This window comes from Chionomys nivalis, chromosome 1 (assembly GCF_950005125.1).
Source record: "Chionomys nivalis chromosome 1, mChiNiv1.1, whole genome shotgun sequence".
NCBI lineage: Eukaryota > Metazoa > Chordata > Mammalia > Rodentia > Cricetidae > Chionomys > Chionomys nivalis.
The window spans coordinates 20,843,495-20,915,583 of record NC_080086.1 but is presented as its reverse complement, the minus strand read 5'-3'; the positions used below and the strand labels follow the sequence as shown (position 1 = coordinate 20,915,583).

At 38.5% G+C, this 72,089-nt stretch overlaps 1 protein-coding gene across 1 annotated transcript; it reads left to right on the top strand.

Moving 5' to 3' along the window:
- Positions 1-26,753: 26,753 nt before the first annotated feature.
- On the top strand, positions 26,754-43,752 carry LOC130879790 (C-type lectin domain family 2 member E-like). Its single transcript, XM_057778613.1, has 6 exons — positions 26,754-26,826; positions 34,868-34,981; positions 39,453-39,485; positions 41,889-42,055; positions 42,574-42,680; positions 43,608-43,752. Exons 1-6 carry the CDS (start codon positions 26,769-26,771, stop codon positions 43,750-43,752), a joined length of 624 nt encoding a protein of 207 aa, XP_057634596.1. The 5' UTR covers positions 26,754-26,768.
- The last annotated feature ends 28,337 nt before the right edge of the window (positions 43,753-72,089 follow it).

Genomic DNA, 72,089 nt, shown 5'->3' with positions numbered 1-72,089 from the left:
GGAGCGGCTCAGCTCCGCTATGCTGGACTGTGCTGGTCTCAGGCAGGAACTACCGTAATCATCATAACAACAGCGCAGTTAACGTTTAGACTGGCAGTAAACAGGCAGTACCGTATTACCCTTACATGGTGCAACTTAAGTTTTTAAGAAGTGTTTAACATTTTAAGAAATGCTCCTGGATAGTAAAAAAATTACAGATTCACAATAAAACAGATTCAGACATAAAAGACCACAGTGTTGGATGAGTGTACGTAGGCTTGAGAGAGAGAGAAAAAAATAGAGAGAATAAAGTTGATACCCTTAAAAAAAAGGAGTAAAGTCTTTAAAGAGACAGAGTACAGATAGTTATAGATTAAAAGAAATAAAGAAAAATAAGCCACGTAAAAATGGAAGATTCACAGAGAGTCTGGATTCTTTGTATTATTGTGTTTTCTTTGAATTTTTTGACTGTGAAGGAGCTAAGTACAGAGAGACATTTCATTATATGGGCTGCCAAGCTAAACCAGAATGGATATAAGGGCATTATGATTTCAGAATATGGGTCTAAGGATATGATGCTTTGGAGAGGGTCTTCTTTTGTTTTCACAGAGGATGATACCCTGTGGATTTCTTCTATCCCAATATGGTATGATAGACCACACCCTCCTGAAAGGTTGCTGTGAACACCTTCAGAAAATTACTTCATTCAACTGCCAACTGAAATGAACCTGACAGACAAGTTATACATGAAAGACCTGAATAACAGTTCCCCCATTCAGCAGGAAGCAGTTTGGAGAGAAAAAAAACTGCGCCCATATTCCCAAATATTGTTTATAAATGTTCTTTTACATTTAAAGGAGGATATGATATATATATGAATAATTTGTATTGGTGTGGATTTTAAGGTCAATTTTGTTATATATATATATATATATATATATGTATGTATTTCTGATCTTGATTAAGGTATTGTGATTGTGTAGTTCATTTAAAAATGTAATGTATAATTAGGAAATATAGGTTGTTGATGGATAATCATCTATAATAGTTAAATTTGTAGTCATGTTAGTTAGATTTTCTAGATATATAGAGATATATTTCAGTAGGATAGGCATTCTTCATATCTTTCAAAGACTACAGAATATGGCATTTTAAATGTTTTAATAATTTAGGGCTTTTCATGACAATGAGACACGTCTGCTCCTTGCAGAACCAATCTACTTCAAGAGGAAGATGGGCATCGAAGAGGTTCCTTATGGAGATGGTTAGCCATTTGGGCATGAAACTGCTTTTGCCTGAACTGATGCATGAACTGGAAACAAAGAACCTGCAGAGAGAGGACTACTGAACTTGCCTAAAGGTGAGATGATCTTTTGGGGTTCCTGATTCATGAAAGAGTCTGCGAGACATTCTGCAGGACACAGTAGAAAGTGACTGAACTGTCTTTGAATTTTCCTGCTTCATGAAAATGTCTGCTGGATACTATGGACCTGTAGGCTGAAGATGGATGCCCCATGGTACAAAAGAACTTTGGGTGACTGTCCAGGCAGCGAGATGTCTCTGTCATTTCTAGAGTATGAAGTTTCTTAGTTCTTGTTTACTTAGGTAATATTATATTCTTCTGGAGTCTTTGATGGAGTTGAAGAATGGATAGATAGTTATAGTTTTCCTTAGTTATGATAAAAGATAAAATAGATATAAATATTGTAATTGTAATTCTTTCTTGATAACTGTTTTGCTATATGTAATTTTACTATGTTAAAATGAAAGCTTTCTTTTTTGTTTAAACAGAAAAAGGGGAAATGATGGAGGTGGGTCATCTTTCTATCTGTTGTTTCATTGGTTAAGTAATAAAGAAACTGCCTTGGCCCCTTTAGTAGGACAGAAAATTGGGTAGGCGGAGTAGATAGAATAGAATGCGGGGAGAAAGAAGCCGAGTCAGTGAGTCGCCATGATTCGCCCACCAGACACAGATGCAGGTTAAGATCTCCCTGGTAAGCCACCAGATCGTGGTGCTATACAGATTACTAGAAATGGGTTAATCTAGATGTGAGAGCTAGCCAGTAAGAGGCTAGAGCTAATGGGCCAAGCAGTGTTTAAAAGAATACAGTTTCCGTGTAATTATTTCGGGGCATAAGCTAGCCATGCGGGCGGCTGGGTGCCAGGGACGCAGCCCCACCGCTCTTATTACTACATATGAGACAGCATTTTTCTGAGTAGCTTTGGTGCCTGTCCTGAACTAGCTCTTGTAGACCAGGTTAATTACTTTCTAATATTTAATTATCTTTACTCCTTTAATCTGTAACTGTCTGTATTGTTTCTTATCTCTCATAAGCCTATGTATATTTATCCAACACTGTGACACATTTAGAGGTGTTTTTCATTTTAATCTTTCTTTATTTCACATCTTTTATCATTTTCTGACCAGGAGAACCTTTTTACAATATGCTAAGCGGGCATAGCTAGGATCAACTCCATGACCCTGCCTGTTTTCTCTGCCCAGGTGTACATGGCGGAGAAATCTTCACCGCCTCTGCTAACCATGCTCACTGCCCAAGCTCCAAGGATGCAGTTGGTCTATGTTGCCATTAAGGAATTTGTAACACATTGTTCACAGACCCCAGTTAAGTGTTCCATAGCAGGACCAGCATAAACCAGGAAGTTGGCCCTTAAAGGACCTGCACAGTTTTGTTGCTAATGCTGAGTCAGGAACCTTCTCTTAAAGGAATCGCATCTCTGTTTTCTTCTAGTAAACAGAGCCCACCTGAGAAAATGCTGCTATCAAGAAGAGTTGCTGCCGGGTGGTGGTGGTGCACGCCTTTAATCCCAGCACTTGGGAGGCAGAGGCAGGCGGATCTCTGTGAGTTTGAGACCAGCCTGGTCTACAGAGCTAGTTCCAGGACAGGCTCCAAAACCACAGAGAAACCCTGTCTCGAAAAACAACAACAACAAAAAAAAAAAAAACAAAAAAAAAGAAGAGTTGCTTAACTCTGTTCTTTTGTGTCTAGAATTCCTTCCCAAGCTCTCTCAGGTTTTATGTGGATATAGGTTCCCCACAGAGGGTGCCATCATGTAATAGGAGGTTGCACATTGGTTTCTTGGTCATCCAGACCCAAATAATCTCACAGAAACTATATTAACTATATTAATTACAGCACTGCTTGGCCTATTAGCTCAGGCTTCTTATTAACTAACACTTACATCTTAAATTATCCCAGTTATATTAATCTGTATATCATCACAAGGTTGTGGTCTACTGGCAAGGTTCTTGTGTCTCTCTAACTCCACCTACTTTATCCTTATATCTCTTTCAACCAGGCTATATTCTGCCTTGTCATGGGCCAAAGAATGCTCTTTATTAACCAATGGTAATAAAACATATTCATATCATACAGAGGAGAATTCCACATTATAAGAAGAACTCAAAACTAAACTGTTTGGATTTTTGTTAAAGACACAGCAGTTAGGGCAGTCATGCACCATGTACATGTAGGCTGTGGGACCCAAAGGAAGCCAACATAGCTGTAAGGGAGCCACACTCAGGGTTGGCAGCAAGCCACAGAGACCGTGGGAGCCACAGGAAGCTATAGTGGCACAGAAAGCTGTGTTCTATGTGGGATGGCAGCAAGTCGCATAAGAGGAAGCTAATCTGGGGTAAATGGGAGTCAGAAGCACTAGTTTTTCCCCAGAAATTAGGTGGCTAACTTTGTGCCTAGTTCTGGCCTGTGCTGGTGGCTAAAAAGCCTCAGGCAAATAGATTTTTTTGTGAATTTGTACCCCAAGCATTGGGCACCACATATACCATGATTAATAAAAACCCAGAGACAGATATTGGGGTTTAACCTGAAGGTCAGAAAAACAAAACATGCAGGCACTGCCTCTTATCTCTGCTTCAGTCTGAAATGGCAATCCTACCTCTAGGAATCCTGAGAATGAAATTAAGCCTGAAATTTTTCTCCTCCCATTTTATATTCCTTTGTAATTCTGGGATTAAATGCATGCACCACTAGTACTCAGTTTCTACGGCAAACTAGTGTGGCTACGTGGTGCCTTGTCTGTATGAATGATCACTGTGGCAGTTTTATTTTCTGATATTCAGGCAAGATTTATTTATTAAAACACAAAATAAATACTACTACAACAGTCACATGTGTAGTCTACCAAAAATGTACCCATATTCATGACTCAAGAACAAACACACATATGCCCTACTATATAACACACACACATGCACTCATGCACACATGTAACATGAAAGGGCATGGCTTGTTTGTGTTTTCTGTCCTCCCACCAGGTCCCCTACAACTGTTTAGCCCCAAAGAAAATCACACAAAGATCTCTATAAGTTGTAAAGCTGATTGGCCCATTAGCTCTAGCCTCTCACTGGCTAACTCTCACATCTTGATTAACCCATTTTTCTGATCTATGTTAGTCATGTGGTTCAGTACCTTTTTTCAGTGGGGCAAATCACATCCTGATGCTTCGGTGATCTGGGCAAGAGTGGGAGGAATCAACTTCCTCCTTCCCAGAATTCTCCTGTTCTCATTGTATTATCTCTACTTCCTGTCTGGTTTTCCCACCTATATTTCTTGCCTGGCTAATCAACATTTATTTATAACATGATTGACAGAATATGGACAATTCTCCCACACCACACACAGATACACACAGACACACACACACACACACTGCATTTGTCTTACTAAATCACTAAGTTTGATTTAGTTGTTGGGAACAGTTTTAACCAGACTATTTGCTATCAAAATATTTACCTACTTATACATGAACCTGCAATGCTTTTCACCTTGGTCAAAGGGGAAATACCTTCCCTGGTAGTCTACACAAAACACTTCTATGATTGACACTAAGAATTCAGCCTGTGATTCCAAAGCATAAACCTCCAAATCTGTGACTGGTACAAAAGTCAAGGCAGTGGTTGATCTACCAAAATGTTGGGGCTGTTCAGAAACTGATGGCCATAACTGGTCCAAAGGACTTTCCTCAAGCTACTCAGGAAGGGTGGTCTGCTTCAGCGGCTCTGTTGGATGCTCTCCTATGCTATTTCCACTGGTGTTGCAACATCAGTCCTCAAAAAATATTTCCCTGCAGGGGCCTTTACTTGCTTTCTCTAAGATGCTCAGGTTGAGCTGGAAACACTAGGGAAGTGGCAGCAGGAACAGCTGAAAGCAGAGGCAACTTCACAGGCAAGAAAAAAAATACAGAGACAGGGACCAATGACTATAGTCAGACCATGCTGTTAAAAGAGAAATGCAGATGCTTCTTGACAGCTGAAGAAGAAGTTGATCAGTTTTCTAACATACAGGGCAGGAGGGAGATGAGAAGAAGTAAAAAGAAGACAAAGTGAGGAGAGGTTGAGGCTGAAGAAAGATACAGAACTGTAATGAAAGAAAAAGAAGACACACTACAGGTCTTTATTGTGAGGGGGTGCCAGCAAGCTATTTAGTCTTCATGGACAAGAATTTGAGACCTGGGGATGAGAACTGTAATACATGTTTCTGCTAAGGGTTAAGGAAGTGTCCAGAGTCCTGGGGACCAAACCCTTGAGGGCTGAAAGTCATGATCAAAGAGGACTGCACAAGGACTGAACACTTGAGGGTTCCAGTTGCTGCTAATTCCCAGACAGTTGCTGTGGCTCACTTCTGCAAACAGAAATGGAAAACCTTGCCATCCATTAAGGTGGAGATAACAATCCTCAGCCATGTGGTTGTTGATATTTCCACACACAATGCACACAACATGTAATTACACTAATAATTTGTTTGGGGACTTTGTATAGATATGGTTCTGACATTCTTTTTACCACAAACCACATCAGTATCTGGGAAAAACAAATCTGAAAGTTGATGAAGAATTTTTATTATAATAAACGTTTTTAGAAAAAGTGAACTACACTTGCATGGAAAACTCTTCATACTCCAATAACTTACAGAAAGCTTCCATAAAAGAATACACATAGCAGTCTGGATTAAGATAATAAAACACAATTATGGAGGTGATAAATGAGCAAAATGGTAATAAAAAATGGTTAGCAAAGGCATGAAACACAACACAGACTAAAGAAAGCAGGACTCCATTAGAAATGTGACTATGGAGTTGATTCTGCAGTCAAGTTAATAATAAGTGCAATTATTGAAAGAATAAGGTCTTGTGAGTATAAAGTTGGTATTCCTGAAGAAGACACAGCAAGAAAAGAAGCTGAGATTTAATACAGAAAACTAGACAGATAAGTTTGAGCAATCTACAGTGTGATATCCATGGATCTCTACAGTGTGATACAAATCTTCATTTTCCCGTTAGATCAGCCCCACCGTCTCAGTGAGTGCATGCACCCCTCGTGGTCCTGACTTCCTTGCGTGTTCTCCCTCCTTCTGCTCCTCATTTGTACCTTGGGAGCTCAGTCCAGTGCTCCAATGTGGGTCTCTGTCTCTATCTCCATCCATCGCCAGATGAAGGTTCTATGGTGATATGCAAGATATTCATTAGTATGGCTATAGGATAGGGCCATTTCAGGCTCTCTCTCCTCAGCTGCCCAAGGACCTAGCTGGGGTCATCTCTCTGGACCCCTGGGAACCCCTCTAGAGTCAAAACTCTTGCCAACCCTAAAATGGCTCCCTTAATTAAGATATATACTTCCCTGCTCCCATATCCACACTTCCTTTATCCCAACCATCCCATTACCCCAAGCTCTCCCCATCCTCCCCTTCTCACTTTTCTCTCCCCATCTCCCCTTTCCCCCATCCCACCCCACCCCCCAGTTTCCAATTTTTGTCCAGCAATCTTGTCTACTTCCAATATCCAGGAGGATAACTATATGGCCAGCTGGACTGAGACTGAAAAAGCATGGGATAAAACCAGATTGTTGAACATGGCAGACAATGAGGGCTGCTGAGAAGCCAAGGACAATGGCACTGAGTTTTGGTCCTACTGCATATATTGGCTTTGTGGGAGCCTAGCCTGTTTGGATTCTCACCTTCCTAGAGCTGGATTGAGGGGGAAGGACCTTGGACTTCCCTCAGGGCAGGAAACCCTGACTGCTCTTTGGACTGGAGAGAAATGGAGGGAAGAAGGGGGGTGGAGAGTGAGGGGAGGGAGAGGGAAAAGGGAGGTGGGGAGGAGGCAGAAATTTTTAATAATAAAAAAAGAATGATAGTCATAGTCCTAAGACATTATTTTTTGATATAGAAGTTGAAGGCAGTATTTTACTATAATATATATTTTCAGGCATGATTAGCTAGACATTTCATTTTCTATATAAGAAAATATACCAAATACATTATTGTTATGGATTAAGAAAGGAATAAGTTAATGTTTTCAGTGGTTCCTGTTTTTTGTTATGCTTATTATTAATAAATACCTTAAAAATAATAAAAAAATCTTCATTTTCTGTATAAGGAGCGAGTGAGTTGAGATCAGTAGAAACATCAGATATGATTCAGACTCTGCCACATTCACATCAATGGCTAGAAATAAAAGTCTAATGTGTGTTCTCTCTGAGGAGTCAGTGAATAAGCCATGTTCTTATACCTATCCAGGTCTCAGATATGTATTAGTGGTCATTACTTCCTGTGAAGAACTTAATGAATACTATGCAATGAAAATTACACCCCACTTTGAGTCTTCTACCAACTCTGATTACCTGACTAGAATTTCAGTGTTTGTGGAGAGGTAGGCATATTGCAGGTTCAGAACCCAGATACAATTTATTTTTAAAATGATATCCAGTCACTGCCCACCTCTGTATCTGACTTGACTTACTTGTAGCTGATTTGTGAGACATATTTGGAAAGTGTTAACATACTCCTATCTTCCATCAGCTGAAATGTGAAGAATTCCATCAGGTATCATTGAGACCTTCAGCATATGCTTCTCCATATTGCCTTAACCTGCCCATAAGATGTTTCCACCATATTTTTAAAGCGTCTTTATTCATGGCATTTTTGTTTTATTACTAAAAGAACTTCATGAAACTGTCAGTGTATTGGATTGTGGGAATTTGGGGTAACTTGAATCTGTTTTACCTGGCCATAGACATTCATGTTTGGCTCTAGAATAAACTTTCTCTCATCTCTTTTAGGGCAGAACTATATTTTTCTTACTAACAAATGTAGAGTTAAAACAATCTCAGGAGTGGGCATGGCATTCTACACAATGACAGAAACTATAGGTTTTCCTCCAGGGCTACAAATGTGGTTCTTGATAATATACTTTAAATACAATACAATTAAGAAAGACAAAACACAACTGAAATTATCTAAAGAAAATATATCAAGATAAGAAAACATAAAAGTGGTTAGGCTATCAATGTGACAGGAAGAATGAAGGAGGGAAGTAAAAAAAGGGAGTGAGTAAGAGAGGTTAGCGGCTGGGGGAAGAAGGGCTGGATGGGAGGGGAATGAAGGTAGGAGAGGGATTGAAAAAGCATCCACACACATAAAACTATTTTTTTCAATTTCTTTATTATTTTTATTGAGCTATATATTTTTCTTGGTTTTCCTCCTTTTCTCTTCTCTCTTCTTCAACCCTTTCCCATAGCCCACATGCTACCAATTTACTCAGGACATTTGTCTTTTTCAACTTCCCATGAAGATTAGATCTATGTATGTCTTTCTTAGGGTCCTCTTTGTTGTCTTTGTTCTCAGGGACTACAACTTGAAGGCTGTTTCTTTTTTTTTTTTCTTTTTCTGCTTTATGTCTAAAAGCTCCTTATGAGTAAGGGAATATGATGTTTGTCTTTCTGGGTTTGGGTTACCTCACTCAATATGATGTTCTCTAGATTCATATATTTGCCCACAAATTTCAAGATGCCATTATTATTTTCTGCTGGGTAGTACTTAATTGTGTAAATATATCATATTTTCCTTATCCATTCTTCAGAAGAGGGGCATTTAGGTTGTTTCCAGCTTCTGGCTATGACAAACAATGCTACTATGAACATAGTTGAGCACAAGTCCTTGCGGTACAATTGAACATCCTTTAGGTATATACTGAAATGTGGTATTGCTGGGTCTTGAGATAGATTGTTTCCTAATTTTCCGAGAAATTGCCACACTGAAATCCAAAAGAGCTGTACCAGTTTGCATTCCATCAGCAATTTAGGAGCATTCCCTTTATCCCACATCCTATTTAGTATATGTTGTCATCAGTGTTTTTTTTTAAAGTTAGCAATTTTAAAAATTCTTTTTTTATGTTTCTTTTTTCTTTATTATTATTTTTATTCTTTTTTAATTAAAATTTCCACCTGTCCCCGTTTCCCATTTCCCTCCCCCTCCTCCCAAATATTGCCCCCTCCCCTCACTCTCCTTTCCCTATCCCCACTCCTCTTCTCCTACCCCCACTCCATTCCCCCTCCCTCTCGATACTGAAGAGCAGTACAAATTCCCTGCCATGTGAGAAGACCAAGGGCCTCCCACTTCTATCTAGGTCCACGAAGGTGAGCGTCCAAACAGGCTAAGCTCCCACAAAGCCAGTTCATGTATTAGGATCGAAACCTAGTGCCATTGGAGATGCAGGGCTGGTTCAACATACGAAAATCTATCAATGTAATCCATCATATAAATAAACTGAAAGAAAAAAACCATATGATCATTTCATTAGATGCTGAAAAAGCATTTGACAAAATTCAACATCCCTTTATGATAAAGGTTTTAGAGAGATTAGGGATACAAGGGATACAAGGGTATACCTAAGTATAATAAAAGCTATTTATAGCAAGCCGACAGCTAACATCAAATTAAATGGAGAGAAACTCAAAGCTATTCCACTAAAATCAGGAACATGACAAGGCTGTCCACTCTCTCCATACCTCTTTAATATAGTGATTGAAATTCTAGCAATAGCAATAAGACAACATAAGGGGATCAAAGAGATTCAAATTGGAAAGAAAGAAGTTAAACTTCCATTATTTGCAGATGATATGATAGTGTACATAAGCGACCCCAAAAACTCCAGCAAAGAACTCCTACAGCTGATAAACACCTTTAGTAGTGTGGCAGGATACAAGATCAATTTCAAAAAATCAGTTGCCCTCCTATTCACAAAGGATAAGGAAGCAGAGAAGGAAATCAGAGAAGCATCACCCTTCACGATAGCCACAAATAGCATAAAATATCTTGGGGTAACCCTAACCAAGGAAGTGAAGGATCTATTTGACAAGAACTTTAAGTCTTTGAAGAAAGAAATTGAGGAGGATACCAGAAAATGGAAGGATCTCCCTTGCTCTTGGATTGGGAGGATCAACATAGTAAAAATGGCAATTCTACCAAGGGCAATTTATAGATTCAATGCAATCCCCATTAAAATCCCATCAAAATTCTTCACAGATCTTGAGAGGACATTAATCAACTTTATATGGAAAAACAAAAAACCCAGGATAGCCAAAACAATCTTATATAATAAAGGATCGTCTGGAGGCATTACCATCCCTGACTTCAAACTCTATTACAGAGCTTCAGTATTGAAAACAGCTTGGTATTGGCATAAAAACAGAGAAGTCGATCAATGGAACCGAGTAGAAGACCCTGATTTTAACCCACAAACATATGAACACCTGATTTTTGATAAAGGAGCTAAAAGTATTCAATGGAAAAAAGAGAGCATCTTCAACAAATGGTGCTGGTAGAACTGGTTGTCAATCTGTAGAAGAATGAAAATAGATCCATATCTATCACCATGCACAAAACTCAAGTCCAAATGGATTAAAGACCTCAATATCAGTCTGAACACACTGAACCTGATAGAAGAAAAAGTGGGAAGTACTCTACAACATATGGGTACAGGAGATCACTTCCTACGTTTATCCCCAGTAGCACAGACATTAAGGACAACGTTGAATAAATGGGACCTCCTGAAACTGAGTAGCTTCTATAAAGCAAAGGACACTGTCACTAAGACAAAAAGGCAACCCACTGACTGGGAGAAGATCTTCACCAATCCTGCAACAGTCATCAGTGTTTTTGGTCTTGGCCATTCTTACAGGTGTAAGATTTCCGGAATCTCAGAGTTGTTTGAATTTGCATTGCTCTGATGGCTAAAGATGTTGAACATTTCTTTAGATGTCTTTCAGGCATTTTAGATTCTTCTGTTGAGAGTTCTCTGTTCAGATCTGTCCCCCTTTTTATTGAATTATTTGTTCATCTGATGACCAATTACTTGAGTTGTTTGTATATTTTGATAATCTGTTTGATGTGGAGTTGATAAAGATCTTTTCCCATTCTGTAGGGTGCTGTTTTGTCTTGTTGATCATGTCCTTTGCTTTACAGAAGCTTTTCAGTTTCAGGAGGTCTCATTTATTAATAGTTTCTCTCAGTGTCTGTGCTACTGGGGTTATATTTTGGAAGCAGTCTCCCATGCCAATGTATTCAAGTGTACTTCCTATTTTCTCTGCTATGAGGTTCAGTGTGGTTGGTTTTATGTTGAGGTCTTTGATCCATTTGGACTTCAGTTTTGTGCATGGTGATAGATATGGAAATGTTTTCATTCTTCTACATGTTGATATCCAGTTATGCCAGCACCATTTGTTGAATATGTTTTTTTTTACCATTTTATGTTCAAAATATAAAATCAAAATCAAAATTCAGGAATTTGTAGGTGTGTGGATTGATATCTGGGTCTCCGATTTGGTACCATTAGTTCTCCTGTCTATTTTTATGCCAATACCAGGCTGTTTTCAGTACTATAGCTCTGTAGTAGAGTCTGAAGTAAGGGATGATGATGCCTCCAGAAGTTTCTTTATTGTACAGAATTGTTTGGGCTGTCCTGGGTTTTTGCTTTTCCATATGAAGTTGAGTATTTTTCTTTCAAGGTCTGTTTTGTGTTGGGATTTTGATGGGGATTGCATTGAATCTATAGATTGGTTTTGGGAAGATTGCCATTTTTACTATATTAAAATTACATATCCAAGAGCATGGAAGATCTTTCAATTTTCTGGTGTTTTCTTCAAATCCTTTCTTCAAAGATTAAAAGTTCTTGCCATACACATCTTCCACTTGCTTGGTTAAAATTACTCCAACATATTTTATAGTATTTGTGGTTATTGTGAAGGGTAATGTTTTTCTGATTTCTTTTTCAGCCCATTTATTATCTTTGTAAATGAGGGCTACTGATTTTTTTCAGTTAATCTTGTATCCTGATGTATCCTTAAGGTGTTTATGAGTTTTAGAATTTCTTTGGTAGAATTTTTGAGGTTGCTTATGTACGTTATCATATCATCAGCAAATAGTGAGAGTTCGACGTCTTCTTTTCCAGTTTGTATCCCCTTCGTCTCCTTTTGTTGTCTTATTGCTTTAACTAGAACCTCAAACACTATATTAAATAGATATAGAGAGAGTGTATAACCTTGTCTTGTTCCTAATTTCAGTGGGATCACTTTGAGTTTCTCTCCATTTAGCTTGATGTTGGCTTTTAGTTTGTTGTATATTACCATTATTATATTTAGGTATGTTCTTGTATCCCTGCTTTCTCTCCAAGACCTTTATCATGAATGGATGTTGTACATTGCTGAAAGCTTTTCAACATCTAATGAGATGATCATGTTGGTTTTTTTTTTCAGTTTGCTTATACAGTGGATTATATTGACAGATTTCTTTTTTTTGACAGATTTCTTTATGTTGAACCATTTCTCTCTCTATCTATCTATCTATCTATCTATCTATCTATCTATCTATCTATCATCTATCTATCTGCAATGGAGCTGAATTGATAATCATGGTGGTTGATTTTTCTGATGTATTCTTGTATTCAGTTTACCAGTATTTTTGAGTATTTTTATATCAATGTTCATGAGTGAGATTGATCTGTAGTTCTCTTTCTTAGTAATGTCTTACATTAACTCATTTCTATTATTCTATGTATCACCACAAGGGTATGGCTTACTGGGTAAAGTTCTGGCTGGTGACTGGTGTCTTTATCCTTCAGTAGTTACATTGCATCTCTCCAACTCCACCTTCTTTTATCCTTTATCTCTGCTTGGAATGTTTGTCTTGTTCTATTTTCTTCTGTCATAGGCCAAATCAACTTCTTTATTCATTAACCAATAAAAGTAACACATACACCGAAGGACTTCCCACACCATTTGTCTTTTTTGCCCAAATAATAAGGAAGATTTTAACTTTAATATAATAAAATTATATATACAAAGAAGTTATCAAACAAGAATTATAGTTACAATATGTAGTCCACTTAATTTGACAAATTAAGGAAAGTATTTTATCACTTGTCCTATCTTTGTGAGTCTAAAGTTTTATATTTAATTTATCTTTGATCATAATTAAGGAAAACTATAACTATTTGTCTTTAACTCTTTAAAGAGACTAGAAGGATATAATATTACCCAAGTGAACAGAAAGTGCATTGTAAGCAACTTCCAGAACTCTAGAATTGACAGAGACATCTCACAGTCTGGACAGTCACCCAAAGTTTATCTGTAACATTGGGGCATTTATCTTTAGCCTACAGGCCCTTAGAATTTGGTAGACTATTCCATGAAGCAGGAAAGTTGAAAGACTGTTTTTGCCTCTATTGACCATTTGTTAGTTACTTTTTTTCTGTATCCAGCAGAATGTCTGGCAGAATCTTTCATGAAGCAGAAAACATGATGAACTGTCTCACCTTCTTTAGGCAACTTCAGCAGTCATTTTTCTGTCGGTCTGGTATGTCCAGTTTACATAGAATACATTCAAGCAGTCTAGGCAAGAGCAGTTTCTAGCCCAAATTGCTAACAAACACCACAGAGATGTTCATTAACCTCTTGAAGTAGATTGGTGATGCCAGGAGCACACGTGACTCATTGACTCATGTGAAAAGTCGTAAGTTTTTAGAACATTTTATTTATTTATTTATTGTTTTTTTCTTTATTTTTACTTAAAAATTTCCACCTCCTCTCCTCCTCCCATTTCCCTCCCCCTCCCCCTCCCTCTCCATCCCAAAGATCTGTCAGGGTTTCCTGCCCTGTGAGAAGTCCAAGGTCCTCCCCCCTCCATCCAGATCTAGGAAGGTGAGCATCCAAACAGACTAGGCTCCCACAAAGTCAGTACATGCAGTAGGATCAAAACCCAGTGCCATTGTCCTTGGCTTCTCAGTCAGCCCTCCTTGTCTGACATGTTCAGAGAGTCCAGTTTGATCAAACACTCCATCAGTCCCAGTCAAGCTTGCTTTGGTGAGCTCCCATTAGATCAGCCTCATTGTCTCAGTGGGTGGGCACACCCCTTGTAAAAGCAAAGGACTTCCTTGCTCATGTCCTCCCTCCTTCTGCTCCTCATTTGGACCTTGGGAGCTCAGTCCAGTGCTCCAATGTGGGTCTCTGTCTCTAGTTTCATCCATCGCCAGATGAAGGTTCTATGGTGATATGCAAGATATTTATCAGTATGGTTATAGGATAGGGCCATTTCAGGCTCCCTCTCAGGATAACCAAAACAATCCTATACAATAAAGGAACTTCTGGAGGCATGACCATCCCTGACTTCAAACTCTATTACAGAGCTATAGTAATGAAAACAGCTTGGTATTGGCACAAAAACAGAGATGTTGACCAATGGAATTAAATAGAAGACCTGGATTTTAACTTACAAACCTATGAACACCTGATTTTTGACAAAGGAGCTAAAAGTATACAATGGAAGAAAGAAAGCATCTTCAACAAATGGTGCTGGCATAACTAGATGTCAACCTGTAAAAGAATGAAAATAGATCCATATCTATCACCATGCACAAAACTCAAGTCCAAATGGATCAAAGACCTCAATATCAAACTGAACACACTGAACCTGATAGAAGAGAAAGTGGGAAGTAGACTGCAACATATGGGCACAGGAGACCACTTCCTACGTATAACCTCAGCAGCACAGACAATAAGGACAACATTGAATAAATGGGACCTCCTAAAACTGAAAAGCTTTTCTAAAGCAAAGGACACTGTCATTAAGACCAAAAGGCAACCTACCGTCTGGGAGAAGATCTACACCAACCCCGCAACAGACAAAGGTCTGATCTCCAAAATATATAAAGAACTCAAGAAACTATACTTTAAAATGCTAATTAACCCAATTAAAAAATGGGGCACTGTACTGAACAGAGAATTCTCAATAGAAGAAGTTCAAATGACCAAAAGACACTTAAGGACATGCTCAACCTCCTTAGCGATCAGGGAAATGCAAATCAAATCAACTTTGAGATACCATCTTACATCTGTCAGAATGGCTAAAATCAAAAACACCAATGATAGCCTTTGCTGGAGAGGATGTGGAGTAAGAGGTACACTCATCCATTGCTGGTGGGACTGCAAACTTGTGCAACCACTTTGGAAATCAGTATGGTGGTTTCTTAGGAAATTCAGGATCAACCTACCCCTGGATCCAACAATACCACTCTTGGGAATATACCCAAGAGATGCCCTATCATACTACAAAAGCATTTGTTCAACTATGTTCATAGCAGCATTATTTATAATAGCCAGAACCTGGAAACAACCTAGATGTCCCTCAATGGAAGAATGGATAAAGAAAGTGTGGAATATATACGCATTAGAGTACTACTCAGTGGTAAAAAACAATGGCATCTTGAATTTTGCATACAAATAGATGGAAATAGAAAACACTATCCTGAGTGAGGTAACCCAGACTCAAAAAGAGGAATATGGGATGTACTCACTCATTAGTGGATTCTAGCCATAAATAAAGGACATTGAGCCTATAATCCGTGATCCTAGAGAAGCTAAATAAGAAGGTGAACCCCAAAAAAATCCATATAGTTATCCTCCTGGATATTGAAAGGAGACAAGATTGCCAGGCAAAAATTGGAAACTTGTGGGTGGGGGTGAGGTGGGGGGAGAAAAACCTGAGAAGGTGGGATGGGGATAGCTTGGGGGAATGGGACGGCTGGGATGGAGGAAGGGTGGATATGGGAGCAGGGAAGTATATATCTTAATTAAGGGAGCCATTTTAGGGTTGAAAAGAGATTTGACTCAAGAGGTGTACCCAGGTGTCCATGGAGATGTCCCCAGCTAGAACATTTTAAATGCCATATTTTCTAGTCTTTTAAAGAATTGAAGAATACCTACACATCTGAAATATATCTCTCTACATCTAGAAAACCTAACTAACGTGAATACAAGTTTTCTGAAGGCTATCTATTAACCCATCTTTCTTAATTATTCACTACATTTTAAATGGGCTGTACAAACACAATACTTTAATCAAGAGCAGAAATGTGCATACAACAAAATTGCCCTTAAATTGTATCAATAAGCCAAGAACCATACCAATGCAAAGTATGCATCTCAATAGCATATTCCCCTTTAAATGTTAAAAAACATTTATAAGCAATATTTGGGAATTTGGGCATAGTTTTTTTCTAAACTGCTTCCTGCTTTTTGTTGGACAAAGTATTTTTGGCATGTACACAGAAACATTTTGGGTGGTCTTGGTGTCCATCAAACCACATTAGTCAGGAAAGAATCCATAGAAACTTTTTTCTTTTCCCTTCCTTCCTTCCTTCCTTCCTTCCTTCCTTCCTTCCTTCCTTCCTTCCTCCCTCCCTCCCTCCCTCCCTTCACCCCCTCTTTCTTTCTTTCTTTCTTTCTTTCTTTCTTTCTTTCTTTCTTTCCTTCCTTCCTTCCTTCCTTCCTTCCTTCCTTCCTTTCTTTCTTTCTTTCTTTCTTTCATTTCTATTTTTTGTTCTTTTCAGACAGGGTTTTTGTGTAGATTTGGAACCTGTCATGGAACTAGCTCTTGTATACAAGGCAGGCCTCAAACTCACAGAGATCTGCCTGCCTAGGCCTCCTTAGACCCAAATTTTGAAGTCAAGACACCTTCAAAATATATATGTTGGTTTACCTTAGCAGCCCTGTAATCAAATATCTCTCTGAAGTCTAAAAGATTAAAGGCACAATAATTTGCATAATCTAGACTCTTTGTGTGTATTTCATCTTCATATGGTTTATTATTTATTTTTTTACTTTTTTAAACTATAATTGTTTGTACTCTGACTCTTTAAAGAGTTTGTTTATTTTTTAAAACCATTTAATTTTTTAATAACTATTTCTTCTCTCTCCCATCTCTCTCTCTCTCTCTCTCTCTCTCTCTCTCTCTCTCTCTCTCTCTCTCTCTCTCTCTCTCTTTCTCTCTCTCTCTCTCTCTCTCTCTCTCTCTCTATATATATATATATATATATATATATATATATATATAATCTGTTTTATTGTATAGCTGTAATCATTTTTTGACCAGGAGCGCCTTTTTTCCTTAAATGCTAAGCTGGCATAGCTAAGATTAAGACTGCTTTGCCTTCTGACTCTTGTTCTGGAAAGAATCCTGGAGAATTACTTAGTCTTCATGGACCCGAGTGTTAGACATGGGGCTGAGAGCTATAACAGCTGCAAAAATAGGGAAGTGTGAGAAGAAAGTGTTGGGGTGTTGGTGACATTGATGTTGGATTTGAGGCTAAGCACTCAACACTTTTTTATCCTTAGTACATGGAGCATCTATGAGTCTCCACATGGACCAACACTCATTCCCTAAAGATAGTTGTCTGACCAAAGCTGAGTGGAGCCTCTTCTACAAAGATAAAGGTAAATACTTAGAAGGCAGCTTATCTGCATGTCCATTTGGCAAAACATCAGTAATATATTCTTTCATAGAGTCCTCTTCACCTCTAATTATTATACCATGAGATGGAATTTTAAGATTACTTTTGGAGGGGACAGAATAGAGTCCCCACGTCCAATATATATGGTCATTATATCAAGAAGTAGGGCTATAGGTACCATAACAATCTATTCTTTTTCTTTCTTGGTTTCCTTCTTTCCCTTCTTTCTTTCCTATCTTCTTTCCCCTCTTTCTTCCCTTTCTTGAGAACTCACCACAGTTATTCACAGTTTATCCACAATTTTATTTTCCCCACATCAATAAATAATGATTTATACTTCCCAACAGTTAAAATTTCTTCATTTTCTTAGTGGGGAAGATGATTTCTTTGCATAACAGCAAAAGGATATGAGGTGTTGTCTCATTGTTTTTCCCCAAGCCCTGTTATGTCCCCTTCTTAAGGTTAGTATGGATATTCCAGTAACATATTTTGCTTTGGAATATGCCTTTTGAGTTTTCTAGATGAACAGACACAAAATTCCTTTAGCAAGTTGTTGAGATGAAGAAACAGGAAAATGTGATAATGTTGTAAATGGAGACTCACTCATTTCCCAACTGCTCAGACTGGAACAATCAAACAGAAACCTTATTAATTACATACAACACTGCTTGCTCAATGACTCAGGCATATTTCTAGTTAGCTCTTATATCTTAAATTAACCAATTTCTATTAGTCTCTGTATCAGCATCAGGCTATGGCTTATCAGTAATGATCTGGTATCCTTTTCATTCAGCCATTGCATGGCATGCATATGCCTGACTCTGCACTGTTTCTCTCTGCATTTAGTTTAGTCATCCTGACTAGCTCTATTCTGCACTGCCATAGCCCAAAACATTTTTTATTAACTAATAGTTATAAAACCTATTCAAAGCATACAGAAGGGAATCCCACATCATCTCCCCTTTTCTGTCTAAATAAAAATAAAGGTTTTTAACTCTAACACAGTAAAATTACATTTAACAAAACAAGTATCAAGCAAGAATTCAGCTACAATATTTATATCTACTTTATGTTTTGTCACAAATAAGGAAAACTATAACTATAGCTATCTAGTCTTCAACTCCATCAAAGAATCCAGAAGGATATAAGATTATCCAAGTAAACAGGAAATGCATAGTAAGCAACTTCCAAAGTTCTAGAAATGACAGAGACTTCTCACTGCCTGGACAGTAACCTAAAGTTTATTTTTAACATTGGGGTGTCCATCTTTAGCCTTTAGGCCCATAATATTTGGTAGACTTTTCCATGAAGTAGGAAATTTGAAGGACTCTTTCATCTATATAGACACTTTATCAGTCACTTTCTTCTGTGTCCTGCAGAATGTCTGGCAGACTCTTTCATGAAGCAAGAACTTTGAAGGACTATCTCACCTTTTTAGGCAAGTTAAGCAGTAAATGTGTGGGTCCAGAATGTCCAGTTAATACAGCATACCATAAACAGCACAAGCAAGAGCAGTTTCTTGCCCAAATGGCTAGCCTTGTCACAATGAAAGCAAATATCATAACAAGTTTCTTCAATGCACACAAACCTCTGTGAAGTAATTGGTGCTTCCAAAAACAGACATATCTTACTGTAAAGAAAAGTCCAAGTTCTTAAAACATTTTAAATGCCATATTCTGTAGGCCTTTGAACTGTTAAAGATTATCAATCTAACTGAAATATATTTCTGTATATCTAGAAACCTAACATAACTATACAAGTTTGATTTCTATAAATGACTATTAACCTGTAATTTTAATTATACATTATATTTTTAAAATGGGCATTATAAACATAATACCTTAAACAAGATTAGAAATATACATATAACAAAATTGATCTTAACTTTGTATTAATAAACCAAAACTATACAAATGTAAAGTATACCTATATCATATTCACTTTTTTTCTTTTAGAAAGAGATAACTAGGTCTGAGAAATAGCTCAGCAGTTAAGAGCACTGGTTGCTCTTCCAGAGGTCTGAAGTTCATTTCCCAGCATCCATATGGTGGCTCACAACCATCTATAATAGGATTTGATGCCCTCTTTTGGCCTGCAGAGTACTCATGCATAAAATATAAATAAATAAAATTAAATATTTTTTAAAAAGAAAGAGATAACTGTGCCCATTAACTATTTATGCCCAACCCATTTTAAATAAAAGCAAACATTGATAAACAATCATTTTGGAAATTTGGGCATAGTTTTCTTTAAACTTTTGTGCAGTTTGTTGGTTAAAGTATGTTTAGGGTTTATACAAACCTTTTGGGGGATCTTGTTCCATAAAACCATATTAGCCTGGAAGGAATCTACAGATTCTCATTCTCTGTAAAGACAAAAGCAGAATCTCCTTTCCAAAGTAACGTATGTTTAGACTCAAAAGTCAAGATGCTTTTAAAATATATTTGTTGGTTTAGTTTAGCAATCCCCAGAATCAAATGTCTCACTGAAGTCAAGAAATTCAAAGAAAACACAATAATATATATAATCCAGACTCTTCCTGTGTTTTTATCTTTACATGGCTTTTTTACTCTCTGATTTTTAATATTTATTCTTTATTACTTTAGTCTATGTCTGTCTTTACTCTTTTGTATTACTTTTACTGTTTCTTTAAAGACTTTGTTTTATTTTCTAAAACTATTTACTTCTCTTTATAACTGTCTATACTCTTTTTCTGCTCTCCAAGTGTACATACATTTTTAAAAATATATTATGTCTCATTTAGCAGTCTTTTATGTCTGAATATGTCCTAGTGTGTATGTGAAATGCTTTTCTGACCAGGAGCATTTTTTTAATGATAGTGTGATCACAGCTACCCTGGATGCTCTGCCTCTCTAGAACTTTTAATATGGTGGAGGTACATCTATTACCAACTGTGAGACTGCTAGGTAGGAGCCATGCTCACCCCCTCAACTTTGGGAAGCACCGCACAGCAATACACCTTTTTTGTCTTCATAAAAGCTAAATATGCCATGCATTACAATGTGTAGCCTGGAAGTATCTCCATGTATGGCATCAGGAAACTGCTATGTTCTCCTACCTATGCATGCCTAGGAGAACTAATCTTGCTGCTTGCCAAGGTGGGAAGTCTGAGCCATGTGGCTGTGCTCTTAGTTAAATTCTTCCTGACCTGAAGCAAGTGTACAAGTACCTGAACCAAAATGGTGGCTTACTATATGAGTTAGTAATAGCCACTTGGGTGCCATTATGTAAGTGAAGACTGCTCATTCATTTCCCAACTGTTCAGACTTGAATAATCATACAGAAACTAAATTAATTACAACACTGACTCAGCTGGCTAGAAATATGCCAATGACTCAGACATATTCCTAGCTAGCTCTTACATCTTAAATAAATGCATTTCTATTAGTCTGTGTACCACGTGAGGCTGTGGTTTACTGGTAACGTTCTGGAGTCCTTCTCATTCAGCAGCTACATGGTGTGTGCCTGACTCCCATGTTCTTTTTCCCCGCATTCCATTTAGGAGTCCTGTCTAGCTCTATTCTGTATTGCCATAGGCCAAAGCAGCTCCTTTATTAATCAATGGTTATAAAACATATTCACAGCATAATGAGGAGAATCCCAAGTCACAAGATCTCAGGGCTATGGAAACTGACTGTTTTTGACCTTGAACTCCATTGTTTCATCATGTATTCCTTCCCATCTTAATGTGGAAGCAAATGGATAGTTACAGCTGTACTGGTACTGAAAATGAGTATTCCTCTTCCCCATAGAAGGACAGAGTCAACTCAAATTGACCTTTTCTTCTCTGTGAGGAAAGGTGAATTACCTAGAGTATGCATTTCCTATTCACTGGTCAATTAGGCCATAATAAAACTCCTGTTCTTATGTTCTGAGTTCCTAGTGCTTTGTTGTTATCTATCTATCTATCTATCTATCTATCTATCTATCTATCTATCATCTATCTCCTATTTATTTTTAGACAATACTTCTATTAGAGCAGAGTGGTCAGCCTTCTATTGTATAAATTATTTTTAACTCTCTTCTACTATGTTCTTAAGAAGATTGTTTTGGGATATTTACTGTGAAAACATCATCAAGTTTCTGATGACTAGTTCATAGGCTGTGGATGCCTTCCAACTGGCTCTTGCAAGTGTTTGTAACTATCAAGCTAACCACACTGAGCTCACAGCACATGACAATTACAAATAATTTATTGTTATCAAGAACAAGAACATCTGACTGCAGAACTTTGTCATCTTGCCCTCTTTTCTCTCTGCCTTCCTGTCATGGTCTTATCAGCCTTTGCTGTAGGAACGCCTTAGCCTACGTAATTTCTGTCCTTATAACATGTACCAACCTTTAGACTGAGATAAGAAGAGAAAATCAGCCACAGTGTAGGTCACAGTTCAAAACAAAATGTTAAAAGTGATGACAGTGTCTATATACAGAGCTGAGTTCTTACCTGGGTTCTTATCTGACTCAAAGTTTTCAGAGGAGGCAGACATTACACAGACTGTGTGAGAAATAATTTTGAATTTAACTGAGAGTCAGAAAAGGTGAAGTTGGTGCAGGTTTTGACTTTTCCCTATTGGGTGAGTTTGGTAAAGCTGCAGCCTTATGAAACACTAGTATTTTGGGTTGGAAGAACAAAATCCATTTTGAGCTGGGGGCTGACTTGAGTCCCACTTTTCCTAAATAAATACTGCAGTATTCTTGGAGTGACAAGCTTTACTAAGAAACCCACTGTTTTCTGAGCTTCTTTTCTCTTAACTCTTTTTATGCACCGTATACTTATGGTGTGTTTAAATGCACAGTATTAAACTTGTTAAAACGAAACTGTCTTCCATGTATTTCACTTCTTATTAGAATTTTGAGGTTATTCATGCTGACACATTGCCTGAATGGGTTCTTTTTAAGTGATGTGTGGTATGCAAACCATATAAATAGAACATAGTATGTTTTTATTCAGCTATTAATGAACATCTAGGTTTCTGGTTTGACTGTTAGAACTAATACTAGTTTTTTTCATTTTGTAGATGACCATTGTTCACATGTAAATAAATAAAATTGTTATAGCATTGTTCGATTATGTGTAACATTAATAGCTGTACCAAAGTCTTACAACATAGTTGCAAGTATTTATTATTTCATCAACTATATATTGTTCTTTTTTAGATAGAATAATAAGTGTTTACTGGTCTCAAGAAATTTTCTTGCTTTCTATTTTAAAAAAAGATAAGGCAAAGGGCACATGCAAAGTCATTACATTGTTGAGTGCAGAAGGACTTTGTTCTCTATTATCACTGCCCATTCCACTAGTTAAATATAGCACAATACAGTTCTCTAGTACAGAGCATATATTATACTTCCCATCATACACTGGCTGCAAATGCATTCATTTCTCTCTTATCTGTTGTACTTAGTTCGTTATTGTTGCAGGAGCTCCTTCCACTCCTTCAGCGAATAGCCGCTGAGATACCAGCCCACTGGGGCGTGGTCTCTCTCCCTTTATAAAAGCAGCCACTTCCCTCTGCTCTGCTCCCGCTCTGGCTTCTGGCTCCACTTCTGATGAGTAGGCTCCGTTCCTGACTGCACAGAGGGCTGTTGTCTGGGACAGTGATCTGTAAGTTTTTCCTCCTTAAAATAAATAACCTCTCTAATAATCCTAATTCCATATTGGTGTCGGATTGTTTGTGATTTACGTGACTTACGCCTTCACTTTATTGCATTCTTTTTATGGTGAATGCTTTTCTTTTATAATTTATTAGACTTTTTTTTAAAAAAAAAACAATCCATATTCCCACTCCCTCCCCTCATCCCATTCCCTTCACACACACACACACACACACACACACACACACACACACACACTCCCACCCCCACCCCCATCTAATCTTAAGAGATGATAAGACACATTGCTTTGGGGAAGGTCCAAGGCCTTCCCTACTATATCTATAGTATAGTATACATCCGAATATCAAAGGATCCCAAAAAGCCAGTACATGCAGTAGAAATAAATCTTGGTGCTACTGCCAGTGGTCTCTCAGTCTGCCCCAGCCATGCAACTGTCAACCACATTCAGAGGGACTAGTTTGGTCCTATGCTTGTTCCTTCCCAGTCTAGTTAGAGTTCGTGAGCTCCCATTAGCTTAGGTAAATTGTTTCATTGGATGAACCCATCTTGGTCTTGACCTCTTTGCTCATATTCTCATTCTTTCCACTCTTCAACTGGACATTGGGAGCTCAGTCCAGTGCTACTTAAGATGTGGGTCTCTGCCTCTGTTTCCATCTGTTGTTGGATGAAGGTTCTATGGTGAAATTTAAGATAATCATCAGTCTGACTACAGGGCAAGTCAAGATCAGGCTCCCTCTCCTCTATTGCTCAGGGTCTTAAGTGGGGTCAACATTGTGGATTTCTGGGAATTTCTCTAGACCTAGGTTTCAGCTAATTTTATAATAGCTCCCTCAATTAAAATATCTCTTTCCTTGCTCTCATCTCATCTCAACTTCTATCCTTCCTCTATCTCAACTATCTCAGTCCCTCAAGTTCTCCTAACCTTCCCCTTCCCTCTTCTACCCTCCCTTCTCCTTCTGTCCCCAGGCTTTCAATTTTGTCAGGCAATCTTGACTGTTTCCAATTTCCAGGTGGGCCTATATATGTTTTTCTTTGGGTTCACCTTATTACTTCACTTCTCTAGGATCATGAACTGTATGCTCAATGTCCTTTGTTTACAGCTAGTATCCACTTATGAGTGAGTACATACCATATTCATCTTTTTGGGTCTGGGTTACCTCACTGAGGATAGTATTTTCTAATTCTATCCATTTGCATGCAAAATTCTAGATTTTTTTTTTTTTTACCACTGAGTAGCACTCTAATGTGTAAATGTATCACATTTTCTTTATCCAGTCTTCAGTTAAGGGGCATCTAGGTTGTTTCCAGGTTTAGACTATTACAAATAATGCAGCTATGAGTGTAATTGAACAAAGGCTTTTGTAGTATGATTGATCATCTTTTGAGTATATCAGCAAGAATGGTATTGCTAGATCCTGAAGTAGGCTGATTCCCAATATTCTAAGAAACGGCCATACTAATTTCCAAGCTGGCTGTACAAGTTTGCATTCCTATCGGCAATGAATAAGTGTTCCGCTTGCTCCATATCCTCTCCAGCATAAACTATCATTAGGGGTTTTGATCTTAAAAATTCTGACAGGTGTAATATATTATCTCAGAATTGTTTTGATTTGCATTTCCCCGATAGTTAAGGATGTTGAACATTTCCTTAAGTATCTTTAGGTCATTTGAGATTTCTCTGTTGAGAATTCTCTATTTAGTTCAAAACCTCATTTTTTAATTGGGTTATTTAATTTTTTAATGTCTAATTTCTTGAATTCTTCAAATATTTTAGAGTTCAGTCCTTTGTCTGATGTGGTGTTGTTGAAGATCTTTTCCTATTAAGTGGGCTGCTTTTTTGTCTTATTGACTGTGTCCTTTGCATTACAGAAGCTTCTCAGTTTCCAGAGGTTCCACTTATTTATTGTTGCTCTCAGTGTCTGTGCTACTGCAGTTATATGTAGGAAGAGGTCTCCTGTGCCCATGTGTTGTAGTCTACTTCCCACTTTCTCTTCTATCAGGTTCAGTGTGGCTGGATTTATATTGAGGTCTTTAATCCATTTGGACTTGAGTTTTGTGCATGGTGATAGATATGGATCTATTTTCATTCTTTTACAGGTTGACATCCAGTTATGCCAGCACCATTTGTTGAAGATGCTTTCTTTCTTCCATTGTATAATTTTAGCTCCTTTGTCAAAAATCAGGTGTTCATAAGTATGAAGATTAATATCCATGTCTTCAATTTAATTCACTGGCCAACATCTCTGTTTTTCTGCCAATACCAAGCTGTTTTCATTACTGAAGCTCTGTAATAGAGCTTGATGTCAGGCGTGGTAATGCCTCCAGAAGTTCCTTTATTGTAAAGGATTGTTTGGGCTATCTTGGGTTTTTGTTTTTCCATAGGAAGTTGATTATTGTTCTTTCAAGGTCTGTGAAAAATTGTGTTGAGATTTTAGTCGGGATTGCATTGAATCTATAGATGTTTTTTGGTAGGATTGCCATTTTTACTATGCTGATTCCTCCTATCCAAGAGCATGGGGGATCTTTTCATTTTCTGGTATCTTCTTCAATTTCTTTCATCAAAGACTTAAAGTTCTTGTCAAATAGGTCTTTCACTTCTTTCATTAGTGGTACTCCAAAATATTTTATGCTATTTGTTGCTATTGTGAAAGTTAATGTTTCTCTGATTTCCCTCTCAGCTTCTTTATCATTTATGTATAGGAGTGCTACTGATTTTTTTTTTTTAGTTGATCTTGTATCTTGTCACATCACAGAAGATATTTATCAGCTGTAGGCGTTCTCTGGTAGAGTTTTTGGGGTCACTTTTGTACACTATCATATCATCTAAAAATAGTGAGAATCTGACTTCTTTTGCAATTTGAATTCCCTTGATCTCCTTTTGTGTATTCAGAACTGTATCCTGGGACCTGTGGCATTTCAGCAGATGCCTCATTCTTTCATCAAACATCAGAATTACTGAATATTATCAGAATAACAAAATCTATAAATACTTTGAGTAAGCATGTTCTAAAATTAAAATATTTAGCCTGAGTGTGGCAGTTTACATCTTTACGGATAGCATTTAGGAGACAAAGGCAAGTTGATCTCTACGAGATTGAAGCCAACCGTGTCAATATAGTGAGTTTGAGCCTAGCCAGAGCTACATTGTGAGACTGTTTGAATAAATATAAACAAACAAAAAATAAATAAATCCTTTCTCCAATTCATAACAACTTTTATCAAAGCAATATTTTTCTTTAAAAATTGGTGATAAGTACAGGACAATTTCAGATTCTAAAGTATTTATCAGTTTCATTTATCATGTTTAAAGTCTACTTAAGTTTATGCCACAATTGCCTTTGTAAAAAACTATGTGCTCAAAGGTAACATATTCAAAACTGATAAGGAGAGGTTAATGAATCACCCAGACAGGTTGGGCTGAGCTTCTGAAATGTATATTAGAAACAACACATGCATTACAAGACTCTTTCTCCCTCCCCAGAGTTTCAAGTTTGAAATTTCTTGCTGAATTCAGTTGAGTCTCTTCCTTTGAAGCAAAGGTTGAAGAAGCATCCATGTGCATGCTAAAGAGAGACCTCCCTATGCCAGACAGCCTGCAAGAGGTAAAAATAGGTATGTATTTTAATACAACTTGATTCACACTAGAAGACAGAGAGGAGATTTGCCAAGGACCCTGAGAGGGACTAAATCTCTTATCTGTTATCCTATCATGGTGGATATCTGTAGAAGGTGAAATGCTTAGAGGCCTCTGGTATATTAGTTACTATATCAGAGTATAAAATACTCAAGTATTTCTGGGCAAGAGAAATGAACAATAAATTAATTACCAAATCCTGAGATATGGCTTTTGTTTGTTGATTGAGTTACATTTGCTTTTTTAGGTTTTAGTTTTTGTTGTGCATGTGTGTGTGTGTGTGTGTGTGTGTGTTTAGTTTACTAGCTCACTTTCTATTTGATAATTTGCACTCTGAGGAGTTACTGGAAATAGCTGTAGAACATGATCCTTAAGTCCCAGAATGAAGAAACTCTAACAGCACAGCTTTCAATGTGCACAGCTGAAGAAGTTCCCTGTGGGACTGGGGCCTGGGGTTTGCAGATCCTGTTGATTCAAAGGAAAGGTGGAGAGGGGAGGTGCAGTTAGAAACTGAACCCCTACTCCAACAAGTTCTCTGGCATTTCTGGTTTATGCAAGTTATGGAAACAAGAAGTCTTGTGGAATTTCTGTTAAACTGTCTTCTGTATTTGGAAACTATCTGTTTTATTCTTGCATTTTTATTCCTTTATTCCCTCTTCCTTTACTTAAAATTTTGTTTTCTTGCTTGTTTGTTTTAGTGAAATAATATGGGCTTCCTGGAAAATGAGGAATGTAGGTGTTTTCCAATTTAGTCAAATAGTCCCAAATCTGAAACCATCTTCTTCACGCAGAAACACATACACACCCCATATTTCTGTGAGGCAAGTTAGCCCAGGCAGAGAATTTACCATACTATTTGTTTCAGTTTTTGAATATTTGTCATATTTTCCACAACAAGCATTTAAAGTTTAATTTAAAAAAAAAAAACAAGTAAGGAAAGGGCAAAATAAAAGTCACATATGCATGCAAATAAATACATAACTTTCAGAGGTTTGAGGAGCTATTTAAAGGAAAAATTGCTTATCGACCTTATTGAAATAGAAAGCCATTATGGAACTCTGTATGCATTAAATTCAAAGGACATTTTTGTTAAATGTTCAGCCAAAAAGAAAAAAAAAAGGTTGAAAAGTTTCTAAGGAGCCAAAATCCAAAGAATACTACATATGTTGACCCAGTAACTTTGGGGACTCTACATTTAGCAAGTAGCTCCATAAGAGAACCAGATAGGTTCAGAGAAAGAGGGAAAAACCTGGCTTTGTCCAACATCCTAAAGAGAGAAAAACAGAACAGAATATCTCAGATTTTTTAATTTAGAACTCAGAAAAGCCAGTGAGTTTCACTGACTGCTTGACTGCAGTTCCACAGTTGATCACACAAGGTGGAGTTTCTGGAAAGGAAAAACACATTATCTCAGTAGAGAAAGATTTTCTCCTGCCACCTCTTTACCACGGTTTTAGGTGGATTAGCCTTTTAAAAGGTGATCTCTTGGCCAGGTGAGTGCAGGCCCAACAGGACAAACTATTATCAGAGGACACAATGGCGTGTCATGTCTACTCAGGACAAGAAGCAGATTCTGTTCATCTGAGAGGAGGAAATACACTTTAGGGGAGCACTGATATCTCCAATGGCTTCAAAGGCTGCTGTAATATTCCCTGCTCAAGATACCCCAAAATTATTTACATTATGGGCTAACCCTGAGGAACTGATATGGTGTGTTTCTGCTAGGAAGATCTAGGGAAGCATTTCTAAAGCTACTTGGTAGACATGTTTAGTGTCAAAATATATCCTCATGCACAGCATCCAAGCAGGGAGCTCTCTTAGAAGAAAGAAAACAGGAACTTAGTCACTTCTGACCTCTGGACTGGAGAAAATCAAACACATTTCCTGTTTCAAGGAGAATTGTAACTGCTCACCCTTGGGACCTCTGCTTCTAAATGAGCTGATGCTTTTCTGTCTCCTGTCCTCCTCAGCTTTTTCCTTAGTGTAAACTGAGACTCTCTGTTTTCTTATAGTTTTGTGAATATGAGCAAAATGTGGTGGTTAAAGTCAGCTCGAATTTTTTAAAAATGTAATTTATATTCAGTAAAATTTATTCTTTTGTTGCACATTTCCATGTAATTTGAGAACATATATAAACAAGAAGTCTTCATCACAATCAAGATAGAGACCTAAACCCCACCCCAAGCTCCCTATGCCCTCCTGTAGATACTCCTCTTCTCTGTACCCAGCCTATGTCATCCTTGTCTCTTTTGCTCTTACACTCTTGATTCTCCAGAACATCAGGGAGATGAATCCCTGCAGTAGTAAATGCATTGGAGATTCATCCACAGTGAATTCAACAGCTGCATGTCCAATATGAACACAGCTGGCTAGAGTAGAAGAGATTCCAGAGCACGATTGATGAGCAGTTTGAGCTGTGAATTCAAAGTATGAATCTTAAGTCTGAATAGAAAAACAGGTCAGGAGAAAACTAACAGGAAACTGGTGGGTAAGAGAGTGAGCAGAAAGAGAGCAGGTGGGTAGCAGTCAGAATTTCCCAACAGAAAAACTCTTATCTGCGGTCAGATTCTCCAACTAAACTACAAGGGAGGCTAAGTGGAGCTTTATTGTTGTTTTGGATTTTGGTGATGATGGCAGTAGTTTGGGCAGGGGGTGCCGTTTAGAGGTCAGAAGACAACTATGTGTATTTTGTTTTCTCATTTTACTTTTGCGCATATTCCAGGGACAAGCACCTTTACCTACAGCCGTCTGGCTGACCCAAGGGAAACTAATTTTAAAATGCTTTAAAAGACAGTTGAGCTGTCCAGCATGCTCTGCTTTAGGGGCCTCTGGGGACAGCAGGTTGTGAAACTTTTAACCAGAATAAGAATGGGCAGGTGTAAGCACAAAGTCCAGTTTTCTTTCTCAATAATTTTCACCAGTGCTGAGTAATGTTGCTTTACTTTGTCACAAGTTCAGACACCTTTGAATTGTTGCAAATTACAGAGTTAATTCATAAAATTACTCTAAATACAGGCAAGTTTTTATGTAAACGCAGGTACTTCCCTTAGATCCAGAGCATAAGGTAACTGTAGACTCATTTTAACAAAATTCTAAGCTGTATTTCAATGATTTCCCCAAAGCTTAGTATTATTAAACATATTTGATGCATATATTTACTATGTAAGCATCATTTTATTCCATAATAAGGCACATTTTTTCTTAAAAAACCAATTAAAAATTAATGTATGTTTACAGTAAGTGTGCACATGTAATGCAGGTGGGGAAATGAACAACTCTTAGGTAGAGAAAGGATAAAAACTCTTCTGCATATGATGCTCAGACAGTGGATTTTTATGGTGAGACTCACAGCTCATCCTGTGTATTATAACTGACTCAGATCACAGACCCAAACACAGAGCCTGAAACTTAAATCAATTTGAAAAAAGTGAAAAGTATTTTTGTGGACAAGAACTTGTCTCAGGCAAAGATTTCTTGATTACAATAATGCTTTTCCTACAAACCTGGTGGGTAAAATGAATGTAAATAAATTGCACTTAGTGCAATGAACACTCTGCTTTGGTCCCTAAAAAGGAATAAAAAGATAAATAATCAACTGTCAGGAGTTCTCTCTCTCTCTCTCTCTCTCTCTCTCTCTCTCTCTCTCTCTCTCTCTCTCTTTCTTCCTCTCTCTCCTCTCTCTCTCTCTCTCTCTCTCTCTCTCTCTCTCACTGTCTCTCTAGCTATCTCTGTTTCCCTCTGTCTCTCTTTGTGTCTTTCTGTGTGTGTGTCTCAAAAGAAATTGTACTTACAATGTATTGTGAGTTTTTAAAACTTAATGGAGAAATTATTCAAAGATTAAGAATATTTGTTGCTCTTCCAGCAACTGACTCTGAGCATGTTTCATTGAATGTACAATTGTGCGTTTGGCAGTGCTGCGAGAGCTGCAATCCTTACACATTTGTTTGCATTTGACAATTGCTAGTGTATGAAAATGCAAATTATTTAGTGCACTGACATATTTTCCTGAAGTATTGTAAACTCATTCACTAATTTTAGAGCCCTTTGAATAGACTCCTTATAAATGTATATATAGATATATCCATGTCATCTGAATATCAACACTTTATCTCTATGGGGATAAATGTTATTTTTTATTCTTGCTCTATAGTCCTGTCAAGGATCTCCAGAGTCATAGAGTGGTGAGCAGATATCCTTGCTTTGCTTGGGTCACTGGGAAAAATTATTTATGCTGTCTGTAATTAGATTTTTGTTTTGGTGCATCATAGATGGCTGTATTAATTAAGATTTTTGTTGATGAGAGGAAACACCATGATCTAAGCAATTTGGGGATGAAAGGATTTATTTGGCTTACGCTTTGATAGTACTGTTCATCGTTGAAGCAAGTCAAGGCAGGAGCTCAAACAGGGCAGGAACTTGGAGGCAGGAGCTGATACAAAGGTCATGGAGGAGGGCTGCTTATTGGTTTATTCCTCACAGCTTGTTCAGCCTGCTTTCTTATAGAACCCCAGAGGGGGTTGGGCCCCTTCACATGATTCACTAATTAAGAAAATATAATATAGTCTTGCCTACAACCTGAAGCTCTTTATTCTCATATGACTTTAGCTTGTGTCAGGTTTTCCACGGATGTAGTCAGCCCCAAGTTGGCATGCTAATGTGTTGTTGGAGACTGCTTGTTAGTTTCCCGGCCACCCAGACCCGAAATCATCACACTGAAACTATATTAACTGCAACACTGCTTAACCTATTAGCTTATCCATATTTCTAGCTAGCTCTTATATCTTAAATTCACCCATTTATATTAATCTGTGTATAGTCACTACAGTCTTTTGTAGTATGACATAATGATTCTCTGGATTTCCTGTGTTTGTTGTTATGTCCCCTTTTCATTTCTGATTTTGTTAATTTGGATATTCTCTATCTTTTGATTAGTTTGGATTAGAGTTTGTCTGTCATGCTTATTTTCTCAAAAAAGGAGCTCTTTGTCTCATTTATTCTTTGTATTGTTTTCTTTGTTGCTATTTTATTGATTTCAGCCCTCAATTTGATTATTTCCTCTCTTCTACTCTTCCTGCGTGAGTCTGCTTCTTTTTCTTTTAGAACTTTCAGGTGTGCTGTTAAGTCATTAGTATGAGCTTTCTCCACTTTATGTAGGCACTTGGTGCTGTGAACTTTCCTCTTAGCAACACTTTCATAGTGTCCCATAGGTTTGGGTACATTGTGCCTTCATTTTTGTTGAATTTTAGGAGTCTTTAATTTCTTACTGTATTTATTCCTTGACCAGGGGTGGTTTAATAAAACACTGTTCAATTTCTAAGAGTTTGCAGGTTTTCTGTGATTAGTGATGTTGTTAAATTATAACTTTAAACATGGTGATTCAATAAGATACAGGATGTCTGTTAATTCCATTTGATCCATGACATCTGTTAGTTCCCTTATTCCTCTCCTAAGTTTCTGTCTGATTGACCTGTCCAATGGAAAGAGTGGGGTATCAAAGTCTCCTACTATAATAAGTGTGTGGGGTTTGATGTGTGATTTAAGTTTTAGTAATGCTTCTTTTACATATGTGGGTCCTCTTGCATTTGCGGCATAGATGTTCAGAATTGAGACTTCATTTTGATGGATTGTTCCTGTTATGAGTATAAACTGTCCTTCTCCATCTCTTCTAATTGATTTTAGTTTTAAGTCTATTTTGTTTGAAATTAGGATAGCTACATGTGCTTTTTTCTTAGGTTACTTTTATTGGAAAATCTTTTCCCAACACTTTACTCTAGGTAATGTCTGTCTTTGAAGTTGGGGGTGTGTGTTTTGTATACAGCAGAAGGATGGATCCTACTTTTGTATTCATTCTCTTAGCCTGCATCTTTTTAGAGGTGAACTGAGTCCATTGATATTAAGAGATATTAATGACCAGTGATTGTTAATTCCTGTTATTTTTTGGTAGTAGTGTTTGTGTGTTTTCCTTCTTTTGGTTTGCTAGTGAGATTATCTGTTGCTTCTGCTTTTGTTAGCTTCCTTGGGTTAGAGTTTTCCTTCTAGTGCTTTCTATAGGGCTGTATTTGTGGATAGTTATTGTTTAAATCTGATTTTGTCATGGAATGTCTTGGTTTTTCCATCAAAGATGATTGAAATCTTTGCTGGGAATAGTAGTCTGGGCTTGCATCTGTGGTCTCTTAGTGTACAGCTCATCTGTCCAAGACCTTCTGACTTTTGTGGTTTTAATGGAGAAGTCTGCTTTAATTCTGATAGGTCTTCCTTCATATGTTACTTGACCACTTTCCTTTGCAGCTCTTTAAATTCTTTCTTTGGGCTGTATGTTTTGTATTTTGATTATTACATGGCAATGGGAATTTCTTTTGTTGGTACACTCTATTTGGTTGTCTGTAAGTTTCTTGTACATTCATAGGGATCTCCTTCTTTAGATTGGGGAAATTTTCTTCTATGGTTTTGTTGAATATATTTTCTGTGCCTTTGAGCTGGAGTTCTCCTTCTTCTACCCCTATTATTATTGGGTTTGGTCTTTCTATAATGTCCCAGATTTCCTGGATGTTTTGTGTTAAGAATTTGTTGGATTTAATATTTTCTTTGACCATTAAATCTATTTCCTCTATAGTAACTTCAACAACTGAAATTCACTCTTCCATATCTTGTTTTCTGTTGGTTATGCTTGCCTCTGTAGTTTCCATTCATTTACCCAGATTTTCCATATCCAGAATTCCCTCAGTTTGTGTTCTCTTTATTGTCTCTATTTCAGTCTTCAAGTCTTGAACTGTTTGTTTCACCTATTTAATTGTTTTTCTTTGAGAGATTTACTGATTTCTCACAATTGTTTGTTTGTCTTTTCCTTCATTTCTTTGAGGAAGCTTTTTATTTCCTCGTTAAAGGTCTCCATCATCTTCTAAAGTTATGATTAAAATTGTTTTCTTCTGCTTCTTCTGGTTTAGGATAATCAAGTCTTTCTGCTGTGTGATCACTAGGTTCTGGTGTTAACATGTTTCTTTTTAGGTTGTTGGATGAATTCTTCCAATGGTGCCAAACCATCTCTTCCTTCAATTGGTGCCAGCAGTGTCTTTTCCTCTTGGTTCAATCTAGCAGTGGCTGTTTATTTCTTTGGGAACTGTTCTTGGTCTGTTCTGTACTGTCAATGTCTGTGTCTCAGTAAGCCACTGAGGTTTCTCTTGGCCCTCTCTCTTGGCCTGCTTTCTTGATCTGCTCTCTTGGTTTACTCTCTTGGGCCACTCTGTGCATTCATAGCTTATGCTTTAGAGTTCCACTCTTGGTCCTCTCTGTGTAGGTGCAGCATGTGTTTCAGCATTCCTCTGAGGTTGCGGGAGGGCAGGGTGGGATAGGAGGGTTTGAGGACAAAGTGGTACTTGTAGCTTTCAGGATCCGATGGATAAGATAATATTATTGGAGCAGTCTACCTGTAGGAAACTTGCCTGCTGGCTGGCTAGAGAAACCAGTTTAAGTGGGTAGGGGCCTAGGGTTTTGCCACAGTGTGGAGGGCCTAGAGAGTGGGGTGTCCCACCAGGTGGGTGGTCACTCACTTCTTGGTTCTCTCTGTGTATTAGAAGGCTGTGTTTCAGGGTTCCACTTGAACTCTTTACTTTTAGGCCTCCACAAGAACCACAGTACTGTGCTACCCCATCTGGCACATTGATTTTAATTGTTGTTGTTATTACTGTTATTATTATTATTATCCCCTCAGTTCTAACCAGCTCTCTTCTTACAAAAATAAACCTAACCTATGGGTCATGTTACATTGTTTCTTTTTCACGTTGTTCTTCACTATTTCTGTTGCTTGCTGCTTCACTGGTCAACTGGAAAACTTCTTGGGGAAAACTCTGTTTTCCATTTCTCTAGCCTTCTATGGGCCAAAGACATCATTTGTGGACCAGGACCTTCTGAGAGGGGCATTTCCGGGGGAAGAATACAAACCAAATGTACAGTTGATTCTGGATAAAAGTATCTTTTACCCAAAGGGTCTTGAGCTTGATGTTCTCATATTTATAGTTCCAGGTAAAGAGCTCCAAGGAAAATGTCTCAGAAATGTCTTCCCTGAGTCTACTGTTAAGCTTTACTGCTGCTATATAGTGATCATGATTCTCACTATAGTAGTAATTGCTTTGTCAGGTAAGTGACACATTCTCCAAATTCTGAAACGTTCTGTCTACATACACATTGTCAGTTATACTTATTGATAATTGTGAGCCAGGCACTGTGGTAAGGGCTATAGTTAAACACACTGGAAATTCCTCAATTCCTCTTCTCTGGGATCAGCACGGGCTGTGGTGTACACAGGAGACCAGGCTCAGTCTCCCTGGAAAGATGATATTATGCAACCTCTAGAGAGATGGAGGATACATGTGTGCACCTGGGGCAACTATTCAAAGCAGAGACCAAAGAGAAGAAAACTCAAAGGAGAAACCTCAAGAAGGTTGCTGCAGCTGACAGAAGTGAGGGCAGTGAAGAATAATATGGTGGGGGAAGGTACAGAACCTCCATAACATGGTTTATGTTAACATCTTCAACAACAGTCTGAAAGTATCAAATACAAAGTTCCAGAATATGATTCCTAAGCTTTTAGTTGTAGACTGTTCTGAATATTGTGATAAAATATTGTATAAATTTGCTGCAATAACTGGATCAAATGTTCCATGATATAAATATCTATTGGTTTTTTTTTTTTTTTTTTTTTTTGCAGGTTTTTTTTTTCTTTCTGATTTTTATTAATTAATTAATTTAATTATTAAAGATTTCTGCCTCTTCCCCGCCACCACCTCCCATTCCCTCCCCCTCCCCCAATCAAGTCTTCCTTCCTCCTCAGCCCAAAGAGTAAGCAGGTTTCTCTGCCCTGTGGGAGGTCCAAGGACCACCCACCTCCATCCAGGTCTATTAAGGTGAGCATCCAAACTACCTGGGCTCCCACAAAGCCATTACATGCAATAGGATCAAGAACCCATTGCCATTGTTCTTCAGTTCTCAGTAGTCCTCATTGTCCATTATGTTCAGCGAGACCGGTTTTGTCCCATGCTTTTTCAGTCCCCGGCCAGCTGGCCTTGGTGAGTTCCCGATAGATCATCCCCATTGCCTCAGTGAGTTCCTTGCTCGTGCTCACTCTCCTTCTGCTCCTCCTTTGGATCGTGAGACTTCAGTCCAGTGCTCCAATGTTGGTCTCTGTCTCTGTCTTCTTTCATCGCCTGATGAAGGTTAATATTCAGGGGGATGCTTATATGTTTTTCTTTGGGTTCACCTTCTTATTTAGCTTCTCTAGAGTCACGAATTATAGTCTCAATGTCCTTTATTTATGGCTAGAAACCAAATATGAGTGAGTACATCCCATGTTCCTCTTTTTGGGTCTGGCTTACCTCACTCAGGATAGTGTTTTCAATTTCCGTCCATTTGTATGCAAAATTCAAGAAGTCATTGTTTTTTACTGCTGAGTAGTACTCTAATATGTATATATTCCATACTTTCTTCATCCATTCTTCCATTGAAGGACATCTAGGTTGTTTCCAGGTTCTGGCAATTACAAACAATGCTGCTATGAACATAGTTGAGCATATACTTTTGTTGTATGTTTGGGCATCTCTTGGGTATATTCCCAATAGTGGTATTGCTGGGTCAAGAGGTAGGTTGAACCCGACTTTCCTGAGAAACCGCCACACTGCTTTCCAAAGTGGTTGCACAAGTTTGCATTCCCACCAGCAATGGATGAGAGTGCCCCTTTCTCCACAACCTCTCCAGCAGAGGCTATCATTGGTGTTTTTGATTTTAGCCATTCTGACCGGTGTAAGATGGTATCTTAATGTTGTCTTGATTTGCATTTCCCTGATTGCTAAGGAAGTTGAGCATGATCTTAAGTGACTTTTGGCCATTTGAACTTCTTCTGTTGAAAAGTCTCTGTTCAGCTCAGTGCCCCATTTTATAATTGGATTGATTAACCTTTTACGGTCTAATTTCTTGAGTTCTTTGTATATTTTGGATATCAGACCTTTGTCAGTTGCGGGGTTGGTGAAGATCTTCTCCCAGTCAGTGGGTTGCCTTTCTGTCTTAGTGACAGTGTCCTTTGCTTTACAGAAGCTTCTCAGTCTCAGGAGGTCCCATTTATTCAATGATGTCCTTAGTGTTTGTGCTGCTGGGGTTGTACGTAGGAAGTGTTCTCCTGTGCCCATGTGTTGTAGAGTACTTCCCACTTTCTCTTCTATCAGATTCAGTGTGTGTGGACTGATATTGAGGTCTTTAATCCATTTGGACTTGAGTTTTGTGCATGGTGATATATATGGATCTATTTTCATTCTTCTACAGATTGACTTCCAGTTTTGCCAGCACAATTTGTTGAAGATGCTCTCTTTTTTCCATTGTATACTTTTAGCTCCTTTATCGAAAATCAGGTGTTCATAGGTTTGTGGGCTAAAGTCAGGGTCTTCTATTCGATTCCATTGGTCGACTTCTCTGTTTTTATGCCAGTACCAAGCCGTTTTCAGTACTGTAGCTCTGTAATAGAGTTTGAAGTCAGGGATGGTAATGCCTCCAGACAATCCTTTATTGTATAAGATTGTTTTGGCTATCCTGGGTTTTTTGTTTTTCCATATAAAGTTGATTATTGTCTTCTCCAGATCTGTGAAGAATTTTGATGGGATTTTGATGGGGATTGCGTTGAATCTATAGATTGCTTTTGGTAGAATTGCCATTTTTACTATGTTGATCCTCCCAATCCAAGAGCAAGGGAGGTCCTTCCATTTTCTGGTGTCCTCTTCAATTTCTTTCTTCAAAGACTTAAAGTTCTTGCCAAATAGATCTTTCACTTCCTTGGTCAGAGTTACCCCAAGGTATTTTATGCTATTTGTGGCTATCGTGAAAGGTGATGCTTCTCTGATTTCCCTCTCTGCTTCCTTATCCTTAGTGTATAGGAAGGCAACTGATTTTTTGGAGTTGATTTTGTATCCTGCCACATTACCAAAGGTGTTTATCAGCTGTAGGAGTTCTTTGGTAGAGTTTTTGGGGTCGGTTATGTATACTATCATATCATCTGCAAATAATGAAAGCTTAACTTCTTCCTTTCCAATATGGATCCCCTTGATCCCCTTATGTTGTCTTATTGCTATTGCTAGAACTTCAAGCACTATATTGAAGAGGTATGGAGAGAGTGGACATCCTTGTCGTGTTCCTGATTTTAGTGGGATGGCTTTGAGTTTTTCTCCATTTAATTTAATGTTAGCTGTCGGCTTGCTGTAAATAGCTTTTATTATATTTAGGTATGCCCCTTGTATCCCTAATCTCTCCAAGACTTTTATCATAAAGGAGTGTTGAATTTTGTCGAATGCTTTTTCAGCATCTAATGAAATGATCATATGGTTTTTTTCTTTCAGTTTATTTATATGGTTGATTACATTGATAGATTTGCGTATGTTGAACCAGCCCTGCATCTCTGGAATGAAGCCTACTTGATCATAATGGATAACTTTTCTAATGTGTTCTTGGATTCGGTTTGCCAGTATTTTATTGAGAATTTTTGCGTCGATGTTCATGAGTGAGATAGGCCTGTAATTCTCTTTCTTGGTTGGGTCTTTGTGTGGTTTTGGTATCAGGGTAACTGTAGCTTCATAAAAGGAATTTGGCAATGACTCTTCTGTTTCTATATTGTGAAATACATTAAGAAGTATAGGTATTAGCTCTTCTTGGAAGTTCTGGTAGAATTCTGCATTGAAACCATCTGGCCCTGGGCTTTTTTTGGAAGGGAGATTTTTGATAACTGTTTCTAATTCTTCGCGACTAACAGGTCTATTTAGATCGTTCACCTGGTCTTGGTTTAGGTTTGGTATATGGTACTTATCTAAAAAAGTGTCCATTTCTTTTGCATTTTCCAGTTTTGTGGCATACAGGCTTTTGTAGTAAGATCTAATGATTCTCTGAATTTCCTCTGTGTCTGTGGTTTTTTGAGACAGAGTTTCTCACTGGGAACCAGACTGGCCTTACACTTGGAGAGCCACCTGCCTCTGAATATCAATTGCTGAGATTAAAGGTGTGCACCACCACCATCTGATATTATTTTATGAAATCAAGTTTAACCACACTAAGGAGTAACACACATGTCTAAACAGAACAAACATTGCCCAACAAGTTTTGGTCAGTACAACCTAAACTACCATATAGTTCAGAAAAAAGTCAGATAAGAAGAAATGATAGTAACCTTTACTGTCTGTTCCATTTGTCCCTTTCATCGAAAGCTCTTGGTACTGAGTATAAAAACTGGGAACAACTATAACAAAGTCCATTTTCTAAAAATAATTAGAGAAGGTCATTTCCGGTATTTGATATTTCACTTCAAAGATCTTTTTCTTTTTTTCTTGAAACTGACAAGACCTTTGAAAGAGTGGCAGATTCCTTCTGATTTGTTAATGGAAGAAAATAGTAAATGTGTGACAAAAAATGTCTATTATTCTTCTAAGCTGTCCTTTGAACCCTTGCTACATTCAGAGAATCTTTCATACACACACACACACACACACAAATATTCACACACACATACGTGTACACACATAGACATATATAGACATGATCACTTTATTATTATAGACTCACAGACAAACATATCACAGAGTTGCATTAAAATCACTGCTCAAAGACTTGCCAGGTCCCAAACCCAATGTATCCCGTTGACATTCCAGAGAGTTAGAATAGCCATTCTGAAGCCATGGAGCTTTGGTTATGGTTTTAGACTTTCACTATCAATTACGTTTTTATCTTATCATCTCCAAAAATAAGAAAATCTGTCGGAATTGAAACAATGAAAACTATTATTTTTATAACCCTTTTCATGGCTTATGGAATGGTGTGGAAGAATTGTCTGTAGTCTGTCAATCATGTTTTAAATAAATGCTGATTGGCCAGGCAGGAAGTATAGGCAGGTCAACCAGACAGGAAACAGAGGCAGGGCGATGAGAACAGGAGAATTTTGGGAAGGAGAAAGCCCATTCCTCCCAGTCCAGCCCAGACCACTGAAGAAGCAACATGTGACCTGCCCTGCTGTGAAAGGGACAGAGCCATGTGGCTAGCATAGATAAGAACAATGGGTTAATATAAGCTACAAGAGCTAATAAGAAGACTGAGCTAATGGGCCAATCAGTTTATAACCTAATGTAGACTCTGTGTGATTTTCTTTGGGGCTTTCTGGCTATGGGGAACCAGGCAGGACAGAAACCCCAACAAGCAGGCCCCTTCATGTTACAATGGGCCCTTGGCTGCATCCCGTCCTTCCTTGTCACCCTACACCAGTCTTCCTTGTTCTGTTCTCTAAGTATTGTACCATAGCCCCCCTCACACTTATTTACACTGTATGTCACAGACTGGGATTGCATGTGACAAAGTACATGGGATCTCTTTCTTCCTCAGTTTGAGTGACATCACTTGGTATTATACTTAAATAGTCCATCCACTTTCCTGAAAATTTCATTTTTTCTTTATAGTTGAGTAACATTCTGTTTTTTCCATGTAACACATTTTCATTAGTTTCATTCATCAGTTGATGGGACATGTAGGTCAGGTACATTTTCTTACTATTGTGAATAGGGGAGCAATAAACATGGATTACAATTTTCTATAGTAGGATATGTGGGTTACTTCTTGTATGTCCAGGAGTGGCAAGTCTTGGTCACATGACAAGTTTAATTTTTAGTTTTTTGAGGAACCTCCATATTGGCTGTATCAGTTTGTACTCCTACCAGCAGTAAATAAGTGTCCTTTTTCTGCACAAGCTTCTAAACAAGTTGACCTTGACTCATAGAAATCTGCATGTCTCTGCCTCTCAAACACTGAAATTAAAGTCGTGTTACTACAGCCCAGCATTGTTATCAGATTTCTTACTGATAGCCATTCTGATTGGCTCTAACAAAAGCCAGCATATGTTTATATACATTTAATTGTGTAATAGAATAATAGGAAGCCCACTACCAAAATTTAAATATCGAAAAAGATATTTTGTCCATGCCATGTTTTATAGGCTGGAATTTACTTATAGTGAAATCCAGATAAATGAGGAATTTTCTTTCTTTTGTCAAGAATAAAAGAAGAAAAAAAGAACCTATCACAGATATACTTGCATATCCATGTTTATTGTTACCTATTTGCAATAGGAAGGAAAGGAAAGTAGAGATGAAAGCTTCTGTCCCACTCAGTCCCACAGCCATTCAGTCCCAAAGAAAAACACAGAGGCTTAAATTAATTATAAACTGTTTTGCCTATAGCTCTGGTTTATTAACTCTCAATTCTTGTCTATGTTTAGCCACGTGGCTTGTTACCTTTTGTTCATTAAGGCATTGTCATGTTGTTCCCTCTGTATCTGGCTGGTGACTGAATTTCTGCATTTTTTCTTCCCAGAATTCCTTTAGTCTGGTCACTCCACCTAGACTTCTTGGCTGGTTACTGGCCAATCAGAGTTTTATTAAACTATTATGTTTATTTATAGTGTACAAGAGCATTATCACACAGTATTCCCCCTTTTTCCTTTATAAGAACTCTGAATCTAATCTCCTTTACTTAGCTTTTTCTGACCATTATTCCTAACAACTTGTAATCAATACTCTTTTAAACAAAGAGTTCCAATTTATAGAAAGGTGCTGATAATTTTATGAGGACCCAAAGAAAATTTAGGATTATGGTCAAGTCCTGACTGGAGTATTTTACAAGGATGGGTCATCTCAGCCAGGAGTCTTGAGGCTGTTCTGGATGCAGAACTCAGAGGAAACTGCAACAGAGGTGCTCTGAAATGTTGGATCATCTGGGCCATTAGTTCCTACTGAATATTTTTCAGGGGTCTTCCTTGATCAAACCTTATTTTTTAACCCAGAATGAATACACAGCCTTTCATTTCCTGTGTAAACAAAAGGAAAGCCTCTTCTCCAAAATAACATATCTTTTGACTTAAATTTTCAAGTCAAGACATTTTCAAAATATATAGGTTGTATTAATCCAGCAGTCTTTATAAACAAATGTCTTATTCATGACACTGTCTGCATTTTAGTGAGCAAAGAAAACACAGCCGTTTCAAGACCTGGACCTTATTTTTCCACATGCCCAAATGACTGGATTGGATTTGGAAGCAAATGTTTTTATTTTTCTGAAGATGTAAGAAATTGGACATTCAGTCAGACCTACTGCATGGCACTAGAGGCCCATCTTGCTCTATTTGATAGCCTTGAGGAGCTGGTAAGAAAGGATCATGAATTGGTTTGTTGTTTGTTCTATTGAATATGCATTGTCTTAATATAGAGATCTTAAAGGTAGAATCCTACCTCAGGCAGTTGGGGCTTATGGGGAGCACATTAGTAGTGTGGTGTCAATTGCTGATGTTATTGCTTCTAGTTTGGGCACCAAGACATTCCAAAGACATACTCTCATATAGTGCTCATTGTAAAACCTGATATACCTGGTGGTCGTGTAAGTATTCCTTGAAACTATCAGGTTTTGCATACTGAATATGGCAACTGTTAAAACCTGCAAGGATATTCTTAATAAGGGACTTTCCCAGTCTCCATAGAATAGGTGGCCAACAACGTGTTTAAGGTTATGAGCGTAAAATATATCCACCGAGAACTGGGAATTATTGTGTCTCCAAAATCAATGACCCTTAGCCACCATCCCTAGAATAGGCTGTAGGTTAGAGACACTCGGGGGTCACCTGAAGCTGAGAGACACATGCATTTGTTTTCTATGTTTCATGACAGAATTTCCTGAAGAGATACAAGGGAACTTCTGACTACTGGATCGGCCTGTACAGAGAGTCACCAGACCACGCTTGGACATCGACAGACAACACTGAATATAACAACTTGTATGTTTTTTAGATCACTTTTCCTTCTACTGTGATCATTTGTTGTGAAATGTGTTTCTTGTGCCTATAAGAGATTGATAATTGTGTCATATGACTCCAACTGTACTGAAAAGAAAGAAATACAAACCTTCTAAGTGGAGGAGTGGCCCAGAGGTAGGGTGTGTGCTTACGTGCAGAGCCAAATTCAAGCAACCTCCACATTCCTACAAATTTAAATCCTTTGGATGTCCTCCCACTTATTGGCCATAATTTTCAAAGCATTTTCTTAGTGTGATTTCACTCAGAATCTTTAGCATGATGATGGCACCTGGGTTAGATTTTGTCTGCTCTATCACCAATCAAAAACTTTCCTTGAAAATAGACACTCTCATGAGAAGTAGGTAGAAGCTAGGATGGGCAGTTAGAGCTCCGAAACCCCAAGAAGCCACTGCAGAACTGTGGGTTAGGGCTTGTCAGAGAGCTGTTTGCACAGCTAACTGTTCACAGTTACAGAAACTCGAGGGACATTGGGAGCCTCCACTAAATTCTGATCATCAAAGAGCTCTGAGACAGCTCTTGGATAAAAGAATAGCTCTTTGAATGGAACAATAAAACAGAGGCCAAGTCACATCCATCATTAAAGACCTTTTAGTAATTTAATAAGAAATGGGTTTCCCTGCTTTTATATATGTGAAATGTTTCAAGATAGAACTGAAAATCATCCTCAGTGATGCCACCCATGGATGGCAACAGTGCATTTGAACATGACATCAAGAGCCAGTCAAATGCCTTTGCAAATGATATAAGACTCAACATGAGCAAATGACAAAAGTGTGGTGTTCAAGTCAAACCCTGAGCATGTAAAAGTTCCCAGGTGCAAAACTAGTTCAGGTGTTTGAATATAATAAGGCCTGTATGGAAATTTTTTTTGTCTGATTTTTGCTTTAGGGTTCTCATCCAAGGAAGCAGAGAATGTGCCTACCTGAATGACGGTGGGATCAGCAGTGCCAAGGAGTACACACCTAAGAAGTGGATTTGTAGCAAGTACAGCAGATATACTTTACAATGCCCAGAAATTTTAAACCCAGGGTAGGAAATATGCCAAAGCATGCCTGATAAACAGATGCTCTGTGACCTGTTATCTACAGTTGCGACTCCACCCCTGATCTGCTAAAATCATCAAAATCCTTCAATAATATGTGTTGACACCAAAGATGAAAACTCAAAGGATCAAACATAAGGGAAATGAGCATGAATGATTTTAAATTAAAATAGGTGTTTGGATATGAGTTAGTATTCATATCTTAAACTTAAAATACAATCATACCTGTATTAGTGAGCTTAACCTTTAGGACCAGATATGAATTTTTAAAATTGGTTTATGTATTGAAAGCATGGAACCTAAAAATGTGGGATAACTGAGCCTATGGAAATGATTCAATAACCACAATAGATATGATAATTGGTGTAAAGTCTCCAAATACTATTGTAAATATGATCATCATTCTTTTACAAAATTCAATGACCATTATGAAGGGATATTAGACAAGACCACATTCTGTGATTTAATACCATTGTCAAGCCGGGCGGTGGTGGCGCACGCCTTTAATCCCAGCACTTGGGAGGCAGAGGCAGGCGGATCTCTGTGAGTTCGAGACCAGCCTGGTCTACAAGAGCTAGTTCCAGGAAAGGCTCCAAAACCACAGAGAAACCCTGTCTCGAAAAACCAAAAAAAAAAAAAAAAAATGTTTTTAAGTTTTACTTATCAGTGTTCTTTTTTAATTCAAATAGACTAAGAATATATTATTAGAAAATGTCAATTTAGCTTTCTAATTAAACTTTTTTGGGAGTTTCATGTACAAGAATGCTAAATTACTAAACCTCCTTAAAACATTTTATTCCTAATCTTGCAATGATTTAAACATTTTTAATATTTGGGAACTAAATATTTTACTTGATCATATGCTATACTGTACTGATGAGTCCCAAAAAGGACGAAATAACAGGTCACAATCATCTCTTCTGTTAACTCTGTCTTCTTACTTTATTAATACATAGTTTAAACCTTCTCAGGCATGCTAGGCAAACACTGCACTTCTCATATTTATCATCACCCCTTCTTGTAAATTTTGTTTTGTAACAAGGCTACAATTCCCAAATGTCTGTAATTGGAGCTATGTATTACCACAGAGGAAATATCTTTACTCTTTATTAAAATATTTGTTCATGAACAGTGATATGACTCTGAAGGTAAAATGTACCTGCCACTAAGATTAGTAACTTGATTTTGACAGCTGGACCCACATGTTAGAAGCAGAAAAGCTTCCACAGAAAGTTTCTCCTATGGCCTTCAAACTTGTGCTGTACATATACATATCACAAATAAGTCAGGAAAATAAATAAAATATTTAATGGTTTTTTTGTAGTAGACTGCTTATTTTGAGTATATATTTTTATTTTTTGTTATTGTTTTTTTTCTTTCCTTTTTCTTTCTTTTGTTTTGTTTTCCAAAACAAAATTTCTATGTGTAGCCTTGACTGTCCTGAACTTTGCTTTGTAGACAAACTCAGAGATCTGCCTTCCTCTGCCTCCCAAGTGCTGGGTTTATAGACATATGCCACCACCGCTGGGCTTAGCCTGTTTTTAGTTTTGTTTTGTTTTTAATACCAGCATATTTCATTCAAGAAAACATGTTTCTAAGTGTTCTGTTTCAACTTCATCTGACCCTTTTTGTTTTGCAGTCCACTTTATTTCCAGTAAACTAATAAAAAGTTTCTCACAGAGAACAATGTGTCTAGGACAAGTGTTCAAATCGTGTATGTGATAGGAAGGTAAATTATCATGACAGTGACGGAAAGAAGCTATTTTCCTACAAAAACTCAGAGAAACAAATGAATGTATATCATTAAACGATATGTGGTTGGCATGTGATCAATTTTCCTGGGGAAATACAAGACACAAATCTACTGACTCCAGAGAAGAGCACATGATAGACCAAAATAAAGATATCACCAAAGTTCAACTTGGTGAACTGATGAGTTTTATTTGGGTTCCTTATAAGAATAATATGGAAAGCTACTTACAAGATCAAAGTTGATTCAAAGACAGATGCAGCAAAGCCCACTCCAGCATGGGCGGCAGTCCCCAAAAGCTAGACAACTGGGATACACTGTACAACCTGCAGACAGCTCATCAGTTCGGAGAGTGCCTACCTTGATTACTTTTCTATTGCTGTAAAATAACACAATGACCAATACAACTTGTAAAAGAGAGAAGTTATGAGGAGCTTGCTTAACATTTCAGATGATGAAGTGATGACCATCATGGTAGGCAGCATGGCAGCAGGCAGGCAGAAATGGTGCGAGAACAATGGCTTACATATCGATACAGCAATCATGAGGCAAAAAGAGATAGATGACCTGGGATGGTGTGGACATTTGAAACTCCAACTCCAGTGACACAACTCCTGAAAAAAGGTCATAACTCCTCCAACAAGGCCACCTCTCCAAAAAGGGCACACCTCTTCTACCAAGGCCATATTTCATTATCTTCTCCAAACAGATACATCAAATGTGGACCAAGTATTCAAATATATGAGCCTATGGAAGGAAGCCATTCTCATCCAAATCACCACAATGTCCTTTCCAGGGCCTCAATTGATCTGTGCCTCTTCTAGGCAATCCTGCTGGTCTCTACTTCTTCCAGGCAGCAGGGCTTGTCTGACAGCGACTCCCAGCAGTCACTTACTGTATATACACTCTTGGGGAGGAAGGGGAATAGCGAATCTGCTAGTGTCAGAGAATTCCTGGAGCTGTTTTGAGTTGTTTAAATTCCTGTCTTTCTAGTTTCTCTTAAGGATGTAACATTTCCCGGAGGAAACAGCAACACTACAATATTAATTCACAGAAGAAGTTTGATTGATATTGTAAGCACAGCTGGTATAGCATTTATGGACAAACTGACTTCTAAGTCACATGCCAAGAAAACATAAATTACCTTATTAATATTTCAGAATCTTGAAAATTTTTGTAGCCCCTGTTACCGTGCTTATTCACATGTAAAGTAGGTCAGTGGATGGATATATTACTGGATATCTTGTCTGTGAATATTCCTCACCAGGCTCAGTAAATGCTTACTGCCCTATTCTTCTACCTTTTCATTATGGAGTTTAAAATGAAAAGAATAGTAATAATCTTCACTAGACTATAGCTTCTTAGTGACACTGCTGCCCCCCATTGGTGACAGCTATTAAAAACAGTCTCATAATTAATTCACCACCAGTTGAAGGAAATGAAATTTGAATTTTGCTGTTTTCCTAAATAGTGATAGACTGAATGTGTGCTTATGTATGAAGGACAGCAGTAGTGAACCCTGACACTCAGCTACTTGGTGTTCACAGCGTTTTCTATGGCCAGCATTGTTTAGATGAAGTTATTGCTTATGTTTCAGGAGACATACAAAGCCACATTACAAAAGTTTTATAGGTTGGTTGTAGTCATGCACATCTTTTTGGTTGGTTGTTTGTTTTGTTTTTTTGGTTTTTCGAGACAGGGTTTCTCTGTGGTTTTGGTTCCTGTCCTGGAACTAGCTCTTCTAGACCAGGCTGGTCTCGAACTCACAGAGATCCACCTGCCTCTGCCTCCTGAGTGCTGGGATTAAAGGCGTGCGCCACCACGGCCTGGCTAGTCATGCACATCTTTAACCCCAGTAACTAGTTGACATAATCAAGAAGATCTATGTGAGTTTGAGGCTAACATTGTCTACATAAAAAGTTTCAAGCCAGCCAGGGCTACATAGTGAAATCTTGTCTCAAAAAGAAAACCCACAGCAACAAATGAAACCACTTTTATGTTAGTGTTCTAATTAAATAGCAAAATCCTACTGAGGGGCTGGAGAGATGCCTCACTGGTTAAGAGGACTGATTGCTCTTGTGGAAGACTCAAGTTTGATTCCTAACACTCCATGGTGACCTATAACCATCCCTAACTCAAGTCAGGTGATCAAGTGTCCTCTTCTGACTTCTGCAGGCACCAGGTATGCACATGATGTACATACATACACACAGGGAAGCAATTATACACATGGATATAAAATTTAAAGATCTCTAAAATGTATAAGTAAGTTGAAAACAACAACATGAATCTCTATTACAAGTCTGAAGACCAGAGAATCAGAAGAGATCTCTTTGGACTAAAATTTATAATAGAGCCATGTTCCTTTTTTATGGTTAAGGGCAAACTCTTCCTTGGTCTGTCTCAAGAGACTACCTGTTTTCCAGGGCAAGAGCCTCTTCCTCTATTTTCAGAGCCAAGAGTGTATCTGCTTTAACTTTTTATCTTATGCCATCTTTCCTATTGAGGAACCCCACGATTAAGTTAGAACATATACTTGATTCAGAAAAATCTCTCCAAATAAAGATCTTTAATCACATTTGAAAAGTTAATTTTGCTATGTAAGATGGCCTATATACAGGATAGAAGGTTAGGGAAATTGTGTGTTAGGGACCATTACTCTTTTAACTACACATGTATGAATTTAAACAACCATCAGACTCCAAATGTCATATTGAAGGTAGTCTGCTTTTGCTCCAAAATCTTTGGCCCTTTTGCTGCATAAAACACTGTCCTTCAAATATCATATGTATTCACTCAAATGTGACTTTTAGATGTAAAGAAAAAAACAGCTTACAATTCACAATCCCAGAAACCTAGACAACAAAGAGGATCCTAAGAGAGACATACATGGATCTAATCTACATGGGAAGTAGAAAAAGACAAGATCTCCTGGCTAAATTCAGAGCATGGGATCATGGAAGAGTGTAGAAGGGGAGGGGAGAGGAAGGAAGAGGAGTGGAGAAAAATATATAGCTCAATAAAACAATAGAAAACACTGTCCTTTATGTTCCTCACTCATCTATTCTTTCTATCTTCTGATTTCATGAAGATCATTTCTGACCATGATTACACTTTCTCTAATTATTCCTGACTGATTGTCATAGAAGCAACTTACTTCTTCCAGGGCAGTACAGACACCTCCTTGTCTCATAAAGAGGAGATCCAATCCCTGGATTATTCTGATTTGTATCACTACAGCAATATACATAAGGAGGAATATATAGGGGATATCTTGATGGCATTAAATAGCCACCTTTCCCCTGGACATCCCACAGGGTGAGCTTAAGTTAGTACTGTTTACAGTTGTTAAGGTTTGAAAATTGAGCTTATTGTTTGATAAGTTGCATTCCCAACATAGGGTCCAAGAACAGCCAGTAGTCTTGACCTATGTCTAGATGAGAGTGGTTAAGGAACTGATATACTCTTTCAGCATGCTGAAAGCAGAGGGGCTGAATTCCATTGTCTTCTGGACCTTTATCTTTGAGATTAACAACAGAATTAACGTGAAATTGTGTTGACTGAGGCTGCTTATTTGTTTCTGGCAACCCAGACCCAAAATAATTACACAGAAACTGTATTAATTAAATCACTGTTTGGCCAATAGCTTAATCATCTTTCTAGCTAGCTCTTATATATTGAATTGACCCATTTGTATTAATCAGTACATCACCATGAGGTCACGGCATACAGGCAAGTTTTCAGCATCTGTCTCATCTGGCAGCTATGTGGCATCTCCTTGACTCTGCCTTCCTTCTCTTTATATCTCTGTTCAGAATCTCTGCCTGACTTTACTGTTAATCCACTGGCAGAAAGAAGCCTGTTTATTAACCAAAGGCAATAAAACATATTCACAGCATACAGAGGGGAATCCCACATCAAAATTGGAGTTTTAAGGGCTCATATTCTAGAGGTAACTAACTACATGGGTTGGTTTGGGCTAATGGGTTGGATGACTCTAGGCACAGATTTCTTTTGGATAGTAAATACTGACTGTGTCTGGGCCTTTTAGGTATAACCTGACTTCGCAGGCTCCACCAGTTTCCCAATAATGATCTGTCTTCCTGCTAAGTTCTAACTTTTACATATATGGGATTGCATTCCCTGTGACCAAAGGAAGGTGATGATGACTTTATTTACAAGACTATAAAAGGATATGTGTATCCCCAAAATGACTGCTACACAATGCCATCCAGCACAGTGGTATTTACCTGGCTTCTGGCAGCTGAAGAATACAGGAGAGGAGAGTAAGCCAGGAAGGCACAGTTCTAGATAAACCAGAATTCCTTTTCTTCACCAGTGGACCCACAGCCCAGAGGGCATGTTTCTCCACAGAAGCAAGCAAACAGTCATCTAGTAGCCTCTGGGTACATTGTTTTACATAAATCTACCTGGAAGGTGGGTTGGATCTAGATTGACTATGAAGACTGTAATGAGCATGGAAACAGATTCCTCTGAATGAATAAATAAAGGGAAAATGCCGTGTAGATGGAGCAGGAAATTTATGGAATAAGAATGAATGCAACTTGGTGTAGAGTAAAAGCATTTCTTCTTGTGTGTGGTGTGGAAAATTACTAAGGTGAAATATTAAGAGAACATTTTGCCCATTAAAGGCTGTCACACCTATCTGGCACTGCCAGATGGGGAGACTGCACCCAGCAATCTTGGTAAAAAAGTAGTCTTGCCACATGAGAAGGACCCCCAAGCTTCTGTGGCCAGTCGATACTGATAACCTAAAACATCTGGTTATCAGAAGGATCAAATGAGAGGCAGTTTCAAACTGGCATAAAAAGAGAGGGCAGAAGCAGAGCAGTTATCTCACTTCTTATGATAGCCTGGGCACTGAGTCTCGTAGAGTGAGATCCTCCAAGCCTGCCTCCCGAAAACAGAAATATTTAATGCCTTGCCAAAACATTTAATGCTTTGCCATCTCAAGAGCAGAGCTTTGCCTCCTGACTCGAGAAGCAGACAGAACTCTTTGCTGTCTCAAGAGCAGAGAACTAAAAGACTTGTCTCCTGAGACTCAGTCCCCCAAAAAGCAGAGTCCAAAGGCCCTGCATTCCAAGATAGACTAGCACCAGGCCACAGATTATGTGGTCAAGAATTGATCCAGCACCCAATACCAGCCCGAGAGCAAGACATTGAGTGCCTTATCTCCCAAATACAGACTATGGGGTCAAGAGTTGAGCCTTGCTGTCAAGCCCCCAGTGCTGTTAGGCATCCAGCCTGAAGAAATCCAAAAAATCCTTTTTAAAGCTGAAGAATACCAGGTCATATGATGCTATTTAGTGCATGCATGAGATGTTAAGAGAACATTGATGTATCAATAAATATGTTTAGTTGTTGTGGGGAGCTGTGGGCTGTGTTCCTGCCACCCCAGCTCCTGGTCACCTGGCTAGCTTATGCCCCAAAATAACAACACACAAGTTCTATTCATTTAAACACTGCTTGGCCCATTTTTATTCATGTGTGTAGCACCCCAAGGTGCTCTTACCGGGAAGATTCTAGCCTACGTCCATCCTGGGTCAGAGCTTCATAGCATCTGCTCTGGAGAGGAGAGCATGGCGTTTGTCTCTCAGAGGAGCTGCCCTGCATCTGAGCTCACTTCCTCTTCCTCCCAGCATTCTGTTCTGCCTACTCCACCCACCTATGTTCTAACCTATGAGGGCCAAGCAGTTTCTTTATTTTTTTAACCAATGACCTTCCTCCATCATTTCCCCTTTTTCTGTTTAAACAAAAAAAAAAAGAAGGCTTTAACTTTAACATTGCAAAATTACATATAACAAAACAGTTATCAAATAAAAATTACAATATTTACATCTATTTTATCTTTATCACAACTAAGGAAAACTGTAACTATAGCTAACTATTCTTCAATTCCATCAAAGACTCCAGAAAGATACAATATTACCTAAGCAAACAAGAAATAAGCAACTTTCAAACTCTAGAAATGACAGAGACATCTCGCTGCCTTGACAGTCACCCAAAGTTTCTCTGTACCGTTGGGGCATCCATCTTCGGCCTACAGGCCCATAGTTTCCAGCAGATATTTTCATGAAGCAGGAAATTTCAAAGGCAGTTCAGTCACTATCTACTGTGTCCTGCAGAATGTCTCGCAGACTCTTTCATGAATCAGGAACCCCGAAAGATCATCTCACCTTTAGGCAAGTTCAGCAGTCCTCTCTCTGCGGGTTCTTTGTGTCCAGTTTATGCAACAGTCCAGGCAAGAGCAGTTTCTTGCCCAAATGGCTATCAAACTCCATAAGAATCCTCTTCGATACCCATCTTCTTCTTGAAGTAGATTGGTGCTGCCAGGAGCAGAGTGTCTCATTGTCATGAAAAGTCCTAGGTTATTAAAACATTAAATAGCATATTCCATAGTCTTTGAAAGATATGAAGAATGTCTATCTAAACTATATCTATGTACATCTAGAAAATCTAACATGACTACAAACTTGACTATTATAGATAACTATTCATTAACAACTTATATACATTACATTTTTACATGAATTACACAATCACAATACCTTAATCAATATCAGAAATACATATACATATAACAAGATTGACCTTAAATTTAAATCACTAAAGTAAAATCCATATCAATGCAAATTATTCATATCTATATCATATCCCCCTTTAAATGTGAAAGAACATTTATAAACAATATTTGGGAATATGGGAGCAGTTATTTCTCTCCAAACTGCTTCATGCTGAATGGGGGCGCTGTTATTCAGATCTTTCATGGTCTAACCTGTGTTCTAGATTCATCTCAGTCAGCAGTCGAGTGAAGTAATTTTTTGAAGGTGTTCACAGCAACCCTTCAGGAGGGTGTGGTCCATCATACCATACTGGGATAGAACTAATCCACAGGGTCTCATCCTCTGTGAAAACAAAAGAAACTCCTTTTCAAAGCATCATGTCCTTAGATTCAAATTTTAAAGTCAAGGTATTTTCAAAATATCTATGTTGGATTAGTTCAGTAGCATTTATAAACAAATATCTTTTAGCAGATGTTGCTCTTTTCTCAGCATTCAAGCAATTCAAAGAGAGCATAATAGTATACAGTATCAAGATTCTCTGTGTATTTTCCATCTTTGTGCGGCTTTATTTTAACCTCTATTTTGTTTATTTTTACTTTTATTTTATATTCTCTGTATATCTTCGTCCTGGAATAACTCTGTAGAGCAGGCTGTCCTTGAACTCTCAGAGATCTGTCTGTCTCTGCCTCCAAGGCATTGGGATTAAAGGCATGTGCTACCACACCTTGAAGTCACAGAGGTAAATCTCCCTCTGCCTCCCAAGTTTTGGGATTAAAGGTGTGTACTACCACACCCAACTACTTTCTTTCTTCCGGTTTTTACTTTTAAGAACTTTAATTTTTAACCTGCATATATTTTTAAACACACTGTAAATTATTTAAAGGTTTTCTTTGTCTTTGAATCTCTCTTTACTGTATATCTCTCTTTTTCTGACCACATGAGCCTTTAAATTACTGAGCAATATGGGTAGGATTAAAGCTGTGGCTTTGCCAGCTAGATCCAGCCCATTCCTTAGCTTTCTGCCATTCCAGCCTTGTGGCTGAAGTACCCACCAGAGCCCTGTTCATTGCCACAACTCTACAATGTTTCAAGGTCCTTGCCAGCAAGCAAGCTGCAACAGTATTAAGCAACTCTCAAAAGCTCCTTAGTCAGGACCCTCTGCTTGAAAGTCAGAGTTTGCCCTGGCGGGATGGCCTAGAAAACTGGCATTTTAAATCAGCACAGCTTTTTTCCTGCTACGGCTGAAAAAAACAAGCATGCAGTCAGCTTTTCATCAACACTGTTCAAGTGTTTCGTGGCAGAACCTCTTAAAAGAGCTGCAAGGTTTGCAGCTAAAGCTGAGTCAGGAAGCCTCTCTTAGATCCGAGAAATTGCTGCTACCAAGAAAACACGCTTTACTCTATTCTTTCCCAAGCTTTCTCAGGCTTTCTGTGGATATAGTCGTCCACACTTTGGGGGCCATTCTGTTGTGGGTGCTGCGGGCTGTGTTCTTGCCACCCCAGCTCCTGGTCACCTGGCTAGCTTATGCCTCAAAATAACAACACACAAACTCTATTCATTTAAACACTGCTTGGCCCATTTCTATTCATGTGTGTAGCACCCCAAGGTGTGCTTACCGGGAAGATTCTAGCCTACGTCCATCCTGGGTCAGAGCTTCATTGCATCTGCCCTGTAGAGGAGAGCTATAAACCTATAGCTAACCACCAAGATGGAAAGAAGGAACACACAAACAAACAGGTTGTTAAACTGGCTGGTCAGAAACTGTTTTCAAGATGAAACCCTGGAGCAGGGGCAGACCCATGGGCCCTACAGGTTCCCCTTTTAGATAAATTATATGACTAGGCCTGTCTTATGTGGCATTGGACATCAAGCAATATCCCTTACCAATCATAGGAAAGCATCCAGGTCAAAACACATTTCCTGCCTTAGGTTGGGGCAGTCCCCCAAAAACCTTTCCCATCATTGGCTCACTAGTTATCCATCACCATGTTCAGCCATATTTGTGCTGAAAGATCCTCCAGGGCAATAGCTAAGAGGACTCACCAAGTAATGAAATTGATGTGAATTTGCCTTTGGCTCTGACACCATGAAAACATTAAGATGATGCCCCAGCACATATAGGCACTCCTTAAGGAGGCTGTGACTGCTCAATCCTTAATAAGTCTGCCTGGAAATTGGAGCCCTTTAAGTAAGGTTTCAGTGCTGGTGGGAGGAACTCTGGTATAGTTAACTAGAATAATCTCAAGAGCCAATTTGTAAATTGTGCACTCCAGGGTCTGTGAATAACAGCAAAAAGCCTTTTCATTGTATGACCTAGCAATGGTCTTTAACCAAAACCAATTGTAAATTTAACTGCAATATTCATTTATAAATTTTGCTCAATTTGAGTGGCCAAGGCATTTGCAACCTGTCCTGATAAGTTATCCATTGTGCTAGCAGAAATAACTGACTGACTAATGGTAAATCCAGCAGCCATTGCTCTGGCCGCCATAACAGTTGTCGCCATTATCATGGGATGAGTTGATAGGTAGAGAACAATCCTTGGCACTTGGACCACCACAGCCAGCTCCTCAGGATCCCAGCAACTCTTCAGTTGACAAACCAGTGTCTATTTGATCTCTTGGCTCTGTCCTGTCTTCAGGCTTCTGAACAGAAAAATCCACAGCACACAGCAGACGCTCAGGTACCCATACTGGACTGTCAGCATCCTGCAGGAAAACACAAACAGCCCTTCTTCCCAACACTAGTATGGGATCTAGACCACACCAAGTGCCATCTGCTAGATTCTTCCATTTGACATGAAGCATCCTGGAAGAAACTGGAAACCAATGCCCGTCAGCAGTGTGAGATTGAGCATCAACACTCAAAAAATATTAAATGTATGAAATAAAAAAGAAATGGTCTCTGGGGTGGAACTATATTCCCCTTTTTTTATTTTATACAAATAAGCTTTGAGCATAAGACGAGCATGCTCCACATTAGCTTGTCCTTGAGGATTATAAGGTATTTCTGTTTTATGAAAAATAGAGAACTCAGAGCAAAATTTAGCAAAGCCAATGCTGATATAGGCTGGCCCATTGCCAGTTTAACAGTATCAGTGACCTGCTCTCGAGATATCTTAGTCAATATAATGAATATAAACAGAGGCAAGCTTTTCTTCAATTAAAGTAATACATTGTCTTGCCTGAGGCCTCTGCAGAATGTCAAAAAGTGGTTTTAAGACTCCCTTAGGAATTCCCAGACTGGGATGGATCCTACTGAAGTTTCCAAGCAATTTTTGAAAATCATTCAAAGTTTGTAGTTTATCTAAGCTAAGAGTAAATTTCTGTGGTTTCACTTCTGTCTGAAACAGCTGATGCCCCAAGTATTGATATGGATACTGCTGTTGTACCTTTTCAGAGGCTATCATCAGTCAAAGAACTATCAGTTCATATATCTGAAAGGCCTTGGAACATTTTCCCATGACAGTCATTAACCCAGTTGTAAGGACATGGAAATTTTTAAGAAACTTTGCTTGATCAAGGGCTAATTAAGGTACTAGGTTAAACTTTGCAACATCAAGAGCTAGCTGAAAACAGGAACCTCTGCAACAGTATATACCACAAAATGCTCATAGCAGCTAGCCACTTGTCGGCATCCAGCTTTGTAGTCTAGACAAAGACAGATGCAACTTCTTGGGCGAAGGGCGGAGGGCATGCACAAAAGCAAAAGTAGCTGCTTACAGGGGAAAGAGGGTGTGCAGAAGTAGTCCTCCCCACTGTATATTGCAAAATTAACCCCCTTGACCCTGAGTAAACCTGGCATGTGGATTTTGCCTATATATGTCAACCCCAAATGAGGAATAGGAGCTCTCCCTACTGTGCTGCATCACATTTTGGGACTGCTCCCAGCTAGCTGGACTGTATGCCCAAAGAAATAAACCTTGCTTTTGCATTCTGAACTTGACTGGATTCTGGGGGTCTTAACTTGGGTACAACACCATGAGCCTCCTTTTGACATTTTGGGCAAACACCTGGATTTCCCCTGGGCTGATTAACCATCCCTTTACTTGTAGGCCAATTCTTTTTGATGTGTCCAGATCTTGCACTGAAAATAATTCCTTGACCTAGCTCCACCTTGACTGTTCATAAGGGCAGAAATAATAACCTGTTCCATCACATGAGTGCCATCAATGTCCCTGCATAACTGGATTTACTCATTTAAACTCTTATTTCTATCTGGATGTATAGCCTCTTAACAGTATTTGTTAACATTTTCATACGCCAATTGATTTATGACAGGCATATCTGTGTCCACATCCCCAAAAATGTGACTTCCCAGCTATTGCAGGTGGTCAGCAAACTCAGGATAAGGTTCTGAGTGTCCTTGAAGGAATTTCCCCTGCTCCTTTATTAGGTAAAGCTTTCCACGCTTTACAGTAGATATCTGAGCATAAGCAGCAGAGTCATAAGCAATCTGTGCTGCTAAGCCAGCATACTGTCCTGCACCTGTTAACATGTTAAGGTTATGCTGGGGGAAACCTGCAGTGGCATTACGCAGTGTAGTATTTTTGCAAGCTACCTGCACTTCTCCATAACGAATAATCTCCGCACAAAAGAGAAGCCCTGCAAAGCTGGATACAGTATCTGGGTGAAAGGTTGAGTTCCACAAAGGATTCCATTAAAGCCACAGTGAAGGGAGCACAAGTTTCATAGACTATAACTGCATCTTTTAGTTGCTTAGTGTCCTTAAAGGCCAGAAGGTTATGCTGCCTGATCCCCTGTCCTTACGAACCAATAATTTCCACAACAGGATAAATTTGCTTTTCTCTACATAGATTATTTAGTCTATTTTGGATCTCTCAGATTTCTGCCTTTAAGTCTATAGGGGTGGAAGCTGCAGAAAAAGGATTTGAAGTGGCAAGGAATGAATTTTGCAGCAGAGGTCTTATGGAGACATCTCTGTTTGCTCCCTTCCTTTCTTCTTTTTCTAACTTCTTTTTCTTTTAATCAGTGCAATCTCCTTTTCTAAAATTTCTTTTTCCTCTTTTATATCCCTTTCAGTCTTCTTAATTTGCCCCTCCTCAAAGCTCTTAATAGAACTCACAGATTCTACATCCTAAATCTCCTCATAGGTTTTGTTCAAATTATCTAATTGTTCTTTTACTTTTACATCATCACTGAGAACAGCATCTCTGACTAAGCACCATAGTGAAAATATCACTATGGGAAATTCTTCTGGCTTCTTTTAATGCTTTTTGAAGGTCAGCCTTTTCCTGCTCCCAATCAGTAATATTAAAGCCCCTTGCATGTAGAAACCAGGGACTAAACTCTAAAACTGTCATAATATTCTCTTGTGCTGCCTCAATTTTAATATCGGTGCCTAAAAGAACTAACAAATGGCCTGTTAATTAGCCTGTCAACACTGGAACAGAATTATTTGCATCCATTTTAAATTTACCCTCACCAATCAATTTCTTAGCTGCTGGCCAACATTCGAGGGCCATCTCTCAGGGGTCCTCTACTTTCCAGTATCGCTGATGAGCCTCCAACTGTAACTCCTGATCTTGCTGATGGGTCTCCAACTGTAATGCCTGCATTACTCTTGGTACAGTTTGCATACCACTGTACTGTATGTGAGCTGGGCAACGGCTTAAAGACTGAAAGAACACACAAGAGACATGGTTCATTTGAAAGGAGATCAGCTGAATGCCATTCATTCAAACTTAGGAAAAATCTTACATACCTAGTTGTTGTACAATGGAATACCCCAAAGCAGGTGGGAAATTAACACGCCCAACGTGTAATAAACAATGGCACTATAACTAACCACTAGAGGGCAGAGGGAGCACAGGAACAAACAGGTTGTTAAGCTGGCTGAGCAGAAACTGTCCTCAAGTGTAGTGATGAGATGAGCAGGCCTGCTTTTCATCCCGCCCTGCTCCCGCACAGCTAGCTTTACACCGGAAATAACAACACACAAATTGTATTCATCTTGAGTGATGTGGGAGGAGCAGGGGTAGACCCATGGTCCCTATATCACCACACTGACATCCGAAGGGGCTGTAGCAGCTTGCATTCCCACCAACAATGCAGGAGTGTTTCCTTTACTCTACATCTTCTCCAGCATAAGTTTTCATCAGTGTTTTTGATCTTGGCTATTCTTACAGGTGTAAGATGGAATTTCAGAGTTGTTTTGATTTGCATTTCTCTGATGGCTAAGGATATTGAGCATTTCCTTAAGTGTCTTTCAGTCATTTTGGATTCCTAAGATGAGAGTTCTCTGTTTAGGTCTGTATCCCATTTGTTATTGGATTATTTGTTCTTTTGATGACCAATTTCTTGAGTTCTTTGTTTATTTTGGAGATCAGACCTCTGTCTGATGTGGAGTTGGTGAAGATCTTTTCCCATTCTGTAGGCTGTTGTTTTGTCTTGTTGACTATGTTCTTTGCTTTACAGAAGCTTTTTAGTTTCAGGAGGTCCTATTTATTATTTGTTTCTCTCAGTGTCTGTCCTGCTGGGATTATATTTAAGATGTGGTCTCCTGTGCCAATGCATTCAAGTGTACTTCCCACTTTCTCTTTTATGAGGTTCAGTGTGGCTGGCTTTGTTTTGAGGCCTTTGATCCTTTTATACTTGAGTTTTGTGTATGGTGATAGATATGGGTCTATTTTCATTCTTCTATGTGTTGATATCCAGTTATGCTAGATCATTTGTTGAATAAGCTTTCTTTTTTCCATTTTATATTTTGTGCTTCTTTGTTAAAAATTAGGTATTCGTAGGTGTATGGATTGATATATGAATCTTCAATTCACTTCCATTGATCCTCTTGTCTGTTTTTATGTCAATACCAGGCTGTTTTCAGTATGTTAGCTCTATAGTAGAGTTTGAAGTCAGGGATTGTGATGCCTCCAGAAGTTCTTTTACTGTACAGAATATTTTGGCTATCCTGAGTTTTTTGCTTTTTCATATGATGTTGAATACTATTCTTTTAAGGTCTGTGAAGAATTTTGCTGGGCATTGCATTGAATCTGTAGATTCCTTACATTCATTTTAACAACTCTTTTCCCATCCTATTGCTAGGCACGAACACAAGGAAAAAAAAAGCATGCTTCTTCCTATCTTGCCTGCTCACTTGAAATCTCCCAGCAGTGCCAAAGCCTCCATTGCCCCCGACCTTATATGAAAATAATTATGAAGCTGATTTGATGATTCTAAGATGTTTCCTTGATTTTAACTTTTACAACTTAATAGTTCCTAATCCAAAGTCTTTTAATATTGACAATAACATAGTTTTCACAGTATAAGGAGTATATGAAGAATATTACAGTGATAATGTTATATTATTACTATTAGTACGTTAGCTCAGTAACAGAATGCAATAATGTTTATGTATGTGTATATGTATATATATATATTTCAAAGTATATATATGTATATATGTATATACAATTTGAAAGGTGAAGGATAGTTGCCAGTCTTAATTATCCTATTTGAAACTCCTTTAGGTTAACCTGAAGAAAGACAGATTATTAGGGTGTCTTTGGGCACAGAAAACTTTTGGGTGTGGGTCCAAGTCAAAAAAGGGGTAAAATGCAGTCATATTGATCACTCCCAGGTACAGAGAATATATTCAACAGAATCACAGTAGAAAATTTTCACAGCCTAAAGAAAGACACACCTATAAAAACATGAGAATCTTACAGAATACTAAACAGAGTGGATAAAATTTTCCCTTGCCACATAATGATCAAAACACTAAATATAACAAAATAACAAGTACTAAAAGCTGCAAAAGAAAAAGGTCAAGTAATATATAAAGGCAGACCTATCATAATTACACCTGCCTTCTTAAAGAAAACATTGAAAACCAGAAGGTCCTGATCAAGTGTTATGCAAACATTAAGAAACCACGGATGACAGACAAGACCAATACACCCAGCAAAATTTCAATCACCATAGATGGACAAAGCAAGATATTCCATGACAAATCCAGATTTAACCAATAACTAGTCACAAACCCAGTACTACACAAAGTACTAAAAGGAAAACTCCAATCAAAAAAAGTTGGCTACATCAACAAAAACACAGACAATAAATGATCTCACAGCAGCAAATACTAAAAGAAAGAAAAAACACACAAAATAACATCACCAACAACGAAAACCAAATTAACAAGAGATAGCAATCACTGGTCATTAATATCCCCTAATATACATGGACTCAACTCACCTATAAAAAGACACAGGCTAGAAGATTGGATAAAAAACAGAATCCATCCTTCTGCTGCATACAAGAAACACTCCTCAACCTCAAAGACAGACATCACCTCAGAGTAAAAGGTTGGGAAAATTTTTTCCAATCAAATAGACCTAGGAAACAAACTGGTGTAGCTATTCTAATATCCAACAAAATAGACTTCAAACTAAAATCAATCAAAAAAGACAAGGAAGAATATTTCATATTATTCACAGAAAAAATCCATTAAGAGGAAATCTCAGTTCTGGACATCCATGCCCCACATACCTCATATGTAAAAAACAAACAAACAAACAAAAAAAAACCATACTACTAAAGCTTAAATAGCCCATTAAACCCAACACACTAATAGTGGGAGACTTCAACATTCCACTCTCGTCACTGGACAGGTCTGCCAGACAGAAACTTGACAGAGAAATAAGGGAACTAACAAGTGTTATGACTCACATGGACTTATCAGACACCTATAGAACATTATATCCAAACATAAAAGAATATACCTTCTTCTCTTCACCTTATAGAACCTTTTCTAAAACTGACCACATATTTGGTAACAAAGCATACCTCAACAGATACAAAAAACAATTGGAATAACCTTATGTACCTTATTGGATCACAATAGCTTAAAGTTAGAATTCAACAGCAACACTAATTTTAGGAAACCCACAAACACATGGGAATTGAACAAAACTAACTTGTATCAATTGGCCAAGAAAGAAATAAGGAAAGAAATTGAAGACTTTCTAAAATTCAACAAAAATGACATTACAACATCCCCAAACTTATGGGACACAATGAAAGCAGTGTTAAGTGGAAAGTTCATAGCACTAAGTTCATAGCTTACATAAAGAAGCTAGAAAAATCCCACAGAAGTGAGTTATAAAAACACTTGAAAGCTTTAGAACAATAAGGAGCAAATGCACCCAGGAGGAATAGATGGCAGGAAATAATCAAATTGAGAGCTGAACTCAACAAAATAGAAACAAAGAAAACAATACAAAGAATCAAGGAGACAAAGAGTTGATTCTTCAAGAAAATCAACAAACTAAACCTATACAAGTTAACAAAATCAAGAATGAAAAGGTCGACATAACAAAAGACACAGAGGCAGGTCACATTTCACAAAACTGTAAAAAGTGGAACTGATTTATTGGGAGCCCACCAAAAGATAGAGGAGTATTATAAAAAAACTATCATACTATGACATGAAGTGGTTAATCGTGTCTAAATGTTGTAGGTTTTACTTATTAAAAGAAAGGAATGTTAATTTTATCTATCAGTCCTTGATTAATAGACTGTATATTGATGAAACATTGTTAGATAGAGTTTACCTTGTTAGTGGTGCGCATCTGTGGAATCAAGGCTGCAGAGTCTGAGGTGTCTAATTACCCCTTTCCCTTCAACTTTACAAAAGGAAGTTAGGAAAACTGTGAATTAGGAAGCTTCCTATGGAAGAACAAGGGTATTGTTTGGTAGGTGGTGGAAAGAGCCCACTGGTTTGGTGCCAGGTGATGTTTGGTGCACATTTACTTCAGCAGCTAATAGGAACACAGTGAAGAAGACACCCTGACCCAAAGTGTGAATCCATGGCACTTAACAGCAACTTCTTTCTCCCAGCAGTGTAGCTACGGATGGGCACTTTATCAAGAGTGTGCTTGGCAAATCTTGCAAAACCAACCAAAGGGCCTCAGTGTCACTCAGTCTTGTGATGACAATGAGTATCAAGGGAGATTTTGAATTCTAAAAATGAAGAATGTCATAAATCATTTCTGCCTACTTTACAATTTATCTTACAGAAGATTAGGACAAAGCTTTAAAAAACGAGGAAAAGGAAGAATCTTTTTTTTTTACATTTTAAAAAAAAAAATTAAATAAAGCATTGTGTGCCTGGTAAAGGTTGCCATCATTGAATCAGGTTACCTTGGTTTGCTTTTTGTCATAACTTTATATGTACTTTTTTTTTAATTCATAAAAGGGGACAGTCCAGAAACAGGCTAGGCAAAGTCTGTGGGGCTGCAAGTGGCAGTATTCAAGGTCTAATCTACAGTTGAGGCAAAATTATTACATAGGGGAATGTATCCACATGTGGAGCCAAAAATTAACCAGCCGGGAAGATGTGGTGCTTCCTCCACAACACACAAATGTTAAGAACAAGAATGTGAATTGGCCTCCACTTGCACATGTAAATTATGTGAACCTTCAAATCCAAGTGTTGTGTTATTGAGTTGAGCTGTGTGGTTGGACTCTAGCATTTAAACACTTAGCAAAGAAAATCTGAGTTCAGTAGAGAATTGGATTATAGTGGGTGTCTATGTGAATATAATGTTTCCTGCCCTGAAACTCCTTTACCTTAAGAATATAATTTTGGAAGTCCAGTTAAATCCCACTTTTATTCCATAAACAAAATTCTGTTCATCTCTGATCAGCTGTTAAAAGTCAGCTTATTGTAGGGACAAGGTTTTCACTTGACACTTCCATATTGCTAAACACTGGTGATAGTTAAATGGCACATAAAAAGCTCATCAGACAATCCCTAGGTGTGCAGGCTATGCCCACCAGATGAATCTAAGTCCCATAAGAATTATTATTTTGGAGCCAAAGGCTGTGAGAAGAAAGACTTGAATTGGTGAATCTTTTTCACACCATAGCTTCATGATGTACAGGTGTGTGTGTGTGTGTGTGTGTCTGGTTGCCCTTACAGGAATTTGGGTTTATACACCACTGGGTTATAAAGGAAAAATGAAAAGGAAAAATGCCATGATTTCACAAGATTTTTACAGAATTGATGGTGAACTTATCCAATGAACAGATGTAGTCCAATAGATCTGTCAGCTGTACATTTACTGTGTAATACTTGTGGGCTCACCACACTTCACCCTGATAACAAGGGAGGGTTAGGTACAAATGCCCAATAAATTTCAGAATTGGCATTTTTAGTCTTAGTTCAGTAAGTAAACACATGAGCAGAATAGATGCTCACTGTCTTCTTTTAAGCCTGCTAAATTCCATCAACTTCATTGCTCATATCAGCTCTTCAAGGTCTGGTGAGCTGGGCAGGGATCCAAATGTGCTGCATGCAGTCTTTTTTTTTTTTTTTTTTTTTTTTTTTTTTTTTTTTCAAAGACACAAGAGAAAAGTCTCACAGTGATAAGTAATGGGACTGGTGATTGTCATTACATGTTATTACATCTTTCCACATCACCAGAGATAACCTCATTGGCCTTGACAAAGGCGCCGAAGGTTATTAAGCTATAGTATTGCCACTGAGACCTGTTTTCAAAACTTTAAAGTAAATAATGGATATCAAGTTAATAAGATGTTGAGGGTGATTCTTGTTCAGACTTCTGTTTATCAATTTGTTATTAGAATTGTTTCGAGCTCTCACTACTGCAGAATGATGCCGGAGATTATTAAGAGTGTCAGTAATTTTCCACTGCAGTGAAACGTGTTTAAAGGCAGATGTTGGTTTATACCGGTAAGAAGCAGTTGAAAACCTTCCTCTAATTGGTTAGAATCATACTGAGGTAGCAAACTATTGCCTATACAATGAATAAATGTGGTAGGGGGACTATTACATAGGAATCTGAGGTTTAAAACGTGATATTGACACATAGCAGGGTTATGTTTCAACCTTTGAGGCAACATTTTCTGTTGTCTTTGAGCAGGATATGCATTTTTCGTACAGGTACAGAATAAGCAAACTTTTCTCTATCCCCTTTTTGTTTGCAATATTAGAATATATTTATTAATAGGGATAGCAGTGCCTCATGAGAAACCATGCTGTAAGGCCCCATCTTTTTCATCTGTAAATTAATAAATCTTAAGTCATGTAATAATCTCCCTTTACCTTTAGCTTTTTTTCTGAATGACACTAGGCATGAAGGCTGAGTTCAACATGTCCCATCTGTTTTTGTTCTTCTACTAACTCCTGAGGATGTGACAGTTTTCTTTATTTAGAGGCCCTTGTTTCACTCATAGGGGTTTATTCATTTTCCATTAAATTTTTATGGGCTCAGGAAATGAAACAATAGCCCCTACTATTGGGAGTGAGGATGCTGTTCCACTCACATGACTCTGGGCTACCATAAAAGACTTTATCACCAGTGGTAATGTGGCTACAGTCATTTCAAATACATCTCTTCCCCAGAGATTATGAGATAAATTTTCAATAATCAAGGGCTTCGTTTTCCAATGTGCCTGTCAGAGTACTTCTATGTTAGAAAGGTCAAGGATATTTTAGAATGCAGGGGACTGGTTTACATTTCTGGTGCAAGAGTGCCTGTCTGCTGTATAAGACTGTAAGTTTAAGCCACAGAGCAAGAGAGAACAAGGGGAGGGTGAGAAAAAAGGACAGAGGGAAGAACAGAGGAAAGGAGAGTGGAGGGGAGAAAGCAGGAGAGTTGCTTTCTTGTCATATATATGAGAATCACAATGTGCACTGAGTTCACTTGTTTTGCCTCTGCTTTACTCCTGGATCCACAGGCAGATTGTAGCAATTGACAGCATGATCTGCTTAATAGAGAAAGAAAAGGCAGTAAGTTAAAGGTGGTTATTAAGACACTAATACTAGAATATATCCTAGACATTTAGCTGACTGCAAGAGTCAAAAGCCCAAGGCTGAATTCAAGGAAGCACACAATGCAATCCTATCAAAGATTTTCTTATATTTTAGGTAGGAAGGGTCTTCTGAAACAGGCTCATGTGTCAATATCTTGGTCTCCAGGTTGAGTACAGATGCAGTCACTGAGAGGTCGTTAAGGAATGAGGGCTCTGCCTCATTTTAATGCATGGATGCATTCTTAACTTGATAACAAAACTTGGGGAAGAGGGATGTGGGAACAGCAGCCCCGAGTTATGATATCCCTGCCCCTATTTGAGGTGCTTATCTGCAAAGAAAACATAAAAATTACCCTCTGCTCCTGGAGTGGGGGGAGGAATTTTGAGTGCACTGTGACCATTCTTTGATCCCTGCCAGGGTCAGGTTACAGTCCCTTCACAGCCCCCTCCTCATTTGGTGCCATGGTATAAAGCCAGCCCAGCAAGACAATAAAGGAAGCTGTTCCACCTCAACCTCGTGCTCTGTGTATTCATTCAACCTGGACACCCTCCCCTGATTTCTTGGACTTCAGGCTGTGCTGGCTCAGCAGAGGGAACCCCTGAGATCAGGCTTAGGGGACAGAAGACTGGGGAAGTGTGTCCTTGGAGGCTCTAGTTTGTCCTTGGTTCTGCTTTGTGTTTCACTTTTCTGTGTCAAAGTTGACACAGGCTTTTGCCATCATTTTCTGCTTCTCTCTGGGACCAGAAATAACTTACCAGAGCTGAAAATTTTAAAACTGGGCCAAAGAAATACTTCTTTCTTTAAGTTTTGCTCTCAGCGACTTTTAAATAGAGATATAATGTCCTACTATCACACCTGGAAAGAAGGAAAATTCACCACAGAGAATGTGTTTCTAAACAATAGTAATATTCCCCCAAAGCATTCCATGGTCTATGAGAATATAGTTTTGATATTCTGGAGTGTATATCCAACAGAAAAGCTTTTTAAAGCCCGACCGTGGTGGCACATGCCTCTAATCCAAGCACTTGGGAGACAGAGATTGGCAGATCTCGAGTTTGAGGCCAGCCTGGTCTATAAGAGCTAGATCCAGGACAGGGTTCAAAGCAACACAGAAAAATTCTGCCTTGAAATCACCCACACAACAACAACAACAACAACAACAAAAAAAGGTTTTAAACATTCAGATACCACAATCTATGTGCTTCCTGTGAAAAAATCAGGAGATTTGGATATTGTCCATATAATTTATCTTCTGCTTTTAAATCTATGGAATTTGTATCTCTCCCTCCTTCTTTCTCTCTCTCTCTCTCTCTCTCTCTCTCTCTCTCTCTCTCTCTCTCCCTCTCTCTTTCTGTGTCTTTCTGTGTATATGTAGACTATTGTGTGCACTTGCATACACATGTGTGGAGGGGAGTTATGTATGCATTTATCCCTATTGTCTTGCAGCTAACTATGTAGACCTAGTTGAAAAGGAACACACAGAGACCCACCTGCCTTTTGAGTGCTACAATTGAAGATGTACACCACAATGCCCATCATGTTTTAACATTCTTGACATCTTGCCAATCACTTTGCAAAGCTCCATTATTTATTCAGATTCTTACTGGCAATTGATATATTTCTATATGCTTTGTTACAGGAGTGCAATTTATATTTATCTTTAAAGATTTTTAGAGTGCATTTTATGTCTATGTGAGTTTGTGTGCATAAGCACCACTTTTAAAGCCTGGTGCCCAAAATGGTAAGAAAAGGATACCAGGTCCCCTGAAAGTGTAGTTAGAGGAGGTTGTGATCTGCCATGTGGGTGCTAGGAACTTATCCTGGATCTTCTTAACTGCTAAGCTAACTCTCCAACCCATTCTATTTTGAAATTTTAAGTACACAGTAAATAACTGGGGATGAGAGGTACAACAGAACAGGTCTCTGGAGTTTACTGAACCTGCTTGAGTTTCCACATGTACTTCTTCTCCACTCCTCCCTTTTTCCTGGTGACCATCTCTCTTTTCTTTGAAGTTCACATTTGACTACTGCAGGTGTTTGCTGTGTGTGGAATCAGGCAGCATTTGTTTCGGTGAGTAACTCATTTACTTATTGTAAAGTCCTCCAGGTTCTCCTTAGTTCCTGAATCACATATCCCCTTCTTTCTTCAGTCTGACCACCATTTCATTGTACAAAATTACCACACTTAGCTGCTGACAGGGATCTAGGCTGGCTGCACATCATGTGACTTTGTTAATAATAGTGCGCCAATGAAACAGAAATGGTCATAGCTTTTAAAGTCCTGTATTTTTATCGTTTGGGTAAACATCTAGAAGAAAGATTGCTGGATCAAACTATAGTCCCATTCAATTTTTTGAGGAATTTCAATTGTTTACCAGGGCTTTTTAAAATATAAAATTCCCATAGTGTTTTTAAGTTCTACACTCTCTTTCTTCTCTTTGATGCTTGTATTCTTTGTTTCTAGTTGGAAGTAAATTCTCATAGGGCTTTGATCTATGCTTCCTTCAGAATTGTGTTTTCAGTATTCCCTCTTTCAAATACTGTTTGATCATTTGTGTAACTTTTTTGCTGTAATATTGAAATCCTATGCCCATTTTTATTCATTTTTAACTTTTTTACTTATATTTTCTTTCTTTTTGTGAATTCAGTGTCTGTTTTTTTTTTTTTTTTTTTTTTTTTTTGGTTTTTTGAGACAGGGTTTCTCTGTGGTTTTGGAGCCTGTCCTGGAACTAGCTCTTGTAGACCAGGCTGGTCTCGAACTCACAGAGATCCGCCTGCCTCTGCCTCCCGAGTGCAGTGTCTGTTTTTCTTATCATGCATCTTAACCCCATTCATTTCTCTGTTGCTTCAAATCTGCCCTCTGCCATTGCAACACCCCCCCAATTAAAAAAAAATAAAATAAAAAATAAAGGAAACAGTTAAAAACCTCATCATGGAAGCTGCAGTGTGACAAATTGAGTCACACAGTTAATCCCTTTGTTCATATTTCTTTACTTGCCAGTGTTCATTGCAGAGTCTTGGTCTGGTTTGAAGCCTCTGTCAGATGAGTAATGGGGATGCTTCCTGCCCTGCTCACAACATTGTGGCCAGCTCAACTACTCCTCAACCAATAGGGTTGACTCTTTTGTGCTGACCTGGCAAGGTTCAAGGGCTGCTTTCCTGAAGTTGCAGCTGGTAGGGTCAGGAACAGCTCTCCCCATAATTGAAGTCCCATTCCTATTTTTATTTGTTATTAAACTTTTAAAACGTCTTGATCAGTCAGGACATACCCTTTATTTTAGACATATATGTAAGAGGGCAGAGGTCTCAATAACTGTCCCAGGGATTTCTAAACAATTCCTAGGATGCCATCAAGTATCCAGTTGCCCTCTAGAGAATATGGCTAAGTCTAGGGTACACACAGTCTATGGCACACAGATAGATGGAAATTCTGAACCTAATCCTGACAAAGAAATTTAAAGTTGGAAGGAGATGCATACTGAGCCTCTGGGCTTATTCAAGGCTGAATCCACAGCTGAAGGAGGGCAAGTGTTCTGGTGATAGGAGAACCACTGGGCAAAAGCCAGTGCTGTCCACTCACGAGTCTTTCTGAGGAGTTCTCTTCATTTTGAGTCCTGCCAGTTACTACTGAGAAAGGCCATCTGATTGTGCCACCTTCCTCTGGCTACTGATTTTCTGCGTGAATGATGAGAGCCAAAGGGCAGACAAACAGATAGTATGGAGGGTCCATGTAAGGGCTGGTCATCAGAGCTCCTCCTATGCCCAGAGCAGTGGGGGTGCATTTTCCAGAGTGGTCTTCGGTTGCAGGGCACAGGCAGTAAGGACATCCAGGCCTATGGGATCTGATTCTCGGAATTGAGAGAATCTACTGTGAAGATCGGAGTGCTTGAACCCCTAAAAAGGGCTTAGGTTTGGAGCAGGATATACAGGCTCTCTTGCAATCCCAATTCTGAGCTCCTTCCATTCTGGTGGGACCTGTAACATCACAGGATAGCTTACTCAACTAGACCCCTAACTCACGTTGTTTCCTTCACTTGAGATTTGCTACAGGAGGATTCACTGAAGAGGCAGAGAGGAGGATTTGAAGTTCAAGGCTAGCCTGGGATTTTTATTTTTCCAAACATTTTCAAGATTAAAATTTGAATCCAAAGCATCTTTCCAAAAACCATAAAGCTCCTCTTTGCACTGCAGCTGTGCTCAGCTACCTTTACCCTGCTTTAATCAGCTGCTCCAGTCACACAAGCTCCATTCTACAGCTCAAATGTGCTAGCTCACGTCCAGAGGGCGCAGCAGACACCCTCCCACATCCTTGTCTGCAGGCCACATTCCTTCCCTAGCTAACTAGGTTTCCTCTTATCTTTCTTATCAGTCCCCCTGCCCCTTTGGTTCTTTGTCTGGTGAAAAGGAGAAAGCAGGCATCCCCCAGATCAGAAGTGATCACTGCAAAAACGCATGACTTATCCAGTCTTTGTTTTTACCTCCAATTCAGGAAAACATTTTGTCACAGATCATAAATGTGAATAAGCTCAACAGAAATGTTGTTTCTCAATGACAGCCCTCATGTGCTTCAGGGAAGCTCTGGAAGGCAATGAACAGAATGGGGGTTGGGCTACAGCTATGATTCAGCCATTTGAGCCATCCAGCTCAAAACCGAACATTAAGAGCTTGGTCTCCTGCAGCCACAGCTGTCACTCCAGGTGCTATATTTCTCATTTCCTAACGAGATCTTTATAAAACCAAAAAAAGACGCCTTTCAATTTAAATTTACTTAAAATTCATCTTTTCAGCCTAACCTAATTCTACTAAGTTCCTTTTAGAACATTAAATTCATTTCAATTAATTAACTTTGAAGTTCAGTTTGAAATAGGGAATATTCTTGGGAGTAATATATTTTGAAAAATACATAGTGTTCCATTTCTGTGTGTAGTGTGCATCATCCATGTGCTGGAGATCTAGGTCTTTGGTGCTCTTTGCATCAGCTTTAGGTTTCAGAGCAGTGTGGGGCTACAGGAAATGTCCAGCCACAGGGAAGCATGCTTACCATAGGCCTTCTGCCCAATATCCTATATAAGGCCCACACTACTTCATCCTACATAGGATTAAAACCTACTGTCTCACAACCTACATATACCCAAACATTTATCTTCTTGTGATTGTTGTACTTCATTCAGCGTAAAGACCTGGTTTCATCCTTATTATATCTGTTACATTTCACTACTTCCGTCTCTTATCCCTATCCCTCCTTCTGCTCCTCTCACCCTTCTTGCCCTTCTCAAGTTACCAGGACACAGGTACACCTAATACCTTGCGTCTGTCTAAGGCTTTATGTTGAGTTGTTCCACAACAAACATGTATGTAGGGAATCTCTTTACCACAGACTCCTATAGTAGTTTCAGTTGTACCTGTAGGTAGGCAGGGAAGCCCTCCTGTCATGACAGCTATTGAACTTGTCTGCTCACAGGCCAAGTCCTCATGTATCAGGCTGATGTTTAAGTAGAAACTCTTAACTTGTCGTAGAGATATCTAGCCTCCTGGCTTTTTCCTAAGGTCAATGATGATGCCTAGATCTAGCTCTCTGTTCTGCTTCTTGGAGAGGAAATGGAGATGGCAGAGGTTTAGACAGATCGACAATTTGAAGCCTTCATCAGCATGGATGGCATGTGGGCTACAAAACCTACTTGGCCATTCCTCTTTGAGGCTGACGAATGTGATCTATGCTCCCAACACTTGCTGTGTCTCTGTTCCTGGGGAGCAAACCTGCATGCTGCTGCCTTTTGACTGTTGTGAATCCTGTGGTGATGGCCATGGGTCCCTGACTTCTCACCTAGGATGCACACACAATGCCAGACTGCTGGATCCTTTAATGTTCTTGATCACTGACTCATTCATTGCATCAGTCACTGGCTGAGTGGGTATTCAGTAATCCATTCATTTCTTTGCTTCTTTAGTAGGAGCTCCACTCTATTCCACTACAATGAAGTCATTTTATCCCTCTGTATACCAGATTCAAGTTCACCAACAGGCGTGGCAAACAACTCTTCTTTCTCCTCTTCCCATCCAGGCAATCCCTCTGACCACCTCTGTGTATAACAGACCAAATGGAGTAAAAGTGCTCTTGTAAGTTAGGAGGGTGGTACATGCCTTAGGTGAATGTGTTTGAGGCCAGCCTGGTCTATAGAATGAATTCCAGGACGGTCAGGACTATAGAAAGAAACTCTGTCTCACACAAACAAACAAACCAAGCAAATAACAGTGCTCTCTACATATTTCTAAGCAAATGCAATGCAGCCCTCAGTGGTCAACTCCCTAGTGAACAGGATGCAATGGCCCTTGAACTCTCACACCACCAGTGGTGTTGACAGAGAGAGAAGATTTCCCTTGAGGAATAGAGTGGAGATTAATAACTGGTCTGATTTCAAGTCATTCTCCAGAAAGGAAAGAGCCATTTGGTGAGTCTCCAGTGTCTCAAGGAGATATTTCATATATGAATTCTTCCTAAGCTCATGAAGGGAAACAATGCTCAGGACTTTGGTTTTCTTTAAAGATGAAATGTCCCTTCAGGCTAATGTAAAGAAATACTCCATCTTATGCTGCTGTCTGGAGTGTTTTGACACTTTTGGGTGTGGCTCCTAGTACTGATTGATGCAGGTGGGGGCTGAGGTTCATCTTCCAACATCAGGTTCCTCTCTCTGCATTCCTGACTGATGTCAGTCAATAAGCAGTTTCTGTACAGTCCTGTCACCACAGTCTGGTACAGTGTTTCTGCTAAGGTCCCCATACCATGAAGGACTGTATTCTTTCATCTTTGAGCAAGAAAGACTTCTCCCAAATGTTGCATCTGTCACTTGTACAGAAATAGAGACAAGAAAATCAACAATAGAAATTCTGACTTTACCATGACTGATAATGAATCCCTCCTCTCATCTATGAGGTTCATATTTCTTTAATTTTTCTTGATTAAATAGATGGCACCATATTTACTAATGTTTGCTTTTCAGTACGTTGACTCATGGAATTGTTTTCCATGTCCAGTTAAAGCCATGCATACTTTTGACTAGAATAGACTAGGCCTGTCCAGGCAGGGGAAGTTGCCAGCAGGGCAGAGGGCCTATACTTCTGTGCTTGTTTTCTATGAAATTGAGCCCAAGCTTCCCTAATTACTTATTCTGGGAACTTGGACAACACTTTTAAATATTTAA

What these genes read in the sequence shown, in the direction of transcription:
- LOC130879790 (XM_057778613.1), top strand. Translation starts at nt 26,769, where the DNA reads ATGTGCATGCTAAAGAGAGACCTCCCTATGCCAGACAGCCTGCAAGAG. An exon ending in ACTGCTCAAAGACTTGCCAG is followed by an intron (nt 39,486 to 41,888) that starts GTCCCAAACCCA and finishes AAGAAAACACAG; the next exon opens with CCGTTTCAAGACCTGGACCT. An exon ending in AACACTGAATATAACAACTT is followed by an intron (nt 42,681 to 43,607) that starts GTATGTTTTTTA and finishes TTTTTGCTTTAG; the next exon opens with GGTTCTCATCCAAGGAAGCA.